This window comes from Vicugna pacos, chromosome 2 (assembly GCF_048564905.1).
Source record: "Vicugna pacos chromosome 2, VicPac4, whole genome shotgun sequence".
Classification (NCBI taxonomy): Eukaryota; Metazoa; Chordata; class Mammalia; order Artiodactyla; family Camelidae; genus Vicugna; species Vicugna pacos.
In genome coordinates, this window is record NC_132988.1 from 45,344,529 (window position 1) to 45,416,617 (window position 72,089).

Sequence of the window (72,089 nt, forward strand, 5' to 3'; positions counted from 1 at the left end):
TGCCATCTGCAGCAATATGGATGGACCTGGAGATTGTCATTCTAAGTGAAGTAAGCCAAAAAGAGAAAGAAAAATACCATATGACATCACTTTTATGTGGAACCTTAAAAAAACGACACAAATTAACTTATTTACAAAACAGAAACAGACTCACAGACACAGAAAACAAACTTAGGTTACCAGGGGCAAAAGTAGGGGGAGGGTAAATTGAGGGTTCTGGGTTTGCAGATACTAACTACTATACATAGAATAGATATACAATAAGGTCCTACTGTAGAGCACAGGGAACTATATTCAATACCTTGTAATAGCCTGTAATGAAAAAGAATATGAAAAGGAATATATATATATATATATATTTGTATCTCTGAATCACTTGCTATACACAAGAAATTAACACAACACTGTAAATCAACTATACTTCAATAGAAAATATACTTACCAAATAAAAAAATTAAAACACCTTTTAGAAAACTTTTTAAAAAACATCTTTATAAAAGTAAATAAAACACAGATAACAGAAAAGCCCCACAAAAGTATGGCACAGTGAATTATTATCAAGTAAACAGCCCGTGACCAACAGTCAGTTCAAAAAAATAGAACTGCCAGCCACTCAACAGCCCCTCCACATACCTCAGCCCATCACAGCACCTTCCCTCCCTACAGAAATAACAACTATCCTGAGATTAAGAGCAAACATTTCCTTATAATTCCTTTTGGTTTTATCACCCAAGTGCCCATCCTGAGACACTGTCATTTAATCTTGCCCATTCTTTAAAATCATATATATATTTTCAGTCTCTTAATCTACCAGTTATCCTCCATACCTTTTTTTCCCCTTATAATTTACCTTTTTGAAAAAAATCTTAGGCTGTTTAATAATAATGTTTCCCACAGGCTGGATTTTTTTAATTGCCTATCGTTTGTACAGTTCCTTACCTTCCTCGGTCCTTGGTATTTCCTGCAAATGGGCAGCTGGATCCAGAGACTGGATCAGATTCAGCTTAGCAAAGCTCAGATGGTGTTGTGTTCTTCCATCAAGAGGCATATAATGTCTGATGTTCACTCATTTTGGATGTAAGCAGCCACTGATGCAATGCCTGGATCTAGTCACTCATTAGGAGTTACAAAATGGTGGCATTCTATCATTTTGTTTTCATTTGTTAGCTCTAATAATTTTATAAGGAGATACCCAGTGGTACGGTTCATAAAGAAGAAGCAGATAAATGCTCAGTTCTTCCCTTTTATCAATCCAGTTTCTAAGGAGATGAATTGGTCCCTGTTATCTTCAGAAGGTGATGAACTACTGCTATACATAAATGTGTGTGAATATATACGTGTATAGCCATATATATAACTATGAACACACAAACTTACATTTGATGGATTTCAAGCCTTTGCAATTCATATCTATTCTGAAGCTCAAATTGGTCAGTGGGAGCCTTGTCTTCAAGTTGGTTTTCAAGTCCATTAGACATGACCCTACTAGTATTTGATAGCTTCTTTGCTATCTAGTATTACAAGGCATTCCATGCTCATCTTGTATGTTTCCTGTCCCAGACTTGGGATCAGCCATTTTCCAATCCTGATTTCTTTTACAGGGAATGATATTTCAAGACCATATCTGGGCCCTAGGTATATTCATTATTTCTGAGTTGGTTATTGTTTCTAGACCTTTTCAGCAAACAGAGCTAGGAAGTACACACGCAAGATATGCATCTTAAGGTTTTTAAAACACAGTATCTCACAAGTTTACACTGTTATTCCCAATACAAAACTACAAAAAGATTTTTACAAGGTTCATAAAATATTATTTCTTGAGTTCTTCTCTGCTGATTACAAGTTTTGATGCCATTTTTATTGAAACTCAGTTTTACTAGATATAAAATCTTGGCACACGTTTTCTTTCCCTGAATGTCTTAAAAATTTTACACCATTTTCTTCTGGCATAAAGCATTGCTGTTGAAAAGTCTGATGATAACTGGATTTTCTTTATATATCATAAGCTTTCTTTGTCTACACATACAAAGGACTAGGATTTTTTTTTCTTCAAAGTTAATTTTACAAGAATTTTTCTTGGTGTTGATCATTCTGGTTCAATATTCTAAGATTCACAATGTGCTTTTAAAATGTAGTTTCACAGACTCACAGTCATAGAAAACGAACTTACATTACTGAAGAGGAAAGAGGTGGGAGGGATAAATTAGGACTTTGGGATTAGCAGATGCAAACTACCATATGTAAAATAGATAAACAACAAGGTCCTACTGTATAGAACAGGGAACTATGTTCAATATCTTGACATAAACTCTACTGGAAAAGAATCTGAAAAAGAATATATATGTATATAGACAAATGTATAACTGAATCACTTTGCTGTACACCAAGAACTAACACAACATTGCAAATCAACTATACTTCAATTAAAAAAATAAAATAAGGAAAAGGTACTTTCATTTTTTTCCTCTATTTCAGAAACATTTTCTGGAATTTTAGTATTTGTTTTATTCCTGTCCATTGGTTTTCTTTTTTAGGGATTCCTGTTATCTGAATGTTTAATTTTCTTTGTTTATCTTCAAATATCTGTCTCATTGTCTTGAGTCTTTTTAAATTTCTTTCCTCATTTTTTTTTGACATTTAAAAATTTTTCTCCTTTTCACCTTCTATTTCCCTTAAGGAATTATTTCTTATATTTATTTACTCTTGCATTTCTTCCAATTTAATCTTCACTTTTTCTTTTATTTTTAATTATTTTTGACACCAATTCTTTGATTTCTGAGTCCTTCAGATTTTGATTTTGTTGTTCCTTCAGGTTTTGAACAATTTTCTTCAAATATTTAGCTTGTTTTGAAATAGTACATTATCATTTTTATCTTTTTTTTTGCTTATGTCTTTCTGGTATGTTTTATTGCCTGTAGAGATATTATTCTGCTCCCCATTCTCTTTTTTGCTTATAGTAACCTTTGTATAGAATTTGACCTCAATGATTTTCTGTAGCCAATTTTTCTGTAAAATTATTTTCCTGAACTTTTAGGAAGAGTTCTTGTTCATATAACTTTTCTAACTTCACAGAGACCACTCCTCTGTTGTTTTTGTAAATTGTTTTAAAATGTATGTATGACAGCTACAGACACCTGGCCAGCACTCCTTGACACTGTCAAGTTCATCAAAAACAAGGAAAGTCTGGGACACTGTTATAACCAAGAAGAGCCTAAGGAGATGAGATAACTAAATGTAAGGTGGCATTCTGGATGGGGTCAGAACAGGAAAAGGATTTTAGGTGGAACCTAAGGAAATCTGAGTAAAGTATAAGTTAGGCAATAATAATATATTAATATCAGTTCATTAATTATAGTAACTCTACCATACTAACATATGGTGTTAAAGATGTTTCTAATAGAGGAAGCTGGCTGGGGAGTATTTGGGAACTTTCTGTACTATCTGCTCTAAATCTAAATCTGTAAATCTAAAACTGTTGCAAAAAATAAAGCCTATTACACACACACACACACACACACACACACACACATACACACACACATACACAGAGCAGCTTGTGTCTAAGATTTCCTAGCATTTTCCCCACCCACCTACTTTTATCTGGACTTCCCCTTCTTTCATCTCCTCAGTGAGGGGCCCTGAGCTGGGAGAGAGCCCTGGTGGGTCAGTGTCAGGGCTCACGGGGGCTGTACTGCTCCAGGCACCTTAAGCCTTAACACGGGACCCTTGTGTCACTAGCAACTGGGGTGGGCAAGCGCCTGACGAGATCAGCTGTTGTTATCAAGCTGGCTAGCTTTAGTTTCCAGTTTCATCTGTTTTGAGGTTCTTCAGTTCTCATACTCATCAAATCCAGCCCCACTGCTTCTCTCAGTTTCCTCCTACACAGATGTCAGAAGGTGCAGGTCTTATGACTCATATTTTAGGATTCACTGGTTTATCTTGTTCCCTGGCTTTTCATACATATTGCTCATGGATTTTATGGGCATTTGGTTTTATGCTCTAGTCTTCATTTTTTCCCCTTACAGTTTAGGATGCTGAGCTTTCATACATATGCATAAACACATACACAAACACACACTTTAACAGCTTTGTTGAGATACAACTCATATAGCATACAATTCACCCTGTGCTCTTTGTGGGGAATTTAGGAAGACCCCCAAATCATGCTGCCACCATTTCCCCAACATTCTAAAACCAAACTTTAAGGCAATCATCACCATCATACTGTTGAGATAACGAGGGTTTTAGTATGGTAGAAGATCCATATGGCTCATTTAACTACAGACAGGCTAGAACGTGTGGTGGGTGGTAGAGATACGGTGCTGTATTTCTCCATGTGTTAACGAGCAGAAACTCAAGGGCTTCCTGTCACACGTGGTATACAACCAGTTCACAATTATTGACAGTGTTACAAAGGCAGCTTTCACAAGGATATTTAAAATCCATCAACTATCCCAATAATCTCATTAATTTTACTTTCTTTACTGCCTAAACTTCTCCTAGCTGATCGGTCTTTGAGGAGTGAAAAGAAAACCCAAACCTTACGCAAGTGTGATGTTGCCATCTTTGCCAGGGTGCGCGTACCTGTGTGGGAGTGTCCTCCTCTGAATCAAGAAGCACAGCTCTGCACTGGAGGAGGGCGGTCTCAATGACGCAAAGCCCAGGTGATGTCGGAACAATCAACCCATTGTGAAACAATTCACCTCATTTCCAGGGGCCCGTTTAAAACAATTCTTAAAAAAAAAAAACAAAAAACCCAAACACTCAAGGTCTCATCTGAGGTTCTTTCTACTTTCCATGATTTGGGGGCACACAGAGACTCTATTTTGGCCCAGGCCCCACCAGCCTGATTCCACCACTAACTCGGATAGACACTTTTTGCAGGGCCCGCTCATACAACAGCCTATAAACTGCTAAGTAAGTAAAATTAAACTTGTTAGAAAGAATCCACTCAGCCTCCAGTGAGTTCTTCCCCAAGGTGTTAGTAAGTCTCAGTACGAATACAAATTTCGTTTCTCTGTCTGCCTTGCCCAATTCTTTAGGCAAAGTGCTAAAAGGCAGCCCAGGAGAGGAAGTACAAGGACCCTCACATCACCCACAGCCCGGATGATCTAGTCCTAAATAAAGGGCAATCGGCTTCCCAATATTTTATTTTAAAGCTGCACCTATACCTCATTAGAATTAGACAGTGGCTCTTTCTCCTCAGAACACTCTAAGGATGAGAGGCCACCCTCAGGATGCCACCCCAACACAAACTGATCCCCATGCACACCACCAGTCATGGTTTGTTTTCTTAAATAGCAAAGTTTATTTTATTTCACTGCTCCATCAAAATTATTTATCTCATTTATCATACAGTTCCTGCCTAGTGTGTTTTGCCAGAACTAACATGCATGAAAATTATGTTAATGGGCCTTAGACTGGTTTTAATGTACTTCATATAATCAAGAAACTAAACAAACAGAAAGGACTCTGAAAGGTGTCCATTCTACTCGGAAGAACTGCTTGCTCTCGTAAGACACGTTTTTGAGGAGAGTAACTGCCAAGGATCAAACCACCAGCAGGGCCCTCAGAAAAGACCTGTTTATCCAAAGAAAAAAAGAGACCGAGGGATTTACCATTGTGCCCCACTCCATCAGGTGCCCTAAGTTTCCATTAACCAGCGGTGGTTTCACGGAGAGAGACTGGGAAGTGATTTGGAAAGGATTCTTAACACGAAAACTAACCCAGAGGAAAATTAAGTTTTGATTTTTGAGAAGGAGCCAGCCTGGTGAAAATCATCTATTTCTTGAGGAAATTAATGTGTGTATGCACAGGGATGTCACTATAATGCTGGCCTGGTGGCCTACTTCCAATACACACTGACATAGTGAAAGGCCATATAATAAAGAGGTCTTTCTGCAACTTCTGAGAAATGAACATCCTAGGACTTAGTACCAGATGGACCCACATTATCATAAACTTTCCTCCATAAATAGGTCTTATAGAAAAACTCCATTAAACTTGCTAAAGAACTGAAATGTTGAGGAGCAGTTTTAAATAGCCTTGTGATTTTGCTTTGAATATTTATATTTACATGTTATTTTAACAAACAACTGCAAAAAATTTCTTAAGAGCCAGGAATTAGGCTAACTCTGGGGGTACAGTTACAGCTACCAAAAAGAAAATACCAAAAACCCTTATTTAGCAATATGAAAAGAATGCTAAAGCCAGATGAAATCTATGTGTCTAAAATGAAAAGGAAGACATTGATCTACTATTTTTAGTCATTTAAATGATGATATCAGATAGACTAATTGACCCATCAAACCTATGGAGTTGGACTTAGTGGTTAAAATGGCCAAAATATGTCATCTCAAAAGCACTGCGATGTCAAATGTGTAACCTTCATTCTTATCTCAGACACCATCCAGGACACTGGCATCACCTCTGTCCCAGTGACAGGATGACCTTTGTGCATTTCACAGGAGAAATGGTGCCAGCTTCCAAGTTTTTGTTTTTGTTTTGTTTTGCTTTGTTTTTGTCTAATCTGTCTTCCGTTGAAAATAAGAAGAATTTTACTTCTTTAAGATTAAGAAGGCAAAACCACAGCTGGAGATCACGAAGCTCAGAAGAGCAGGATGTCCACGTGACGGGGCAGTGGGACAGGTTGGGAGGCAAGGCCCTGAAGATTTCAGGCCAGCAGAGACTCTGTGAGCAAAGTAGGGGCCTGAAACATGACATAATTTCAATAAAGCACCTTCCCAACGGTTCAACCACAGCTAAAACCCTACAACTGCAACTTTTGTTGTTTGACCAAAATTAAACAAGGCTTTGTCTATGGAAAAACATATACACCCGAAGGGAGGTGGCACATTAAACATCACATATTTTGTACTTCAACTCAATATACGAGTCAAATTTTTTCATTACTGTTTGTTATAATAAGCAGCAGCTTGGGTTGGAGGAAGAGCAGGGGCAGAGGCAACAGTGGTGAGGCAGAGAGAGGGGGGGACAGAAGGTGAGTGGGCCCCTGGGGTGGAAAGAGAAAATAAACCCTAGAGGGGTGAAATAACAGAAATAGAAGTATAAATAAAAATAGAAACGGAAACCAAATCTTAACCATACATCTTCCCCTTAGGCATTTCACGCTCAGTCAGTCCTGCAGGTGGAACAAGATAATAATCCCTCTCTACTGCATTCAACCTTGTGATAAATATTGGGTCTATGAGTGAGCCGCATTTTAAAAAAAGACGTTGAGTACCTGTTGTACACCCAGAAGAGTGTTACTAGGAGGACGAAAATCATGCAGGATCTTTGAGGAGGCTAAGAATGCTAAGCTAGAGAAGATTCAGCAGAATCATGGTAATTAACTCAGGGTTTGTAAAGGGCAGGAAGGCCAATAAAGAGGTACACTTACAAGTGTTGCCACTGACAATACACAGAGGACCGATGAAAGGAGATAACTTCAGGATCAATATAGTCTTTTAATATTCAGAATCATCAAAAGGGAAGTGAACTGCTTCACAAAATAGTGAGGACCCTGTCTCTAGATATATTCACAAGTCAGCTGCTGAGTACCCAGAGTTATTATAGAAAGGAACTCTATCAGTGAGAGCTCTCAATTACAAGTGGCAAAGACTGATTAAAATGGCTTAAACAAAAAGGAAATACATTAGCTCAGTGTGATTCTAGATTCAGCACAGAAGATGCTCAAACGGTATCACTAGGAGTCTCTCTATCAGTCAGCTCTGCCTGCCTTTGTGTTGGCATGATACTAAGATGGTGGCAAAGATGGCAACTTCAGCCTCAGTCTCACACTCCACCAACCACACAACAGGAGTGGAGTTTCCTCTGTCTTGATAGCACCAGCAGTTTCTGGAAATCACTATGGCTTGGGTCAAGATCCTCACCCGACCTATTGCTAGGGTCATTGGGAAGCAGCAATCCCATTAGCCAGCACTAGTCACATGCTCACCCCTGCACAAACCTTGCAGCCATGGGCATGTAGCATGCTCTTTGGCCAGGCCTGGTCATGTGCACACCCTTGAGAGCAGAAAGGAGGGTGGGTGTGGAGTCAACAATCCTGCCGTCCTAAACCATGTGGAACTAGAGTTGCCATGGGAACATTGAGATGCTACTAATCAGTAAAAAGAGAGAAGAGTTTCAGGTCAGAAAAAAATAGTGGCAATCTTGTATTGGGGTTATTCATAGGATAGGATACAGGCCTACAAAACGTTTACGTTCTTTTTCAGTTAAAATTTTATTTGTTGCTAAGTCACACTTGCTAAATCAAGAACTAGATACCTACTCTATAATTTAAAGCCAAATTGTTGACTTTTCAGTCCCTTAATCCCTTAGATATTCACCAACAGTGACAGAGAAAGTGAATATTCAAGAAATAGCCTATTATTCACCTCCTTTGGTAAAATGTATGTAGACAGAAACCAGTGGTGTGCTGGTAAAATGGCTCTCTGGAAACCAAAGCCCTGATGTGTGGTATCTGCCAATTTCCACGCTGTGAATACTCCCATGACAGCCAATTTCAAGCTCTCAACATGAGGTCACTTAACAGAGTTGGGAAGAGACGTACATGTTTGTCGTTCCTAAGCTGGGTGCCGTCCAGCTCCAGCACATCACTTCACAAGACTTAATAAACGTTCCAATCCCGTGAAAAACAATCTCAGATGATGAAGCCCAGTTTTGTATTTTTCCTTTCATTTGATGATACAGCAAGAGACTATGGGTTTAAAACACAGCATAAAATGTTTAAGTATATCAATTTCCCTACAGTGGATAATATTCACTCTTCCAGTGTTTTTCAACATGGTGTGGAATTTCCTAGTGAGGTCTTCATAAAATAGTTCTCATGTCTTACAGTTTGATTGGAATGACCTTGAAGGAAACCAGAGGTGTTGCTGGTTGGTGGCTTATTACGATACCTCCAGACTTGTTTGAAAAGCCTAAGACCCCTTTCCCCCTAACAAAAAGTGGAATAATTTTTAACAAAAAGAACCAAATTTAGTGGGAAATAAAACGTATGTCTATAATAGTTTATCAATGACTTGACTTGTTTGTGATAAATACAAAAAATCCCACAAAAACAAATACAACCGGGTATGGATGTCACATGGCACTCGGCAAGAAGGGACGTGACCACGAGGAGCTGGCACAGGAAACCCATGGGAGAGTCGCACCTCAGAGTGTGAGGACACTTCAAAACAGCTCTAGCAGAGTTTCTTACTATGTTTCCTCCCAAAAGGCTTCAGTTCAAACTTCAAGCATCCTACACATCCCAGCTAGACAATGCCATTATTTAAAAGGAATTACCCATAATTCAATCTTTTCAAATATTGTAAAATAGAGTGTAGCTTAATATATATTTCTCAGGGTTTTTTTTAATAGTATCCTGATAGAATTTGAAAAATTGATTTTGTCTTCACCATCAGTAGCCTCAACTATTTAACCATTTTGAACTGTGAAAAGGTATTTCAATGCAACAGTTGGAAAGTGGAAATAGTACAGAACTTTACTTTGTCCCAGACGCTGCTCTGTTGAATACAGGTCCTCTGATACATTCAGTCAACAAACAGTAACATACCAGACTGAGGCCTACGGGCTCAATAAGTGGGTTCCAAGAGACATCCAAACAAGTAAGGTCTGAGTCAGGGCTCAGGAGCTGAAGCCAAAGCCAAGCTGCACAGAAGGAAAGCGCGGGGGAGACGTGAGGCCGCCCGGAGGCCAGGAGAGGACCCACCCCGCGCCCGGGAACTGCGTGGGCTGCTGGTGCCGCTGCGCGCCGCTGAGACAGAACAAATACAGATCATCCTTTGGAAAATTAGAAATCTGAGTTTCAAAATGTGCAGATTAAAAAAAATTCTATGGGGAAGCTATTTTTAAGAAAACCATAAAACCCAGAAACCGTAAGTGAAAAAAAAGATTGACCTATTGAATTTGTCTCAAAATTTTTAAATTCTGCAGGAAAAAAACATTACAAATAAAGTAAAAAGACAAACTTGAGTAAAACTTTTGCAATACATGCTGCTTGGTACAAAAAGATCTCATAAATCAGTAGGAAAAAAAGAAAAGAAAAGAGAAAAGCAAGAAAGATGGAAAGAAAGAGGGAGAGAAGTAGGGAAGGAAGAAGTAAGAAAAGCAAAAAGAAAAATAAGCAAAGGACAAACATGAAAAGCTTCTCATAATTTTATAGACATGACTCTTAATTTAAAAATATAAGCATGACTTATAATTTTTAAAATGCAAATTTACACAACAATGAAATGCCCTTATTTTAACCTGCACATCTAAAGTTAAAGCAAGCATGTCGGCAAGTGTGTAGTGGGAGATAAATTATGCAACTTTGGTCAAGGACAACTTGGCAAAACATCAAAATTTAAAATGCATCTATCCTTTGACTTCACAATTTGAAATCCAGAATTCAGAAAAATTAATGAAATTAGGATTTTGACTAATGAAGAAGCAAGCCACCTGAAAATTAACAGTATTGTTCCTAGGTGATTGATGATGTAATTTATAATATGAGAGAATGTGAGCTTTCTTGGCTGGCCTGATGGATAGCAGGTCAACTTGGAAGAATATTTATGAGCAGAGCTAATAAATTCTCAGCCTACTTTGATCTGTAGCTTGCTTGAATTGGTTTTGCCTTTGCCTTCCCCCAGACTGATCATCCTATACAAACCAAGGCCACTCAACACCCAGCATATCACACAGGTTAGCAAGCTCTGTCCCAGGGGCTAAGGAGGGGAGAATTCAGTGTGAGACAGGGTAACAGAAAAAGCAAACGCTATGAGACTGCATGGGTGGGAATGGCTTCACAGAAAAATATTACCTGAAATGGGCCTTGAACAATGGAGAATCAGGAGAGCTGCAGAGGATTGGAAAGGGCATTCCAAGGACAGGGAAGAGCCAGAACAGGAGCCAGGGGTGGGCAGGAAATTTTGAGGTTTAAAAGACAAATCTAGAACATACCAGAACAAGAGCAATAAGATTCTTGGCACTTATCTACAACCACCAATAGACCAAGGAAAACAAAGCTCCTGGGTCTCAAGATATCCTACGTTGGTGTGTCCTAAACTTTACACATTTATGACACAGCCTTTTACACATTTACACACATATCTCCCTCAAAATTTTTGTTGCATTGGCCAATAGGCATATTTATATTTACTCTAAAATTTTCCCTTTAAGTCTATTCCTTTTCTCTTTAGTTCATCTTAAAGAATAATACCTACAAAATAACAGATTCGGCATGTTAGAAATAGTTCTTCCAATACATGTTAAGTAAATATATAACTAATAAAATGCTTTTAAAAGTTCATTGTATACCACCTCATATCACACTGTGAACCAGCAAAGGGACACGTGTCTCACCTTGAGAAACGCAGGTCTTCAGAGATAGCCCCTTCAAACTGAGCAAGGTGAAAGCTGTCATTTGTTCATGTTTACATCACAAATGACAACCTAGACCAAACATAAACTGTGAAACTGAATATACCCAGATGGCATTTTTAAACCATGCTGCAGCATAACTTAACACATTACAGGCGAATGAGAAACTAGTATGTTGAGGGCAACTATTGTGCATGTGTGTTGGTTATTGAAATATCCTAGGAATGGACATAAAATTTTCACAAAAATCAGGTCCATTTCTCCATCAGTCTGGAAGGACCTTGTTGAGCTGTCAAGGAGAATACGTAGCATGACTTCCAGTTCTTTGACGAAACCTCCCATGCGAGGCCTTTGGCCAAGTGTCCTCAATTTTGTATTATTGGAGCATTCGCTGTATCCCTGCAAGCTGCAGCTCTCTCTAAATTTGCTGTAGCTGAACCAGGAAAGAAAGTATATGCAGATTTCTACAGAAATTATGATTCCATAAAAGGTTCTGAAGAAATGAGGAAGGATGGTATCTTTCAGAGTGATTTTGGAATGTGAGTTCCATGGAAGTTTGTCACTTACCTGCGTTCCTAAACTATGAAACTATGAACTATGAATATCAAGGCAAAGAAATAGTTTCTCTTGATAAATAATTAACAAATACTGTGGACACTAAAGAAAAATCTTTTTTCACAAAATCAAATAATGTAACCAAGCAAGTAACCTCCTAATGCAAAAACCTTCCTATTCCAAAACCCTGACAACCTGATATTAAATATCATTTGAAAGTAGTTTGGGCTCCGTTTTTACTTCCAACCTTTGAGAAAGGTTGTTGGATCCCACTTAAAAGGATGACTATCCTCTAAGGAGAAAGACCACAATACCACAAGAAACAAGAAAAAAAAATATAACCATCAATTATCTTCCAACATTGACTAAAGGAGGAGAGGTTTCAAAGTAGTGTGCCAGCTGGCTGGAGCCATGGTGTGGCTTCTCCTTTATCTCCTTTAAGGTACATGTATTCATGTGTCTTACCAGCACAGTTTTCTGGGAGACCAAGGCAGATTTTTAAGTAGATTATAACTTTATCAGTATAGATCTCTCTTCATGGAAAACTAAATGACTTATCTCCCATTAGTCACAGAAAGCAATCAGAGGCTCATGGTTGCCTTACCCTCCTGGTTAAATGGCTATGGTTTTGGGGATTTGGACTGAGTCTGTTTCTATTGCCCTGTTTATCCTGAAACCATACGAAAACCCTCTTCTCCTTCATGCAGTCGGTGAGGCTGATGTGGGACAGGTCTGTGGGTCCAGATGAAGCATGCTCCGGGGCACTTGGAGGGGACAACCGAGATGACTAAATGTTTAGGAAGCAGTCCTCACAATGAAAGAAGTAAAAGAATTTAGATATATTGTGCCTAAAGAGGAGAAGGCTGAGGGCAGAGATGGGACCCTAGTCCTCAGGGAAAGGGATGATTATTGACAGGCAGATGACAAGGAAGTGTCGACCACATGCATGTGAGCGGAGCCACACTGAACTTGACAGGAGATGCTTCTTACAAGCTGCAATTCCCCGACTGCCTCCTAGAACACCGTGGGAGCATGAGAGGCAGGGCAGGAAAGGGTAGGCACAGACTCTGGAGCCAGACTCCGAGCCTCAGTTTCCTTGCCTGGAAAATAACAACAGTAACAGTGCCAACCTCACTAGATTTTTGTGAGGATTATATTTGTTACTATATGTAAGAGGCTAGAACCCAGCATCTGGCACAGAGTAAGTGCCACATGTTTGCTATTGTTCTTGTTTCATTAGTATTATATTAACCATAAGCACCTGCTCTATTCCCATCCAGATTAAGAAGTTTGGGGATTAAATTAAAGTGCATGAAACTGAGGTGAGATGTTGCATAGAACATAATGTGTTATTAAGCAGGAACGGGAATTTTTGTTGCTGTTTGAGACAGCATTTCTGAGTTGGTGTGAACACAGTCCTTTCCAGAGGGTAAGCTGTACACAGGATGGTCCACTGCGTTCTTCTCATCAGCTGATTTGGCATCAACAATGTGACCACACCAGCCCTGGACAGAGAAATTTTTCCTAAATGGAGCTCAAAAGAAACATCTCCTGTCAAGGTCCGTGTTGTTCTCCTTGCATGCATATGGCCCGCAGACCTCTGCCGTCTGCCAGCCAATAAACATGTGTGATGGCGTCTCTCTCTACTGCAGGAGGGGGTGAAGAAGTGTCTCTGAATCCAAAGTTTACAAAGGATTGTGAGCAGGCTCTGTGTGTCTCTGCTGTCCATGTCAGTCAATAAAATTAGATCCTTATGTCTCCCTTTCCTTGAAGGCATTTAATGAGTTACATATTCATTGCTTTAAGAAACACACTCGAGTCACAATACAGCTTGTGGGCAGAAAAAAGAACTACCTGGGTTGGGATCTGATGCCATAAAAACTTGGTGATAGGAAGTAACCTCAAACACTGATGAAATCTTCTGAACAAAGTGGGGGTCTGCCCGCTGAAAGACTGCAGGATCCTATCCGAGAGGTGGGGCTTAGTGGTGGACAGATGTGGCTCCTTGGGTGTTTAAATCCTGGAGATCCTTGACATCTGCAGATTCAGCTATTCATAGTGGACCACTGGGGAGAAACCTCAGTGGTCTATGCCATGTAATCATTTGTAATTCAGCTGCAAGGCTGGAGCTCCTGAGAGACCGCATAGCTAGTGATGGGACACTGTGGACCACTGCAGGGCAGTCCACCCTATTGTCAAAACTGGGGCAAACGACTCACTGTACATACTGGGACCGCTTTGAGTTTAAAATGGGTGCTCTCAATAACTACAACAGGACAACAGGCATAAACTGAGCTTGTCCTGGGCAAGTAGAAACACATGGTCACCCCACTCAATGTCCAGCTTTAGGATCCCTTATTAGTGTAAGATGCATCACTGATTAAGTACTTTTTAAAAATAAATCCTTATTTAAAATAGCAATAGAATGAGAAATAAATGTTTAATTCAGTTTGGCTTACTTGCATGAAGTTTTGCAGACAAAACAGATAACTATAGGAAAGCAAGGGGCTATAGAAACGCGTCCATTTCAGAGATTCATCATAATCTTGCACTAGAGGAACTCTGTGAGTCTCCCAAGAATTTACTGAATTTTCAAACAGAGCATAAACCTGAAGATTGTATGTCCTAACCTAATTTCTATCAAACTGGTCCAGACATTTAAATAACAAGGTGATCACATGAGCACAATTCCAAACAGCATCACAAGGTTACTCAGATCACTGAAGTAAATGATCAAGCGGGTCACTGGCGATATTAATGTCTTGTAAGGATCGGATCATTTAACTTGGGAATTTTGGAGTCAGAAGCATCATATAAAAACAGCCCTACTGAGGCTTCTGGGTAAGAGGAATCAGGCCAATAATTAACATGTGCTGTACATTCATGGTGCCAAGATGTTTGCCTGACTCTTCATCTACGTGCTCTAATTTAATCTCTCCAACTCTATAAAAGAGATACTATCCTCACTTAGCTGCTTGAGAAATCAGAAAAGTTTGAGTAACTTGCTTAAGGAAAGTCATTTATATTTTCAGTAAACATTTTTACACAATCCTGGTCAGGAGGCATGCTTAAAGTTGGCAGCAGAAAATCAACTTTCATCTTCCTTTCACCTGGGAAGAGGAAAAGAAATTATTTGCTGCCTCTGAGAAGCCACTACTATTCAATCTATCATGCACTGACGAAATTCTAGAGACTAATTAGACTAAGATCAGTGCTTTCCTACAAACTAACCTGTCTCCTTGTTGGCTGTGATGATGTTGCTCCGTGCAATTTTCAAGAGATCTGGAGGAATTCTGGGGCAGCCTAAGTGACATAAACAGGGCAGTGGTTTGCAAATATTTTACTATCAATACTAGGAAAGCCCCGTTTTTAGTAATCTCTTTCCTAGTCTTCAATCCAACATCTGTGCTGAGTCATTAAAATGAAGAGGAAGAAACTGGCATTAAGGGGTGTAATGGGAAGAGACAGTGACTCCAAACTACAGCCAAGAAGTGATTGAAAAGTATTTTGTTACAAATGCAATGATAAAGAAGTGTGGAGAGCACCCATCTGTTTAAAAACTAGGCAACTAGGCAACTAGGCAACTAGGCACCAATCTGCAGTATGTGACTCCCAGATGAACTTGCTTTAGGTTAGAAGGTGAACAGACTGAAGTTTACACTGTAGTAATTACCTATAATTATCATTTTGGAGTTTTACATAAAAGGAAATAGGTTATAGTTATGCTACAGTAATCCACTTATACCCCATTTTCATTAATCTTGTCTATGATAGGAGATGGGAGGGTGTGAAGAATATTCTTCAATCAAAGCTTTGAATGAAAATATGTTTTGTGTCCCCACAAGTCAGATAAATAACAACAATCTGGGATTTTTAATGCATATATGAAACACTGGAAGTCTGGCAGTGGCAGATTTCAAAAGTAAAAAGAGTAGCTTAACAGACTTAGTAAAGATCGGTTGGATCTATGTGTCCAGCTGGGCAGTGTGTTCAAAGATGAAAAAAATGTTTTGGGCTGACTTTCTCCAGGACACACCCTCAGTCTGGAAACTCCTTTGGTAGAAACAACCTTCCCATTCTTCCCATGCCCGCTGACAAACTCCTGCTCATCATTTCAGACGCATCTCAAGTGTCACCTCTGCTGTGAAGCCTTCCCCAGCCCCAAGGCAAAGGTTTGTGATCTCTCGGCGAGCTCCTTTGGTCCCTGGTACGGGCACATACCTTTCCCACGCTCTAGCACACCATGTGAGCATTCGAGAGTAGACTGCCTCCAGCATGTCATCCCACCGACCCCGGGGCTGATTCCAGTGACCTGGAGGATTAGACACGGGATCTGTTCCTCATTCGACATCTAAGAAAATGACACGTACACTTAGTGGAAAGCTTCTGTCCAGTACAAGGCAGAGAAGTAGCTCGCAAATAAGTGTCTGTTCGCGCGCGCGCGTGTGTGTGTGTGTGTGTGTGCGCGTGTGCGCTGTCCACTAGGCTGTGAGTTTTCTGAGCCCAGGTCTTAGGACTTACTTTTTGTAATCTGTGCTTATATAGCACAGATTTCATGTGCCTCATACGTAAATGTATGTTCATACAATAAACTGCAATAACATAGTGTAACCACTCTCCTCTTCTAAAAGTGCCGTTTCCCAAGTTTTTATTTTCTAGACTCCACCGAGATTTTTTAATATTTTTATTTTTACTGTAACTGAGGTAGCTTCATATTTTTAAAGGAATTTGAATTTAATTTCTGGCACACAGAAGTGACTTCCAAGCCAATTCTCCTCTTGCCTACCGTAGGCATCTCAATAGTGTCATGGCCAAAACAGAGCTCTGGCTTCCACCCTCCCCCGACCCCTGAAAGTGAGCCTCCTCACTCTTCCCATCTCAGTGTCTTCACTATGGATCTTGTATCTTCAGTCTCAGATCCGACCACTGCTATCACCCTGGTCCAAGCCGTCGTCATCTCACCAGAACCACTTCCGTCTAGTTGCCCTGTTCCCTTCCTTGTCCCCCTCACTCAGCAACAGCCTTGGTGCTCTTCTTGAAGTAGCCATCACATCACGTTATCCCTCCACTCAGAAGTCGCCAGTGGTTTCTCAAGATACTTAAAACAAAATCTAAACTCCTTCTCAGGGACTCCGATGTTCAACATGATCTGTGCCCTGCCTGCCTCTCTGGTCTCACTTCCTACTTCTGCACCAGATTCACGGAGTCCACACCCATTTCTGTTCTAGGAAACTGCCAGGCTCTTCTCCTCCCAGGACTGTGCATTTCTTCTCTTTGCCCCCAGTGCACTGCCAGGTCTCCTCCTGGCTGGCTCCGAGTGCTCATTCCAGGCTCACTGGCTCCTCAGAGAGGCCATCCCCAACCAGCCCTCTAAGGTGGAGCTCCAAGTGCTCTCTAAAACATTCCCTATTTTGTCTGCTTTGAAAACTATTTTGTTCATTGTCCATCTCCCCTACCAGAGTGCAATCTCCTGTCTCATTCACTGCTGTATCCCCAGCCCCTAGAATGGAACAGGGGCTTACTTGTGGAAAGAAGAGGGAGGAATTCTAGGAAAACAAAACCCCATGATGTCAATGAGAATTTGAATTTTAGTACCGTCATCAGGAAGCGGCTGTTCTGTACACACATGACGCTTTGTCGTCAGCTACGGGAATATGAGAGGACTACACACAAAGAACAATCTAGTGACAAATGTGCAACAGTTTGCTCTGTGATGACGTCCCCAGCATGGAAGTTAGTCAGTGTGCCGGCAGAACAGATGTTATCCAAATTGCCTGAAGGGCCAGCACAGCTGTGCTGGACACGTGGCCTGCTCAAAGGACAGTGGGCAGGACTCACCCCGCGGGAGAGTCTTGCTGACCGACAGCTCTGTAGCAGGCTCAAAACATGCCGTGCCAGAGAAACAGCCCGACCTTTCAGTACGAGGGGAAGAGGCTGAACAACTGATCTGTTTTAGAAATCAGGAATCTTGATTCTACCCTGAGCCAAATCCAGGTCCCTGTGATTAATTAGCGCCCACTTCAGGTACCTCTATTTACCTCTGGTTTCTCTAATTATGACCTCCTGATACACAATCCCAAACCCTTTGTGACATAGCTAAAATGGTGTTCATATGCCAAAAATACTCCAGAGGCCATCCTGCAATGAATTTCATTACTTTTGGCCATTTTATTGTCCAATACAGAATATAATATAATCTGTGATGAACATGTGATAACTGCTCATCGTTGTAGAGTGATCAGAGCCACCAGCATGGTGCTAACCATACAATTAACGTGGCCATAACTCCTTACAGACTGATCCAGCCTCCTCTGTACTCTTAGAAGCACGTGATGCACTCTTAGTCGAGAACCTAGAAGACTCACTACTCTCTCACTCTGTCACCATCCATCTCATCTAGAGATACCTAATTTTTTGCTTTCTCGTCATCTCCAGGGGAATCAGAAGTGCTTCTCCTGTTTCTGGTTAAGTCCTTCATTTTACTTGTTTTCTTGTTGTTTGTTTGTCTTTGTTTTGGGGGAGGAGGCAATGAGGTTTGTTTATTTATTTTTAATTTAACGGAGGTACTGAGGATCGAACCCATGACCTCGTACATGCCAAACATGCACTTTTACTACTAAGCTACGCCCTCCCCCAAGTCCTTCAGTTTAGATGGTGCGGAGGAAGCACCGTGTGACCTGGACAAGTCAGTGTTCTCCTGCCATCCGTGACTTCCTCTGATGTTTGGAGGCCCTTTCATGATCAGCAAGTCACGGTTTGGCCATCACCTACCACAGGCAGGAAGTGCTTCTCTGTGAAGTTTCTCGTGTCACACAGCACACCTGCTAGAGACAGGGGCTGTGGTGGAGGAGAACCACCTCCAAGTTCTGTGATGAGGTTCCTGGAGAAGGGGAGAGGGACTGAGAGGGAAACGAAGGACAACATCCAACAGAGCTAAGTTTTGAGAGAAGAGTGTTAGGAATCCCAGTTCTGGAATAAAAAAGGCCAGATTTTGCCACTTACTGGCTGTGTGATATCAGATGACTAACAACCTCTATACTCTCAGTTTCTGAAAAGAAGGAAAAAATATAGCACCCACCTTGTAGGCTGCTGAAAGGATTAAATCAGGTAATGTATGTGAAGGGTTTAGCATAGCGCCTGGCGTATGGTAAGTGTGTCAATAAATCTTAGCTTTTACTTTAGCAGTCTGGAGAATCCCAATTTCCAGATGCCATTTACTGGTGAATGGTGACTAATTGCATCTTTAGTTATGCTTAGAGTTTGATGACTTTGTTGGAAGGGTTCAGGCAAGAAAGCTCAAGGCTCTTCCTGCCCTGTATTTCCAATATTCCTAGAAGGGTTAGAGGGGAGGGAATGGGCCAACAGAAGCATTATTCCACAAAACCAGTGACCTGGGAGTCTAACGCACAGCTGCCCTGGCATGGGAACTCTATGAAAGCGTAATGACAGAGTTACCCACTGCATAGGATAACTGTGAGAATTAAGTGAGATCAATTCTTTGAAACTACCTAGAGTCTAAGAAATCATTTTCTTTTTTTCCTCTTTCGTTTGCACGGTCTGGAAAATGTTTAATGTCTTTATTTGGTAACTTACAGAGTATTTTTTAACTTAAAATCTAAAGAGATTGTTTCCTTCCATGATGAATTCTTGGACTGCTATGTGTTTTTCAAACATTGTTTTCTAATAATCTCCCCTTCCTTCCTCACCCTTTGATCCTTTCTTTCCCTTCTAGTCTCTCCATTTCTCACATTCCTTTAATTTACATTTTGTCGCAGAATCCTGGTACAAGAGCTTTACTGTGGCACCAATCACAGAATGACTTTTTTAAATGGTCAGTTTCTACAGAAAAGAGTAGAATCCTAGCAAGATGCATCCTGCCACACTCTGATAGATACTTGTTTTTCTGAATTAAAAAAAAAAAGGCTCTTTTGGTATTCTATGCAAATGAACTTGACTCTAAGTTGGAAACACACTTAGCTGCCTCCTCAAGCAAAGACGTCTTTTCAGTGTCAGAATTCTTGAAAGTCCTTGAATAAAAATTCACTTCCCTCTAGAGTTGTATTGATGTATTTTTAATATTACTATTTTTCTTTTATTGCTGCATAAAGATGCATTCTAATTTTGTTTGTAGTTTATAATAAAAAGGAACCAAGGGAAAAACTAGTAAGGGTCTATTGAAAGAGTTAAATCATTTCCCTACAGCTTTCCTAAGCGGAACTGATAGTCTTAGTCTGACTTAGAGAGCTGGGATAGAAAGGCTGCCAACATCTGTTTTGGTCAGAGACAGATAAAAGAGACTAATTCATAGCGGGAATAACCCATGTATGGCAATTCTGTATTCCATTACCCTTTTCACAAAAAAAATACGCATGATATAGATGGACAGATATATTTCTATCTAAACTTTTCCACAGTGAAAATTATTTAGAAAAAAAAAAAGGTGAAAGACTCAAAAGAGTTACTATTGATTTATTACCTAGAATGAAGCCAGGAGGCAGAGCAATCTAACAGTCCTGCCACCATCTCGCAAGGCTGGGTCTCTGACATTTAACAAAGTGATCTTAAAAATCTGAAAGTACAGACGTGAAAATAACTTTTCAAATACCTGTAGAAACATGGGTTAGGGCCGACACAAAATAACTGAAATGCAGGAATAATGCAAAGTCTTCATTTTATTCATTCATTTCAACCTTCTCTCTATTAAAACTAATGCAAGAACTGCTAACGTATAGCCAAGTGAACTAGTTTGACACCTTTTCTCATTATGGACAAAGGTGCTAACAGGTAGGCAAGAGAAGTAGTAAGTTATTCGGATAATTGATGAAATGAGCAAACGACACAGAGACAATCAGGACTTGCCTGTATCAAGAGAGCAACACTAGACGGAAAAAGAAATGTCTTGCATTTGACAGGAATGTAACTGTGGAGGCGGGGAGAGAGATTTGGTTTCTTTGGTTGGTCCGGTAGTTGGCTGCTTGGGAATGATGATTGTCAGTTCCATTTCCTACCTAAGAACCCACAAAAAGCCCCCAATACCCAGGATCATGTACAAAACGTTTTATGCTTCTAAATTCTTTAAACATCTAGAGCCTTAATGAACTCAATGAAATGGAACAAATGCTTAGACATTTTTGGTGATCCCAATTACATGAGAAATATATAAACTTGAAGTGACTCACAGAAACCACAGATATGATTGATAAAAATATCTCCATGTACACTTAAGACAGTACATACTCAGGCCAATCTCTTAAATCTTCTGCAGGCAGAGCATACAATACCGAATGCATTCGTATTCAGAATCTTAATCCTGAAGCAGAACAGAGCTGTGATGATGGAAGAAATACTGCTATGTTCTCTGTTCTTACTAAAGCAAGAAAAACTGCTACTGCCCTTCAGAAAGATTTTCAACAAGAGAGAATATTCTTTTTTCTTTGCATTCCAGATAATTGAATTTCTTTTTTCATCTGCCAAAGAATGTCAGTGCTCTGATCCTTCTAAGAAATCTGGGAGTAGTAGCCTGGAATTATTTATGATTTATGCCTACTGCCATAAAAGATTTGAGGCCTAGAAATCAAAGAATTGATATGACCAATATGCGAGACTCTACCCTTGACTTTTTGACCGAAGATGTGTGCTTCATTTTCTCTAACTGTAGAACTAGAGACAGAGAGTCGTAGGATGACAGAGTTTGAAGGGACCTTTACTACTGGAAACCATGGATCATTTTATAGAAATCTAAGTCCCAGGGAAGCAAAATAACCTGTCTCAGGCCAAAGGGCTCATCAGTAGCAGAACTGGGAGTAGAACAAGGTCCCTGGACTCCAGGTCTTTTCCCAGGGCCTGGACAATCTCGCCTCTGTTCAGGAGTTGTTATCACAGCAAGACCATTTTGAAACATCTGTGAATGCTGGAACATGCCCTGAAAGTATAAAATCTTGTCCATTTTCCCTCTAAACACCAAGGTCCACCCTGATACTTAGACTAACCCAAAGGGCACCTCAAATGGGCCACAAACCAGCATGTCAGCTACCATGTGGCCACCACCATGTTTCTCCTTTCCCTGCCATTGTCCCTGGGGTTACTGTCCCTGGAGAAGCCACTGATAAAATGGGGTCCAAAGAGCCCCTACCTCTGAAATCATCACTACCCACCAGCAGGCTTCGAGATTACCCTCCCTGGGTGGTGGGAGTGGGGAGTGGTGCAGTAGCCCGGTTCACATGAGGTGGGCCAGAGCTGGTGGCATCAGCAGATACCAGACTATTAAGCTGGGGGTGGGATGCACAAAAAAGGAAGGATAAGAGGTCACCGAACTGCAAAGGGTCTGAAGCACATATTGGGAGATGGACTATGGCTCCATGGTTCCGAGTAACAGAGAAAAACAATGCAATAAGAAGACAGTTTTATGTAGTCTTCTGATGAATAAGATCCACACTTAAGGCCTGCAGAGGGATGGCTAGAAAGACTGCCTGTTTTTTCATCTCTTCTGGCAGAGCTGTAGTTCATTTTGTGGGGGTCCCGAGAGCCATCTCAAGCAGGTCAGATACCTTTGTCCCTCACTTGTGCCCTAGCACCTCCTCCAGGATCTAACACAGAAGAAACTTTGGCTCTGGGAAAACAGAGGAAAATTCCAAACAGAAGTAGGAAACAACTTTATTTGTGGGCAGTGGCATGCTAGAAAAAGTTTAACAATCAGCTCTCCAGGGAAAAAAAAGTATGCATAAGTTTAGTATAAATTTTACCAGTATAAAGAATGTGTGGTTACAATTTATAAAAAAGTAAAATATACAAACCTCTATTATAAATTCTATGTAGTCAATTGATTTCTTACAGAATGCTTTCCTTGATTTTTATCTAACTCTCGTGTTCTCAGACAAGTTATGGTTGCAATTACCACACAGGTGTAATTCCCAAAGTAGGCTAATTAATATTTTCATGTGTATTAAGGAGTAATAAATAACAAAGACATATATCAGAATAACACTTGTTCATTGATGATGTAAGCAACTGCTTTGTTGAATTAGATAATAGTGTTTGAATACTGGAAGAATATTTCTTCAATTTGGGGGCTACTCACAATGTAATGGCTACAGGCACGACACATGACTGAATTTAATATGCATTAATCACATCTTCTCCATCACTTTCCTAGGTCTAGATAATCAATAGAATGATAAATTAAACCCTGATTTGTAGTCAGTTTCCATGATGTAAATAATCCCTCCGTGATGTCACTGAAGGTGGGGCTGTAAAGAGAACACGGCAGCACAAGCCTGTATGACGTGTCCACCGTGCCCACCACTACATGCCATGTCCACCATATAGTGTGATAGACGAAAGTGACCTCAAGAGCTGAAGTCATATTGAAAAGTAGTAAAATAATGGGGAAGTGGTAAGTCTGGGGTATTTGCTACCTCTGTTTTTAACATACCTTATATAATTGTTAAGTTTATATAATTTAATTTTTAATAGCATCCGTGTGTAACAACTCGCTCACAAAATTCCTACAAACTTAACAATCAGCTCTCGTCAGCTGGTACTAGCTGGCTCCAGCACTCCGCTGACGGGAAAAGACATTCTTTGGAAAACAAAGTCTCAGGAAAAAGATCAGTCTTTCATAAGATACATGTTCATATTAAGTCATAAAGCTGTTTATTAAGAAACTGAATGTTCAAAACCCTTGTCCAGTCAGTAGATTTGGCATTTGTGCCCAAGCGTGTGTGGGGTTAGATTCCCCCACTTCCCCCACAGCCTCTAACCACCCTCACCGACCATCCCGCAGACACCCACAGCACAGAAGGGATTCATTTAACACACCTCATGAGAGCTTCACCTTGTCCTATCCAAAATAACTCTTTCTGGAGCCAATTTTTTAGTGTAATTTATTCCAAACCTTTGATGGGGAAACTTGTACTTTTGAAGCTGTTCAGATGTGCAGCCAGCGGGGAGCTCCTGGGCCACGTTGGCTGCTACAGCTTCAGATGCTGCGGCTAGCCCCGTCGCCCAGGGACACCGCGTGGATTTATAACATTCCTTGAGGGAGAGCCGATCCATAGCCTACAAATGAATGCATTATGCTTACCCACGTACATGTTTTTCATCTGTGACAGGTATTTTATGGATTGGGGCCTTCATTTAAATGTTACATAATCCTCCCCTAATAAATAATGTGAGTATTTACTATAATTGAAACAAGAAAGACAGCCTTTGTTTGGGCATAACTGGTTCAAAAATTAAAGGACTCGCCACAGAGTAAAGATCGATCATCAAAAAGATCAGTTATGCTAGAAGGTGCGATCGCCTATCATAGCTTAATCATCATAAAAGAAGCATAAATGATATAAAAATTTTTGCCTTTTTATATGGTCATCTTGAACTCCTGAGACATAAGAAGCTTAAGAAATACACCGTTTGGTCAAATTACTAATTTGGCTTAACTAAAAGCAAGGCCAAGATGAATCAATTAAAAATGCTAAGTTAACAAAATACTTTTTACCACATACATTTTTTAAAAATTAAGTTACACTACCCTCCAGTATAAGGCACAACTGAAATTTCTATCCAGTTACCAAGTAAGAGCTCTTACTTACTTCAACAGCTTTAACATGTGGGAGATTGATGCCAACTAGAACCTGTACCTAATCTTAAAGGATCTGTACCTGCAGGATTTAGCACAACGTCTGGCTAAACATTCAAAAGGAGTTTCAAGAATGAATGAGTTAATTAATGTCTTAATGACTAAAGACAATTTATTACCATTATTTTAAAAGCTTGTTCTGTAGGCTAAAAATAAGTTTGTAAATTTACTTATGGTACTGATTTTTTAAATAACATTTTCTCTATTAATACTATTAAAATTTAGGGCTTTGCTAAATTATCATATTTTAGATTATGGGAATGGTAACTAAAAAGTTACTGTACTCTTTTGTTGCTTTTTCCTGTTCAGGATCCATTTCCCTTTTTGCCATTTCCCTGATTTTCTCTTGGGAGACCGCCTCTCCCCTTCTCACAGTCCATCAGGATACACTGAAGTTGACCCCAATCTCAGTCCACAGATGAGCATATGCTCCAAACCTGGCCAGTCAGAGCAGTCCATCCTGCTGTCCACAGTAAATGATTTGGGGGTGGGCACGTGACCCACTCTGGACCAATAAGATACACTCCCAAGACTTTTGCAGGGCCTGTTATGAGAGAGATACTCTCCTTCTGTTAGTGTGCTAATCTGGTAGGGTAAGCCTGGTGTTGACAGTAGTCACATTAATCTCAAGGAGAGAACCAGACCAGGAATGAGGCCGGCGCAGGAAAACACGAAGCTGAGAGATAGGGAAGGACAGACTCTCGATGGATGACACACTATCTGCATGTCTGTGCAGTGACTAAATGCTGCTCTAATCTTGGACGTTCCAACTTCATAAGCCTGTAATGGGGATGGGTTTCTGTCACTAACAACCAGACAAGTCTATTCTACAAGTTTCTTCCATGCTATTTTCACAGCATGTTCTTCTTGTCATATTTTAAAATCCCAGTGAAAAGTACATAGGTTTCTTCAGCTGACAATATGCAAAATTTTAAATGTTGCCAACAGTTCCAAACATTTTAATTAAGGACTTCAGTAATTCAGGCAGCTAAGCGCTGAGCTTTAACAGAATCTATGAAGAAAAGGTTTTTCTGTAAACCCTGATGATCTCAAGAAGTTAAGACAGTAAGTAACTCAAATCTTGGAAGCCTGCGGTTCAAAAAGTCCTTTCTCCACACGGGACTTTGTGTACTGGTTAAACAATACACATCACCACCAAAGACAGGGATCTAGAAATATGGTGTTAGGGTGGCCAAAAGTACACAGATTCACAATATGAAAAACCTAGAAAACTGCCATTCTTCTAGAATTCATGGAATGCCTCTCAAAACTCTCCTCTTCAAAGGAGAATTTTAAGAAAACGATTTCAAAACAATTTATCATCCTAAATACTGTAGTATGGAATCAAAAGGGAACATAAAGGTATGGAAAGAGGAGCCCTACACTGGCTGTGGTTCCCAACTCTGGTACCTGCCATGTGGGTGGCCCAGTGTGTTAGCGCCAGTCTCTCCATCTAGAAAATGAGGGTGCTCTGCCTCATTTCTTCCTCATGAGAGTCAGTGGAGACGGTGGACTTTAAGTGCTCCTCGGCTCTATGAATGAGCTGTCAACTATCATTTTCATCGACATACTAATAATATTGCTATGTTTATTGATAGAATTCGCACACTTAAAAGAAAACCTGGTGCGCTAAGCATCCACAAATTCCCTATCTATGTATCTGAGACAGACTTACACAAGGGTCCAAGCACCTTACGACAAGAGGATAAACAGCAGGGGCGTCCTCTGCTTTGTGACCTGTGCTTCCTACGGGTGGCACAGTGAACTTGCTTTTCTATGCAAGGCAGTATGCTAAGCACTGTCAGAGTTACAAAGGTGTGTGAGACAGTCTCTGCTTTCCAAGAGTACAGAGCCAGCTGTAGAGCCAAACATATCTTCCACCAAGCACAGCGTAAGTGCTAGAACAGGTGAGCGAGCAAATGGTTATCTCAATGGCAAGCAAAAGGTGATTAAATTAACCATCAAAAATAGGCATTTCCACACAATTTCGAAAATGGCTTGGGTTTTAACAGGTGCTATGGAAGAGGCCACACAAGAAAAGGGAAAGATATCGGGAAAGGCACTGAGTAATGAAAATGCATCAGGCATCCATGAAAGGTTGGAGTTGGGGAATAAACTATGAATGAAGGGTTTGTCAGATTGGGGAGGGCTTTAAACACTAGGAAAGCAGTTGGACTTTACTTTGTAGACAATAATGAGTCATTAAAGTTTCTAAATAAATGAGCTACAAAAACCAAGCTAAAAGTTAAAAAGAAAACGCAAGCTTGAGTGCAAAGGATTTCTTGAATAGAAGAAAGTGTGTTGGCAAGCACAAAAAGTAGGGAGTACTGTCCTTTATCCCATAAGGGAATAGTACAATCTGGATTATGCAAGTGCCAGTGGGCATGAGAATGAAGAAAGATATTTTAGAGACCTTTGCATATAAACTAAAAATATTTCTTGATAAAAAACTGGATGTGGGAAATAAAGGGAGGCACCAGTACTTCCCGACAGAATGACTGGGAAGTTGATAATAATACTAGGAAATTCAAGTAGAGGAACACAGTTGGAAATGAACGCACATTTTGTACTTTTGGGGTTTGAAGTGCTGGTGACATAGTGTAAGAGATATTGAAAGGCAATTGAAAATGAAGATGTTTAGTTAAGATGAAGGTTAGAGCTGCAGCTAGAGAGCTAGAAATCATGAGATCTCCCAGGGAAAGACCGCAGAATAGCATAGAGGGTTATGTGGGGAAAGAAGAGTCAGAAGTGATTCAACCTTTCAGAATGATGGGAATTTTCACTTGAGAAGTGAAGAAGTTTTAAGAAGGAAGTGGTCCCTCCATCACAGGCTGCAGAAAGAAAGATGGAAGAGGATTTGCCCATTAAAAGCTCATTTTGACTTAAACTGAAAGTGTGAAATTTTTTTTTAAAAATTCTGATTTCATATTTACAAATATTTTAGAGTTTTTCATCCCCAGGAGCAGGGCCAATTAACACACTAGTTTTAAAGGTGGTTAAAATAAGAGTAATCATCTGCATTTCTTAAATCCAAGCACTATCTCAGGTGTTATTTTCCTATGTTTTCTTCCCCCCAAGTTACTCTTTTTTCCAAAACAAATCCCAGAAATTTACATTAGAGACTCGGGTGATTATATTTCACACTTTCAAGTGTTTTTCTATTTAAAAAAATATTTTAATCAACTTTATTTTCCAAACACTAACCTAGGAATTATAATTCAACAAAGTTTCCATTTGAAAAAATACATAATCACTTAGATAATGATAGATAATTCAAATTTTCTTTGGAAGAGAGACAAAAGAGCCTTAGGTTTCTTGCTGGGAACTCAGCAATGGGAGGAAGTCCATCCCACGGAGAGGAAAATGAGGAGAATCCTCTGTGGAGAGATACTGATTTTGATAGGATGTTGCAGGCCAGAAAAACTGCTTGGTACAAAAGATCCTAATGGTGGTCCTTAACAGTTTTCTGGGAAAGCAACAGGATAAGGTCCTGGTGTCATGCATGTCCCCTTGGATCCATCAGCATCACAGAAACTTACTGGGTTTAGAGGTGGAAGAGCAAAACCTAAGCACCCAGGCTTAGGAGGGAAGGGAAAGTCTTCTCTCTGAGGAGGGCTGACCCTTTGAGGAGGACCATGCTGAACGATTCTCAGCTGAGTGCTCTAATGGGAAAGCCACTGGTAGGTTCACAGACTCAATTTTTGTCCTAGTGACACTACATTTCCAAAAATTTCAGTCTTTGATGTGTCTATATCCAACTGCTTAAATGTCTTTGCTTTGTTCTTCTACTATAAAGTCTATTTCACTCTGAAGTACAAGAATTAGTTAAATGGAATTAACTTTCACCAGTCACCTCTTTTCTAGCTGTTCCTGATCACTTATGATTAAGGCTGACTTCTTCTAAGGATAATTTGAGGTCATTAATGTCCATCTATGTTTAAACATTTCCAAAATTTTACACTCACTTTAGTAAGTTGCATAGCAAAATGTTTCTCTCTATCTCTATGCAGTTAATTTTTAACTGAGTGAAAACTTTTGTTCCAAAAAAAGAGAGTTATCCAAAATTCAAGGGCGGCTGCCCATTTCATTTTTCCCAAAGAAATCTGCAGTAATGACAGCTGGATTCAGGTTTTGGGAGGCCAGTCTTACAGAGCTTCTCTAGAAGAAGCCCAAGGCACAAATCCAAGACAGTCACAGCCTCTTCATGGCTGATGGCCAACTCAGAGCCGTTGCTAGTTGCCAATGTCCCAAGAACCACAACAAACCAAGCAGAACACTTCACAGAATTCAATCTGGATCCAAACCTACCCTGGTAAATGGGAAAGCCCATCAGTTGAGCAGGTCAGTGGCAAAATTTGCCCGTTTGTTTGCAGGCACATCAAAGATGGAGCAAGCTTGGACATATGTATATACCCACAAAACCTTCACTACAATCAAGGAACAGACATCTCCTTGTGGCCCTTTGTCATCCATCCCTCCCTGCATCCCCACCCCCAGACAACCACCGATCTGTCTTCTGTCACTGCAGATTTGTTTGTACTTTCTGGAATTTTATCTAGAAAGGAATCAGGCAATGCGTATTCCTTTCTGTCTAGCTTAAAGCGTACTGGTTTTAAGATCATTCATGGCGTTCTGTATGTCAGTACTCTGTTCTTTTGTAGCAGTATTCTATTATCTGGATACACCATTATTTTAACTGTTTACCTATTGATGAGTCCATGGGTTATTTCCGGTGTTATAAGTAAAGCTGCTATGAACATTTGTGTACAAGTATTCGTGCAGAAATATGCTTTTCTCTTCTTTTGGTTAAATACCTAGAAGTAAAATGACCAGGGCGTATGGCAGGTATATGTTTAACTTTTTAAGAAGTTGCCAAATTGTCTGTGTACATTTGGTATTATTTTTTCCTTAAATGTTTGGTAGAATTCACAAAGCTGCCTGGGCCTGGGGTTTTCTTTGTGGGAAGATTTTTAACTACTCATTCAATATCTTTAATAGGTATAGATTAACTTAATTTTGTCCCAAGGCTCACTGATGCTCTGCTTTGATATTTTTTACCTCTTTCTTCTTCTTCTTCTTCTTTTTTTTTTTTGTAATCTTTTTTCTTTCTGTGTTTCATTTTGGATAGTTTATATTGCTGTGCCTTCAAATTCACTAATCTTTTCTTCTGTAGCATTTAACATATTAATCCCATCTGGTGTATTTTTTATCTGAAGCATTGGTTTTTCATCTCTAGAAGTTTGATTTGGGCCCCTTTTATCTCTTCCACATCTCTCTTTGTCATGCTCACTCTCCCCTCTATCTTCTTGAACACATGGAGCATATCTCTAATAACTTTTTTAACGTCCTTATCTATTAATCTTATGATCCATGCCATTTCTGGGTCTGTGTCTACTGATTGACTCTTCTCATTATTTTATATATTTTGCCCATTTGTTTGCATGCCCACTCATTTTTTATTAGATGCCAGACATTGTGAATTTTGATTGTGGAGTGATGGATCTTTGTTTTTGTATTCTTTTAAATATCCTTGAACATTGTTCTGGGGAAGTTAAACTACTTAGAAATGGGTTGATCCTTTCAAGGCTTGCTTTTAATGTTTGTTAGGCAGGTCTACAATAACATTTAGTTTACAGCTTGACCCCACAACTGAGGAAATATCTTTCTGAGTACTCTACTGAATATCTTACGTGTTAAGAGGTCTTTCTACTTTGAATGATGGGAAGATGAACTATTCATTGCTCTGTGTGAGCTCCGGGGATTGTTCTACCTACTTCTCCTCACTGATTCTTTCTCTCGCCTCAGAATCTTCCTCACATACATGAACTGATTAGTGCTCAACTAAAGATTTGAGGGTACCCTCTGCATTTCTCCAGAGCATATTCTTTCTCTCTCTCTCTCTCATTCTCTGTCTAGCTCTCTACTCACTGGTACTCTGCCCTGCAAATTCTAGTGACCTTGGCTTCCTCAAGCTACAAAGTGTTTCTTCTCAACTCAGAAGGATTGCACTACAGGCTGGAAACATCCACCAGGCAGTGCTCCGGGCCATTGACAGGGTTCACTTCATTTGTTTCCCTTCTCTCAGAGATCATTGTCCTGTACCATTTACTTTAAAATAACTAAACACAATTGCTTCACTTATTTCTGCCCTCCCCCCTTTTTTCGAGTTGTTTAAGGCAGAAAAGTAAACCCAATCCACCACAGCACAATGCGAAGGTCAGATTCAGGGGATTTAATATCAGGTTCAGAGATTTGAACTATAAATTCCAAGGGTTAATGTCAAACACTTCCTACAAATTTCTCAGTCTGACCCAGAGCCACAACACACATGTGAACCAAGTGGATTAAGTGTTCCTGATAGGAAACCTATTTTTATTTCCATAAGTTAAGATTCAAAGTGTTTCTGTGTATTGCTCCACATTTTCATATTGTAACTCAAAGATCTGGAGGTATTTTCCCTCTAGCTCTGTGCATGTGTGCAGGGGGTGGGGGTGGGAGGGTGTTTCTGTAAAAACACATGCATATATATTTTGCACCCAGCTGTGTAACTGGATTTAGGCTTAAAATAAAATTTATGAGTAAAAACTTTGTTTAATGCACACAAACAGGAAATAGCTACTTGTGAATTCATTAATTAAAATTCTGTTTATAGAAGTATTGTGAAGGATAATCCTTTGTTCACATGAATGAGATCCGGCTGTCAGTATGAAAAATGTAGAGTCAGGTCCCGCTAGGGAACCACCTTGGAAATCCACTGTACAGTCAAAAAGTTTCACTCAAGAGCCCTCTGCATTTCCCATAGCTTAAGATTGGATCTTACTCTAAAAGGAGTAAGCTTTTGACTGGGCTAAAGCCTTGTATGAGAATTAATCACCAATTCACCTGCCTCCCCACCATCCTCTCCTCCAACTCTGTTCCTAGAGCCGCCCTGGCTGCCTGCCCAGGCCCTTGACTTGTCAAATTCGGGCCCACCTTGTTTCTCACGCCTAGCTGAACCAAAGGCCATCCACCTTTCCTTGACCTTTGGGATAAACTTTCTAGGCTCCTGTCTGCCTGTCCACCTGGCCATTGCTTGGCCGGATGCCCAGTATATGTTAAAAGCAAAAGACAGGATATAGGAATCTACTTGTTTCCTCTGAGCTATGGAAAGGCAGCCAGCGGTCAAGAGAGATGGATGTGGTACATATTTATAGAGTTAAATGAACCAGGGATGCAGCTACTAATTAATGCAATTCAGCAAAACACTTCTTAATCCAGGCACTGTGCAATGGTCTGGAATACAAGCTGAGTAAGATGTTGGGGGCTCACCTTCCAGTCTGGGAGACAGGCAAGAAAAGTTGTGATACTGTATGTGAGCTTCTCTGGGCCTGTCTAGTTTTGAACTCTCTACTTTTATTTACATATATTTTCAAACAACAGACTATACCTATTACTGCTAGATGACACTGACACCATGTCCAGACTGATTTCCACAAACAGTTTATATGTCTGTCTCTCAGACTAAATTATCAATTCCTTAAGGACAGGGGCCATGTCTTTATTTGTCTCTTGTCACTCCTAGTAACCAACATAAATTTTCCTTAAGTTAAACTATATGCAGCTCAGATATATAATGGTCTACCATAAAGTAATAATTATGCAAGCAACATGTAATAAACTAAAGCACACCTCTTGATACTGATCATTCTAATTATTAAAGAAAATACAGACAGTTACTTCACAATGTTAATAGGTTAATTAACTAAATGGTTAAAAGGTTAATAAAGAAGGTTTTCACTGTCCACCTTACCCACACTTTATCTTTGATATGTGTGTGTAGTAAGGCTATATCTACATATAAGCAACTGTGGCACTGCTGGCCCCAAGCATTTGGGTGACTGCCAAGATGGCAGTAGGAATTCATGTTTTCAAACGAGAAAAGCTCTAGATCCTGACACTGTTGCCATTTTTTTAGTCATTTGGCCTCTAATTTCATCTCCCACACCTATATTCTGTATAAAGTTGTCTGAAAGAAAGAAGATAACCACAGATAGTTTTGTGCCTAAGAGGAGGTAGTAAGGGTTTAGCTAGTAGCCAAGGAGGGGCACAAGGTGGAAGGGGCAGTCCAGCTGATTCTATTGGTTAGGTCCTCTAAAGTGACAAAAAGTCAGACTCAGACTGCTACAACAATAAATAAATAATAAAGGATAAGTGTTCATGCTTCAGGTACAGCTAGATCAAGCAATGTCATCAGAACCCCATCTGTCTACCTTGTGGTCCTGCTGTCTCCATGTTGGCTTCATTCTCAGCATTCATTCAGCTCATTTGAGAACAATTCTACCTCTGGTAGAAGCTCACTGTAGTGACATATTTTCTAGAAACTTAATGTTGTATTTATAGTAAATAAAGGATGAATTAAGTTGTTTAGCTCCTTTCTGCTTTGGTATGCTGTAATGTCAAGCTCACTGACAAAAGTATTAAATATGATCTAACCAAGAGTAGGGTAGCATCCTCTCTTTTGGCAGTTCCTAAATTTAATGGTATCTTCAAGTCTCATAAATACACTCTATGTTATACAAAAGGAAAGACACAGTTCTGTAGGTCTGTTGATGGATCTGAACCTTAATAAGTAGTACTTATTCAGCTTATCTTTCAAAGACCATGACGGGATTTATAATCCAGTTTTTAATTACATTTTATGTCCTCAGTTGCCCATTTGTCATGGTAAAATAATAGCATTTTATTCTGGCCTTTGTCTCTACATTGGTCTGGCATAGCACATATAATTTTGCAAGGTTGTATTGCGTTTTATTCAAGCACAGTGCTTGATCCAAAGTAGGTAAGTAGTAAGTATATTTTAAGTGAATGGCCTCCATCTTCAACAGTCTGACTGTCAGTCTAGTGTTTTGCTGACTCTACCAGTCCCTGCATGCCTGCTTGGATCTCATCCACATAGTGTGGTGCCTATATCTCACAAAGATTCTGGATCATATGCACTGTGTGTGTGTGTGTGTGTGTGTGTGTGTGTGTGTGTGTTTTAACTAAGGTATAACTTGCATATAATAAAGTGCACCAATCTCAAGTGCTCAAGTATACAATTTGATGAATTGTGTGACCATCAACCAGCTCAATAAATAAAATATTTCCAGAAGTCCTCCTTATATCCCCTTCCAGGCAGTCCTCACCAAAGATAACTGCTACTTTGACCTCTATCACCATACACTAGCCTGTTTTTGAACTTCATATAAATAAAATCATATACTGTATTGGTTATCTTTATTGTATACAAAACCACCCCCAAACTTAGTTGTTTAAAACAACCACCACTTTATTTGCTCACAATTCTTTGTGTCAGCATTTTGGCTCTGGCTCAGCTGGGCAGGTCTTCCGTTTGTTCCACCTTGGGTCACGCAGGTGGCTGTATTTACAATTTAAGCACGTATGGTCTGTGCTTCCTACAGTTGTGCAGCCATAGGGAAACATTCAGAGCTGCCTTGTGTGCTATCAGGACAATGTGCCTCCACACACAACTGTTAATTCTCCCATCCTTCAGCACGCATGCATGTACACACACCCCACACGACAATCTCTTCATGGAAGTTAATCAATGCCTTTGTCTTTTTCAGTCTCTTATTAAACAAGGCATTCTTTTCTTCTGTCAGAGTTAAATATTTTCCATAATTACCTAGGCTTTTCTTAAGAAAGAAAAAAAAAAACCCAAATCAGTAATCTACACACTCTGCAACTGTCTCCAGCTTTGCAGTCTGTTAAAGGCCGTGGAGCTTTGAAGATCACCCACCCCGGGCCAAACAAAAATGGATGCCTTCTCCTGAGGACTACCCTAAACGAACACAGGGCCTGACATCTCCTGGGTTCTTAGAACTTTCACCCCTGGGTGGCATGTGGGAAGTGTCTGTGAAAAAGCAACACTACTTGTTGGAACTTGGGGGTTTATTTAGGAGGCTGGATCTGGAACGAGTAGAGAACAGGCTCTGGAGGTGTGACTCCTAGGCCTGCTCCCAGCCAGCAGGGCGACCTTGAGGAGGTGACCTCGCTTTCTGGAAAACAGAAATGGTATCTTTATCTCACATTGCTTAATAAGTTAATTCATGGAACTGTGACACATTACCGTAGCAGAGTAACTAGCCCATCATAAGGCCTCAGGAAGTATTAGCTATTATTATTTCAGCAAGCTCTGTCAGTATCACCATTGCATATTCAGCCTGCCTCCCAATCTCCTTTCTCCTTCCTATTACTGGAATATTGCCCTAAATGGAAATTATTGCCCTCTGTCCTCACTTAGCCCATCCTCATTCCAATTTGGCTCAGTCCCCACATCATGAATCCCTGCACCCCAACTAGGCTCTTCCACTGTGTCCTGTGGAACCTCTGTCTTAATATAAACACACACCCTTTTTGTCCTTTCTCTTCAATATTGGCTTGTCCCTGAAGATCTCATTTCCCTTACAAGCCTTTCTAATAGTGACCACTCATTCTACAAGCCATCAACTTTGAGATGAGCAGACTCTAACCACAAACCTAGTTCTTCAGTCATCTCCCAACCTCGGCTTACCTCTGAAATCAAAGCCATCATGTATATCACCTTTTACCTTTTTGATGCACCTATACCTCCTAGTTTTTTCATAAATTATACCTGGTTCAAATTTTGTTCTTACTCCTGTACTTAACAATTATGCTCCATTAACTGGTGTATGAAACCCTGCATCAGGTACTAGGAATATAAAGGTAAATAAGACCTTATTCAGGCTGTATGGATTAGCAGTCTAATATGGAGTCAGACATGTAATAAGGAGAGAACAGTGCCATCACAGAGATCAGTACTGGTGCAGTGAAAGCCCAAACTCTGTAGGCAACTCAATGTCGATGGTGTCAACCCTTCCAAGCCCTGTATCTTACATGTCCTCAATCACCTCCAGTCTCCTACTTGCCCTGCCCAGAGACAGACCCTCACTTTAGATCTGGTTATTCATAATTTAAATTGCTCACCTGCAAGATCTTAAACTCTTAAATTCCCTTCTTTGATGATCACTTCCAATCTCTGCTAAACCTGCTCTCTGCTCTCATTTTCCTTCAATTCCTAAGACATTACCTGTTCTCACAACTCACTGGTCCTTTTTAGACCTTTCTACAACCTCTATCCATACCATGAATTCTATCAGCCCATGTTCTCAAGTCTTACTTACTTTAAGAATCCCTAACCTATGGGAAAACTAGACAGCCAAATGTAAATCAATGAACTTAGAGCACTCCCTCACCATACACAAAAATAAACTCAAAATGGCTTAAAGACTTAAACATAAGACAAGACACTATAAACCTCCTAGAAGAAAACATAGGCAAAATATTATCTGACATAAATCTTAGTAATGTTCTCCTAGGGCAGCCTACCCAGGCAATAGAAATAAAAGCAAAAATAAACAAGTGGGACCTAATTAAACTTATAAGTTTTTGCACAGCAAAGGAAACCATAAACAAAACAAGGAGACAACCTATGGAATGGGAGAAAATATTTACAAATGATGCAATTGACAAGGGCTTAATTTCCAGAATAAACAGCTCATACAACAAAAAAACAAACAACCCAATCCCAAAATGGACAGAAGACCTAAACATGTAATTCTCCAATGAAGACATACAAACAGCCAATAGGTACATGAAAAAATGTTCAATATCACTAATTATCAGAGAAATGCAAATAAAAAAAGAAAAACTACAATGCAGTATCACCTCACACTAATCAAAATGGCCATCACTAAAAAGTTCATAAATGATAAATGTTGTAGAGAGTTTGGAGAAAATGGAACCCTCTTGCACTGTTGGTGGGAATGTAGTTTGGTGTAGCCATGGTGGAAAACAGTATGGAGATTTCTCCAGAAACTAAAAATAGACTTACCATCTGATCCAGCAATCCCACTCTCAGGCATATATCCAGAGGGAACTCATTCAGAAAAATACATGCACCTCAATGTTCATAGCAGCACTATTTACAATAGCCAAGACATGGAAACAACCTAAATGTCCATTGACAGGTGACTGGATAAAGAAATATTTATACAATGGAATACTACCCAGTCATAAAAAAGAATAAAATGCTACTTGCAGCAACATGGATGGATCCAGAGATCATCATTCTAAGGGAAATAAGCCAGAAAAAGAAAGAAAAATACCATATGATATCACTTATATGTGGAATCTAAAAAAAAAAGACACGAATTTATTTACAAGACAGAAACAGACTCACAGACATAGAAAACAAATTTATGGTTACCGAGGGGAAAGGGGGTGGGAAGAGATAAACTGGGAGTTTGAGATTTGCAGATGCTAACATATATAAGACAGCTGAACAATAAAGTTTATACTGTACAGCAAAGGGAACCATATTCAATACCTTGTAGTAACCTATAATGAAAAAGAATATGAAAAGGAATAAATGTATGTATATGTATGACTAAAGCATTGTGCTGTACACCAGAAATTGACACAACATTGTAAACTGACTATACTTCAACAACAACAAAAAAAAAAGACAAAAAAAAAAAAAGAATCCCTAACCTAAGTCTTCAAACTCCCTATTTACATTTTCTCCTCCCAAGGTACCAACTGGAGACATTAAAAATAATATTTAAATGGAATGGTATCACTGTAATTTATATACACAATCTCACCTGGCCCCTTTTCTTACTCTACAGTACTTTTATTCTTTGAAACCCAATCACATTCTCTACAAAACCCATCTCACATCATTTCCTTTCTTCAAATTCTCCTACCACTTTGCTGCAGCTGAGGCCATGGGCTAGCTCTTTCAATTTCCCCCATTCTTCCTCAAAACATCTTGAAATGCCCGTGCATTTTCTCCTCCTCCTTTCCCAGCACAGAGAAGGGTTTCCTGCTCTCCAGAGCTAACTGCTATACTTGTGACCTTGATCTTACCCACTTCATCCTCCTCGAGTACCCACGTCAATTGTCAGCTCACTTGATTCTTCCCTTTCCTCCTCTCCACTGGTCTTTCCCCCTCAGCCTATACCTACAAGAAGCTAAAATCTCTCTTCCTGACCCCAAAGAGCATCCCCTTGTTGTACTACACCTTCAGCTCCCATTCATTCTCTTTCCTTCTCTTCACTGCCAACTTCTTAAAAGAAACACGCTCACTGATTCCCACTTCCTGACCACCCACTCATATCCTATGTCTATGCAATCTGGCTTCCAGCCATGTGGCTCTAATAACAGTGCTTTAACACAGATCACCAAGGAAAATACAGGATCCTAGAGGAATCACTTGAAACCAAGGTTAAAATAGAATAGACTTAGGCCTTCTCAGTGAAATTCTCACAAGAATTAAACACCACCCATTTCTCACGGTTGTGTATTGTTGATTTAAAAGGAAAAAAATGTTCTTAATTGTTTTCTGAAAGAGGAAGAAACTTCAGGATGTAAATTACAAATCATGTGGGCTTTTTTCCTCTTCCCTAAAATACTCTAATTTTTACAGCATGATGACAATGTATGGTGCTTCATAGAACCATCTTGATTTATAATAAATAACTTTTCCATTTTGATGAAATGAATCATACTGGGTCGTATGGTTGAAACAGTGATCTTTATTTGTAAAAGTAGTTCCTAGGAATAGCAGTGAATCAATTTAACTGGTTCTTCCATTATCTGAAAACAGGAATAAAAATTTGGGGAAAGCATCTAGAATGAAGATATGTCTATAATCTCTAGTCCTTGCAATCAAGCACCGTGATACACACCCTTCTAACTATGGAGGAATAAAATTCAATATTAACAGTATGTTTTTGTCAGTCTTAGAAGATTTTTTCATGTTACTGGTTCTATCCACGCCCTTACTGTGATTCCCTTTCACTGGTATTCTATTGACAATCTAATGCATTCTTGCCTTGTAAAGAATTGGATTACTTCTGTTTTGACATATCTGTATTAGTTTCATCAGTTAACTCCATACTTGCCAATTTCACAATATAAATGCCTTATAATTAGTATATTGACATTCAATCATAGTATAAGAATCAACTGAGCCTTCAGAAAACTGAGGGTGTGGACTCTGTCTGATCTCCCCAGGTTTAGACAATTAAGGTTATTTCTATTTCTGCCTTTTGTTTTACACTTCATGCTATGCAGGGTAATATCTGAGAGTATCTAGTGTTTCTGTCATTTGAAGCAAAAAAGTGTTAATTTAAGGTCTAATTATTTTAGAAGAAAAATGGGAGGAAAGTACGGTTTGGAGAGTGATAAAAATCCTTGACTCCTAGATTTTATTTCTTAAGAATGTTCCTTTTATGGGTGTACTCTTAAGTAGAAGGACTTAAGACTACATTAAAAAGAATATTCACCATCACACAGTTAAGCAGGAAAGAACTGAATGCTGTTTGCAAGTACGTAGAAAATGCCAGAGCCAAACAGCCAAGATGCAGGGAAGTTACCCTCTCTACTGCAAAAATCACAAAGTAGCAAAATACAAACAGCCAGGGTTGTCTTTCAGTTTTAATGATCTAAGAATTCAGGGTTGAGACATTGCTTTTCTCTTATATTTCACCAAGAGTATATTCAACTAAGAACCTTAAATCTGTTAACTGTGGGATAGTAACACACCTTTCCACAGCCATTTCCTGACAAGAGAAGTGAGAAACCTAGGGTAAAACTCCACACCACAATTAAGACTGGAATACATCTTGTCCTTTGTCCAACGCTGCTTACTTATACAATGTTATTCACACACCAAAGGGAATTCTGGTTACCATGAAAAACAAGCCACAGGGACACTATAGAAATTTCCCACAATTATCTGTTCCAAAGTAAATACATTTCCTTTGATTTTGACAAAACTATAAAACACAGAAGTGTATTGTGAGGCTCTGTTTAGCGGTGTGTTTACTAATACCCTGGAGGCTTCGCTCTTGGAAACACAACAAGATTACATCATGCTGTTTCATCTCTCATCACTTGGCATGCATATATATTATACCTAACAATCAGACACCGGCAGAAGAAAACAATAAACTAATGCATGAATCAGGATTCTGTTTCATACTCCGTTTGTGAAGGATAATCATGACCTAGCTTAAACAAGACTCCATGCTTTGATTACATGTTCCAAAGCATTAAAGTGTTGACCAAGCCTGGATCCCTGATATAACACACAAAACACAGAACGTTCACAGTATCTTTTTTTTTTAACCAAAACCTGATGATTTTATTTAAGCTTCTTAAATATAAGTCTTGCTTAAAATAACTAGGGGAAATTGTCAGTTGCTTCATAAGTGATAAGTAAGTAGGAAAATACAAGATTTTTTTTTAAAGCTGCTTAATTCAAGATTGTAAACTATGTCTAAATGTTCCCTTCGAAAATGAAATTCTTTTTTTTTCTCACTATCTTTTCTGAAGGGCCTCATGTACAACATAGGAACAAAGCACAGAGTAATAGAAGATCCTCACTTCATAATTGCATCACCATATTCCCACCCATAATAACAATAACTTTGCTTTCACTGAACTTTCTTTTCTCTCCCCATCAAAAAGGCCAGTCTTCCAAATATTTAAGCCTCTATAACTCTACTTTCCAAAACCAGACAGTTGCTTCAAGGGAGCACTTTGTTTTCATTTTAGATGGCAAACTTCCCTTTCCTCTCTTCATCTATTTCATTAGATAATGGGTATACCGGGATTACAGAAGAGTGATACTTGCTCGCAAACCACACAAGCAAAGAAGCCCCACTACTTCATAGTTTCTCTTGGTGTTTATCCTTTTATTTATTCATACATTCTGTAAATAGTGAAAATCTAAATTGTGCCAGGCATTAACCTTCCAAGAAACAATACAGAAGTGTCTTTACTTCTACCATCTCCTTCATTCTGGTTCCCTCATGTCCATTCCCATGGCCACACCTTAGCTTTATCACCACCTGGACTTGGGTCATTTTGAACTCATAAGCACAAAGCACATCCTGCTACCTATCCCCTCCTGCTGTTCCTTTACCATTTTAAAATCTATTCTTTGATAACATTGATGCCTTTAGTTTCCCACCACTTAGAGATCTTCAGACATGCCTGGATTCAGATACCAGCTCACCTAGAGCCACAGTTAGTCATTCCAACAGCACGCTAGCCAGCACCCTTCCTTCTAGTCTCCTTGTCCTTTCACTGCCTTCACCGTGACCAACCCTAGCTCAGCTCAACCTAACTGGACCCACAGAAAAATCAGTGGAATGACACAGCCCAGACATGGTCCTCGCCTTTGGAACCAGTCTGTGGTTTGTATCCGCTTCTGCCAAATGCCAGCTGTGTGGCTTTATTAAGTTATTAACCCCCATAAGCCTCAGTTTTTCCATCCATATGATGGAAATAATGATATCTACATTACAGGCTTTGTCACAAGGAATAGAGAAGGGCATCTTAACCATATAGCATAGGTCCAGGCACATAGAAGGCATGAATAAATAGAAGCTAGCATTATTTTGTCTATTTCTAGTTCAGGTCTGCTAAGCCTTTCTGGAGAAAATTGCATATTCATGTTGCTGGTCTCCATTATAAATTTATGAGCTCCATCCTCAGTTGGGCCCTCAAGGGTTTCTCATCTACTCCATTTCCGTTCTCTAAAACAGCTGGTCCAAACCTTTCCTATTTTCCTCAAGGGTCCTACCAGCTTCCTGCCTTCCCTTCTCTCGGCAGGGGGCCTAAGCTCCTCCTTCACTGAGAAAGCAGGTGCCTGTGAGCAAGTACAACTGCCGTGTCTGCCCCAACCTCCCCAATCAGCTCTACTGTCACACTGCCTCTCTCACTTCAGTCCTGTCTCAGGAAAAGAGGTATCCCTGCTCACTTGATCATTTACGGAGCGACCCAGGAAGTATTTATTGAATGCTGATTGACCGACCACATGTCAGACCCTGGGCTGGGTGCCAACCTGTCCTCAAACAGCTCTAGCCTCATGGAGGAGTCAGACCAGTAAACCAACAACAGGATTCTTGCTATAATAAATGCAAAGACAGATACTAGCCAAGGCTGACAAGGTGAGCTAGGATAGCTTCCCGTAGTGGCTGGTATCTGAGCTAAAAACTGAAAAGAGAAATAGTAGTAGCCAGGTCGGGGCGAAGGGGAGGGGATTTTCAGGCAAGGAAAGCAGGATGTGCAAATCATGGAAACATGGGCCCAGATTTCATCACAGATGTAAGGAACCTGGAGTAGCATAGCTGTTGGATGGAGCAGCTGGGCTAGAAACTCCATTTGTGGCACCAAGTGGATAGGAATGGAGAAGCCAGACAGACCCTCCTGTCTTGTTCCAAATCTAAGTATCTACTATTATAGAAGATGATCAGGAAAACCTCCAATTTGGGCAAGACATTTGAGCTGGAAATGGAATGGCTTTCCCTATATATGACTCAAATGAAACAAATAGATTGTGACCACAGTACTTAAGAAAGGTGGCCAAAGTCCCTGCACATTTTCTGTCTGCGTTGAAGAAAACTGCAGTTAGAACCATTTTGGTTTTAAAATCTCACTTGCTTCCTTTTTTGTTATGTGTCCCTCCATAAACAGATTAGAGACAAATCTGTCTTTTTGTATCCCAAGTAAAGCAAAGGGAAGTTAATTATAAGTAGCTTTCAAAATGTGGGCCCACAGCTATTTCTTTGAAAAGCACTTTAAAAGATTGGAAACTTCTAGAAGAAAACAGGTGATAAGTTCCTTGACACTGGTCTTGGTGATGATTTTTTTTTTTTTTTTTGGATTTGACACCAAAAGCAAAGGCAACAAAAGAAAAAAAATTTAAAAAGTGAGACTACATCAAGCTAAAAAGCTTTTGCACAGCAAATCAGGTATCTGATAAGGGGTAAAATCCAAAATATATAAAGAACTCATATAACTCAACAGCAAGGAAAAAAATTCCAAACAGAACAGATTGGTGGTTGCAAGAGGAGGAGGTGGGTGGACAGGGTGTTTATGGGTAAAAGGGGTTAAAAAGTACAAATGTCCAGCTATAAAATAAATAACTGATGGGGATGTAATGCACAGCACTGTGACTATAGTTAATAATACTATACTGTATATTTGAAAGTTGCTTTGAGAGTAGATCTTAAAAGTTTTCATCACAAGAAAAAATTTCTTGTAACAGTGGATGATGATGGATATTAACTAGACTCATTGTGGTAATTATTTCACAATATACACAAACATGAGGCAAAAATAGAGACCTTTTACTATTTATAAGAAAGACATTCTGGACAAGCTTCAGTGACCCTGCTATGGGCCATGTCAACCCTCGGCCATCCATCCACAATGCTGAGAGACCAGTGCCCACTCTGAGATCTGGGATTTTCCCCAGATAGCTGCAGATTCTTATCTTCAGGCACAGGGGTCCATATAGCATGGGTTGTGTCTGAATGTTGTTTGGATATTACTTTTGAAAAGAACGGAGGATATAAAATCATTGGGCTGGTTTCTTCCCTTAATGCATGGAATTCTGTTTCATTGCACTTAAAAGAACCGAGGTCATTCATTTATGGCTTTAATAGAATCTATATTCCAATATAGACACTATTTTTTTGAGATGAAAACAAGTTTATTTTAAGCAGAATACCACATGTCATAGATCAGGCTAATGATGAATTTAGCATCAATAGTGATACTGTGATATATAATAAGAAATATATATAAGGGCTTCATCTCCATTTCTGGCACAGAGCTCCTAAAACCTTGGAATTTCCTAAGTGACAGGGCAAGAAAAGTGTCTTTGGCTATGTTAATGAGGTGACTTTTGGACTGCACCTAAGGATGGGTGCTGATTGCCAAGAGAACCAACCAAGTAATCAGAAGGTTGGAACTTTCAGTCCTACCTACCGACCTCTGGGGAGGTGAAAGGGGCTAGAGGTTGGATCAGTCACCCAAGGCCATTGATTTACTCAATCATGACTATGTAATGAAGCCTCCATAAAAACCCAAAGGACAAGAGCTTTTGAGTTGTTGAACAGGTGGAGATTCAGGACGAGTGACATGCTCAGAGAGAGTGCCAAGCTCCACACCCCTTCCCCATAACATGCCGTTTGTCTCTTCTGTCTGACTGTTCCTGAGTTACATATATCCTGTTTAATAAACCAGTAATCTAGTAAGTAAAATGTTTATCTGAGTTCTGTGAGCCACTCTAGCAAATTAATCAAACCCAAGGAGGGGATGGTGGGAACCTCTGACTTGTAGCCAGTCGGTCAGAAGCATAGGTAGCAGCCTGGACTTGTCACTGGCACCTGAAGTTCAGGGCAGTCTTTTGGAACTGAGCCCTTAACCTGTGGAATCGGATGCTATCTCCAGGCAGATAGTGTCAGAATGGAGCCGAACTGTAGGACACTCCGTCAGTATCTAAGAATTGCTTGGATGTGTATTCTTCAGTCTTCAAGCACTTGGATTTGTGCACTTTGTGCTGTTGACAACCTCCTTTGTTTAACTTCCATACTTCTTCAGGGTTTAGCATTATTGTTACTTTGAATTACCTAAAGGGGGTATACTGATCTTTTCTGTGCTGAGGGCCTCTCAAGAAAGAAATTGTACCTGATATTTATCTTAATGTCCCTAGCACTAAGTGCATAGTAGGCCCCTAGTGATGGTTTATGGGTGGATGGATAGAGAAATGGTTGCAATGTAGGTTTGGGTCTGGCTTCCTACCCTTAAATGTTCATGACTCACATTTTCCATTCTTGAATTTTTCTCTCTTTATTCTAGCTTGCCTTGAGTAATCTCATTCAATTCCATGGTTTGAATCCAACTTCAGAGATAAGTATTGTTACCAGTTTCTGGGGATTTTCTATACTTTTCACAATGTACAAATAAAAAATGTTCATACTATATATACTGGTATAAAATTTGTTTTTTTTTTCCATTAATATGTCATGGAAATTATTCCATATCAATGCATGCTTCTTAACAGCTGCATAATACTCCATTGTATGGAAGTGCTAAAATTTAATTTCTGCTGATGAACATACAGGTTATTTCTAATTTTTCTTTACTACAAATAATGCCACACTGAATATCTTTATAAATATATCTTTGTGCATGTATGTGAATATTTCTGTAAGATAAATTCTTACAAATTACCCCATTTAAAATTTTTCATAAATACTGACAAATTGTTCTCCAAAAATAAATATTTTATCAATCCACATTTCCTCCAAGAGTTGCTTAAGAGGACTGATTTCCTCCTACCCTTATAAACACTAAATATTGTAACTTTAAAATCTTTGCCAACTGGATTTGTGAACAATGTCACTATGGCTTTAATCTGCATTTCACTGAATATAAAGAGGTCAAGGACCTTTCAATATGTTTAATGGACATCTGTATGTATTCTTTTAGGAACTACTTATTAGTAAACTTGGCTTGTTCTTTTTTTGGAGTGTTGATATTTTTCTAATTAACTTGTAAGAACTTTTGTAAAATTTGTTTTGCCATATTAGTTGCAAATAGTTTTTAATTCAATGAAGCATTTTTCAATGCAAAAGGTTATATGTTCTTGGTGAATTTTATCTTTTATTAATATTATAACAATCGCCTCTATACACAGTGTATTTTGTCTTAAATTCTTCTTTTCTCTTATAAATATCTCTATTCCTAATTTTCCTTTGCATGCATTTATTTGATATATCTTTTCACATCTCTTTTTAAAAGTAATTCTTTGTCATTTACTTTTAAGTATGTCTCTTATAAATAGGAAATAATGGTCTTGGCTTTTTACTCAATTGGAAAGACTTTGCTTGTTAGTGTGTGTGTTCTTGAGTGATATGAGGAACAAGAATTAACTCATTTACATTTGTTCTAACCTCTGATATATACTAATGACTGATTTAGTCTTAGTCCTGCCATCTTAATCTGTACTTCAGCTTATTATACTTGTCTTTTGCTTCATTTCTTCTTTATTAGCTTTTGCCTATTTCACACTAACAAATGTAAGTGAACTTATATTTCCCTATCAAAGTTAAGAAATATTCAGAATCTTTAACCTATCTCTTCTCAAGCATCACAATCAGATCTTCTGCGAAATTTTAATTCCTCTCCTCACATTTAGGCTTCATTGAAGTAAACTGAAATTTTAGTTACAGAATGATGTTTTTGTTATCATTTTTCTCTTCTGGAATAAAAGTCTTCAAAATATGTATTAAAATTTACAACTACATTATTGGTTAGTTGTTACAAATTTTATACTTACTCTATCTTGTATACCTTGGCATCCTTTATTGATCTCTTTATTCTGATTTATTATTCATTTGGCTGGAGTATTTACCTCAATAACTTTTTAATGAAAGATATGTAGGCAGCACGTTTTTTCTGTCTTTTCACATCTTCACAATTGAACGATATCTTGGCTGTGTGGGGAATTCTGGGGCCATGGTCCTTTTTCCTTTAGAACCCATCATTTCTTAGCACATAGTATTTGCTTATGAAAATCAGATTCCAATCTGATTATCTTTCTTGGTAAGTAATTTGTTTTTTCTGCCTAGAAGTTTGGATTGAAAATTTTCAAAGGACATGAAGTAAAAAGTTACTCAAAAAGAAAACATTAATGTCTGTTCCAATGATTTAATGACGTCATAAAAGTGATTGAAGAATAATTTATATTCTACTAGAAAAATGTTTAATTTTTACCAAAATCATAATAATTAGTTTTTTTAACTTAGTAGGAAAAGAGTAAATGTGATTAATCTCTATAATTAAAAAAATTAGGCTATGCAGAATGAGTTATTTTCTAACGGCAATGGTTGGGGGGAAAGTTTATAAAATTAAGTACAGTAAAGTAAGTTCTCAAGAGTCCAGGAGGGTCCCTGGAATTGGGAGGGAGTTCCAAGTTCAATCACATAACATACAGCAACGGAAGAATGTGTTTCAGGCACTTTACCTACACTATTTGCTTCCGGACTGGTTCTCAGACCCCAACACTGTAAATAAGTGGTAGAACTAGAATTTGAACCCGACTCTATGCCTCCGGCACACATCCCCTTTGTAGGACACCGTGTTATCAGGAGTGTCTATGTGTTCAAGACACTAGGCCAGGAGCTGTGAGGAGGCAAAGGTGAACGCCCTTAACTTCAGGTTGTTGGCGAGGGAGACCCTTTTTAATGTGCTTAGCTTGAAAAAAAGAAAAGAAAACTAGCTTTTCTCTTCTTGTGGGTAAAAAGTAGACCATGAACCTGTGATTCAGAAGAAAAATGTCCTTATCCAGGTGCAGTTTTATACATTAGCATTTAGGGCAAATTGCCCAGAAATGCAATACTAATTTACCCTTAGGATCGCAGCCCATAGTTACTGTTGGAATTTTTGGCAAGTAGATTTCCCTGAGGGGAATAGTCAAATTAAGAAGTCTTCTTAAGGAAAAGGTGTGAGAGTCTTAGGCAACAGTTCAAAGCTTGGTGTTCAAAGGTGGGGAGGGGTACCCAGCCCAGCAGTGCTCCAGTGGGGAAATGAGGTGAGAGATTGGCTGCTTCACCACCCCTAAGCCCCAGCTTAATGGATCAGGGGTAGATCTGATGTGCAGTAGTGACAATCTTTACTTTGCACTCAAAATAAGAGTAGACCATATTTTAACTTCTGACTCCAAAGTTATTACAGCAGATTTGGGAGGTGAACATTCCCAGGGTCAAATTTGAACTCTTTGCAAGTATGAAATACCAGTGTAGGTTTAGCAGTCTGGATAAGGACTTCCCACAGCCCTACCACTCTCTCAGAGCAGAACCCAAATTGATGAGTTGTTCCTATTCAACTGAGAGTCCCCTTAGACTGACCAGAAAAAAAAAGTAACAGCAATAGCTACCTTAATTGATCATTTACTATGGAAATTGACTCTTCTAAGGGTTTTGTCATTCATTTAATCATCACAACAATTCTTTGAGCTTGTATACCTATTGTATAGATGAGAAAACTAAGGTCCAGTGAGATTAAGTGATTTGCCAAAGATTATATAGGTAGTAAGTGGAGATCCAAGATCTGAAGCCACACAGACTGCCCCCTGAGTATGCATTATTGACCACTGCCATTGACAAGGTTCCACGTGGTCACATGTGACTTTTAACAAAAATTTTCTTTTTCACTTGGATTAATCTTGCTTGAGCTTAGTGTGAGTTTGGTTGAGGAAACTGACTTGCTTTAGGACTAACTCCTACAAAGTTTAGTAGTATCTTTTGCAGACTCCAAAGGGATCTAGAAGAAATCAAGGAAATTTAAGCATCAAGATGGGATGAAGTGGAAATCAGTGGGAGGACAATATTAGGGGGAAGCTACAACTGAATGGGCAGCTAAGCACTCACTCCAAAAAGGGTCTGTAGCAACAAGATTAAGCCATGCCCCACTACCTCGTAAGCCAAAGGTATGAAATCTGCTCACTGTTCTGATCAGAACTGATTTAAGAGTTTGGTAAGGCTGCAAATGGAAGGCATTATGGGCAAGGGGCTGAGAAGGCTGAGACTGGAAACTAGAATAAACATAAAAGGAACAAATTTCAGGTCCATGCTCAAATGCAACCTGGGAAAACATCTACCTATCATTTAACAATTTGAATTAAATTTCTACTGTCAAGATACCTGACCTACCTTAGTGTCCCCTTCTTTTACACACTGCATTAAAAAAAAATGTTCAATTCAAGTTTGTTGATTGACAACAAGTGTAAGACAGAAGGATTGTCCTTCATGTTCTTCCTGTCTCCCAGTGATCCTTTCAGAGAATCGCTTCCTCCATTTTGCCCGTAAGCACCTCCCCGGCATAGGAGGGAAGCCTGCAGCTGTACCACAACTAGGAGCTGCCTAAATATGCTCCAGCTGGCCAGATGAGCTTGACCCTGAGATACAGGGTGTGGCAAACCAAGGAATCAGCGGTCCTGCATGAGACAGCCAATCTGGCTTTTTTTAGACCCACAAAAGACTAAAATTCCTCTTTAGCAAAGTGGAATTGACCAGGAACCTAGAGGTAAGAACCTCAGGATGGACTTTCCCAGATGGCTTTTTAACTTTATATGGCAGCAAGAGACCTGATTTTTTTTTAGCTATTTGCATCTTCCCACATCCAAGTTTTTCCATCAAGGATGTCTCTGGCTGTCGGGGAAAATACTGGCAGCAGGAAGGGGATAATGGCCACGTTTTATTTCCATCAACTTCAGAGGCATTGCCTTTTGCCAAACTGCCTGCCCCACATGAAAGGATTCTCTTTCTTCTTGTTTTGATCCAGTTATCTGGCAAGATGGGTGTAATTTTTCTTAGCACTTCCCTTCCTCCAGCCAAGGCACAAACTGTTTGGACGCATGGTCTCATTTCCGTCCTCCTTTAACCTCAAGGAGACTTGTGTATTAGGGTTGATGGCAGGTCTGTTGGGGTTCCACCTGGAATAGTTAAGGAATCAGGGGGTCACTTCCTCACGGGACATGTCTAGAAAAAGACATAAGCCCCATGAGATGAGGGTCTGTGTGGGTCTTACACAGCCCTGTATCCCTCACACTGATCACAATGCCTAGTATATAATGGGTACTCTGAGGGGTAACACTATAGATTATAACATCTTTTCCCAAAGTTTTTCATGGGACACCAGACTCAAAAGGTGCTCAGCAAAAAAACTGATTTTGTGATCAGGTTAGCTTGATTAAATACTGCACAGTAGGGCCCCTTTCAAGAGTTGCCATTCAAATTAATCTACTAAAGAGGCTTTTCAGTTTTCCTATAAAGAAATACATTTAACTTTAAACCAGAATTTCTTAAACTTTTTTCTGACTACGGAATCTTCATCTTGTACCTATTACTTACTACCCCATAGAACTAGTACTCCTCTGCACTCATCCTGGAATCACATTTGGAAACACTGAGTTTTATCATGATTCACCCTCTACTGCTTCCAATAGTCCTGTGAGTGGGTACTGTACTTTCCTCTGAAATCATTAACTACATGAGCTTGGTGAACTGAAAGTTCCAAATCATCCTGCATGAAAATAGGGATAGCAAGGTCCCTTCTGGCTTCCACGAGGAGAGGTCAGCCCTCTCCCCTCTCAGAAGGACAGGAGTTGGCCCAGCCCTACATCAGCTCAGCCACCTTGCGCACTGCCTGGTGTGGAGCTCAGAGACGGCTACCCGGTGGGACACGAGTCGGACTGCATCCATGGACGCTGGCTTCCTGTGACTGCCTGGGATGTGTCAACTAGGCTAATATTCCCATTTACTAAACACTAGTCTGGGTGTTGCTGGGAGGTATTTTGTTTGTGTGGTTAACATCTACAATCAGTTGACTTTAAGTAAAGGAGGTGATCCTCAATTATCTGGGTGGGCCTCTTCCAATAAACTGAAAAACAATAAAAGCAATATTGAAGTTTTTCCTGAGGAAGAAGAAATCCCATCTGTGGCCAGCAGCCTGGGCTCCTGCCTGAGAGTCTCCAGTGTCCTGCTGGTTCTGGTTCTCTGACTGAAGGCTGACTGATACACTGTCCATCGCAGCTTGATGAACATCCCCCATCAGTGTCCCTGTCAGGCTGGGCATGATTTTGCTGAAGCACTTTTCAAGCAGAGGTAGGGAACCAGCAGAGATGGACATTGCATCCTCCCCTCAGGCTGTATAAAGGGTCTGCCTCAAAGCTGTGGGGAAGTGTCAGAATCGGCACAGACAAGAAGGCTGGAAGGAGAGACAGGAGGCCCTTGTCCCTCCGCCCTGGGGAGCACATACTCCCTAAGGCAGTTTGTGTCTCTCCCAGGGCTGCTGCCCAGCAATCGGGCCGCAGGTGAATTGTTCAACACTGATACATTTCCATGCCTAGGCACAACCAGGTGAATTAATTTCTGGAAAAGAATGATTGCCTTCAATTTAATTAAATTTTCACAGTTTAATAGTATCTCAGGGCATCTACTTTGCATTTAAGATGAAGATCACAGATATGTATATATTATGGAAATAGACTGCAGTTCTCATTCTAATAGGGAATGTGAAAGCCCAGCCGTCACCAGCACTGGCGTTTGAGGGGGATGGAACACGTCCGTGCACTCATGTCGATGTTCTTTGGCTGAGTGTAAGGACGATTTTAATTTTCATAACACACATTCAAAACCTGAAAATGTGAATACTCAGTGAGTCCAGGACCAAGAATTTATCCTGAGAATACGTGTGAAGTTATGAGATTTCATCTCAATTGTGAAAAATTAGAAGCCATTTAAATGTCCAACAGTATGAGGTTAGTAAGCTATGGTACACTGATATACAACAGAATAAGATGAAAATAGTTACCAATCATTGAATGGTCTGCCAAGCACTGTTCTATAAGAGGTTCCTATGTATTAACTTACTCCTCACAACAAACCTACAAGGCAGGTTCTATATGCCTCTTTTCACAGATGAGCAAACTAAGGCACAGAGTGGAAGAGCAAACCACATGAGGTCACACAGCTAGTGGGTGGAGCTAGGATTCCAGCCTGGGCAGCCTGGCTTCTGGGCCCACACTCTGCATCTATGCTGGGCCTCATTTTCAAGACGGATGATGTTATTTCAAACGTCCATAATTTCATAGACATATAAATAAAATGCAATAACAAAAATGGAAAGCTCTATAGTTCAAAATCAGTGATCCTTCTTTTTTCTTTATTGCTCATCTGTATTTACTAAATTTTCTACAATAAGTATCCGATTTGTATAGTTTAAAAGTAAAAACAATAAAACTTGATGTTGTTATTTTGATTGGGAACCGAATTCCTAATATTCTGAGTCAGAGACTAGAGCCAGCTCAATGTAACATGAGGTTCAGGGCAGCTACTCAAGCCAATTCAGTCCAGAAGAACATGAACCAGGCCGCAAGGGGAGGGCTCCTCCAGGGCACAGGGCCCAGGCCTCTGGTGGCGCACACCATCCACGATCCAGTCAACCAACAAGCTCTCTGCTAGGCAGAGTGCTACCCAGATACTATCTCCTGGACCTTTCTTCAGCTACTTACAAACCTCAGTTTTCTCAACCCAGCCAAGGTTTGCAATCACCAACAGTGACAGTGAGTTTCAAATCCATAATTTTTTGAAAAACCAGGAAATAAAATAAGTAATAAATATGATGAGTTGGGATTTCACAGAACTCTCTGTGGGTGTGCTCTGGATCCCCTGCAAAGAATGGACATATTGAATGATATGAGAAATAATCAGAAATGTAAAAGTTAGAACTGTATAGATTCAGTGATAAAATCCAAATATCTTCATTTGACAAAGATCCCAAGGTTCAGAGAGGTTAACTCATTTGTACTTAGTTACCTAGACTGCCAGAGGCTAAACCAGAATTAAAAGCCAAGTTTTTAGTGCCTAGTCCAATACGCTCTCCACTCAGCCATGCTACCCCAGGGATCTGGGCTCAGCCAAAAGTAGGGAAAAGGTACTGGTACAAAACCAATAGATTTATTTTATAAAAACTGTTTTGCATTTACTCCTATTACACTAGCAGCATGTACCAAAGAGAAATACACAGAGTAAAACGTGACAGTGCCTCTCCACACACCACAACTTACTCCTGCCAAGGGGTGATCACCACAGTCAATAATCTGGGGTGCGACTCAACGCTTCACCGTTCCAAACCCCTTTCCACAAATGTCATACTCGTATTTAGCAGTGGTGTGCTGGAACTAGCTTGTACCAGTTCTTCTTGGGAGCCAACTTAAATTCTTAGGAAAGTGGTCAGCTGGATATTAAACATAGTCGTTATTAAAAAATTAATGTATATAAACTTTCAATTAAATTATATTTTTAAAGAGATAAGAAGTACTCAAAGCACAAAAGAAAAATCCTCATCATCCCCCCCTTTCTTTTTTTACTGCATTTTACTATCACCTACATTTTCAGGGTCGTTAACGTTCATTGCATCTGTATGGTGGAAAAATTAATGGTGTGTTACTGCACATCTCTTTCGAGTTTCACATTCAGTGACATCATTTTGCAGAATCCACCACAGTGGGAGTATTTACACCAAGGAAACTGGCAAATACTACAAATCAGAGCCTGCCCCCTACCCCCGCAAACAGCCAGTTTTTAAGTATTTACTAGCATATCATGATAGACACATTTTTTTCCAAGAATTTTTCTTTTTATGTGAATAGACTATTGGAAAATTTTAGAAGTCTGTTAAACGTATTTCTTTGGTGGAAACAGAGCAGAAGCACTCACCGAAACATGTAAAATACCTTTGCCATCAACCTGTTTTTTAAGCTATCATTCACCTTCTCTGCCTCGGTAACCTCCTCCCTTGGTGCTCTAGCCTATCTGAACTAAATCCCAGTTCCTTTTAACTTCCCTCTGCAAGTATAATTCTGCCTCCCCTCCTCTATTCATTCCCACACCTCTCAAGCTTTAAAGAGAGAAAAAGCATTTTTAATGGTAAAAGTGACGTTTTCCTAAGGTAATTACTTAAGAGGCAACAAAACAAGAATGGCTGGACTTGCTTTGCCATGGTCAGCATTAGATCCTGCTAGCTGCTACTTTGACACTCCTGGGCTCCCGAGTGTCAGGGGCAAAGCAATATTCTTAGTCCTTTTGTTTATACACCGAAAGATTAGGTTTCCTTAAATTCCTAAGGAATTTCAGAAGATTAACCTTTAGATGGGTAACTTCATAGGCTGAGCAGGCTGAGAAAAGAAAAAAGAAAAAAAAAATCATGTCACCCTCAAGCAGTTCCATCAAGGGATGAAATTTTAAATCACATCATGTCTCACACCCATTTCTTAGTGCAAAATAAATCACTTGAACAGAGTGCAAGCCAATTTTTACTTTAAAAATGTTGTGTCCTAAGGCTGTCTTCTTGAACTTCAAAAGCACACTTTGTAATTACTCTACCTATCAAAGGAAACTCAACACTTCACCTCCAATCTTCTTCAGCTTGTGTTATCACTTTTAATTGTTAATAAACCACATTCATTTTAAACAGATTATTCTGTTCGGGAATTCAATGTTTTCAAACAGAATACTCTGAATTATAAATAAATGAACTTATTTACGTACAAGCTAAAGTTAAGTGGGACTTCTTCTCCCTACCTGTTCTTGGTTTTATTTTTAGTAATTTCTGTCATTTTGGAGACTCACAGCAATTCTTGTCTCTCATTTTTGAAAAGAATAGTTTTCTGGGAAGGAGAAGGATTGAAAAATGCCAGGGATTTTATCACAGTTTGTGCCCAGACTGATATCACTTGATTGTGACTTGTGAGCCAGCTTGCAATTTGTTTTTTAAAGGAAAGTGAAGGGCTAAAAAATAATTTGCCAAATTTAGACCACACTATCAAATTGCGTAATTCATTCAGATTTATTTACACCCTTCATTTTCTTACCAACTTGTTGCCCACCTGGAATCAACAAGGTAAGCACTTCTGGTAATCAATCTCCCCGCCACGGTAGGCACTGGTCATGTCTATTTGACAGAAGCATTTGTTCACAAATCATATTTTTCCAGCCTGGTCAATTTTCTCTCATGGTTACTAACAAAATGTTCTTGAGATGGAAACATGCCATGTTTGTTTCCACTTTGGCACTAAGCTCAACATTCAGGAGTTGAGGGCAGTTCCTGTCTGACGAGGAAGTTCCCCGAACATCCTTCTCTCCACCCTAACTGTGCCCACAGTGCTGAGCCCTCCCGCTGAAGGATGCTCCCTCTCCTCTGCTAACAAAGACCAGTTCTCAGGGCCCCTCCCAGTCTCCCGGACAAAACTGACATCTTTCCTCTGGTTCCATACTGGAGCACTGGCACCCCCAACCCCACCAGCACCACCACCGTCATCTCTGTCGAGAGCTTTCCACGGTGCCAGGCACTACTCCACGTGTTTCACATGTGTTAAGTAATCCTCACCACAACCCTCATCTATCAGGAAGTGCCATTATTATTCCTGCTTTACAGATAACAGTACTGAGGTTGAGAGGTTGGTGCCCGAGGTCACTAGGCTGGTAGATGACGGCCAGGCCAGCTCCAGGAACTGCACGCTCAAGCACCTACCACACCTCCCGATTCCATCGAGCAACTGAGTTACCTGTGTAGTTGTTTCTCCGCTGACCCATGCGCCCTCATGGGGCAGGGACCGTCTCTTGACCATTCCTACATCGCCCAGAGTGCCTCCCATGGTGCCTGGTGAGTGGGAGGGGCTCATTAACTATTTATGAAATGAATGAATGGATTTTTCCTACCATTTCCAGGCATACGAATTGGGAGATGCCTGTGGTGGCATCAGGAAAAGAGCTCACCAAACCAGCGGCCCTGGACTGCACATGGCCTGAGGCCCAGATCTGCCCGTTCCTGGGCTGTGTAAGGGGAATAACATAACTGACTCAGTCAATCAGGTAAACACTGACCAAGTATCACCTCCCCCTAGAAAGTCACAGCAAGTAAGGGGCCACAGATGGTATGTGACATACTGTAAGTCAGTGACTGACGCTGGTATAAACTAGCAGGGTTGATTCTGGAAGGCTGGCATTAGTGTATCTTTCTGATTCTTTTATCACTCCACTAGTAAAACTGTAACTTAAATGTATTCACTTATTTATACACACCCTATCTTGTCCCCAGAATAGTTTATATATTCAGCAAATTTATAAACTGGAAATGAAAAGAAGAAAACAAAACAAGGACAATAAATAGAACTTTAAGGGTAATACCAAAAATGTGTATAATAAGAATTGTTGCATATTTGCTATGGCTGGGGAAAAAAATGTATGTAGGACTTTATAAGGTACATTCACAAAGATTCTCATATTGGCTCTTCAGAGCGGATATTCCCTATAGCTAATGTTATTATGTGCAGGTTCCAGGGGAGGAACTTGAGGCTCAGAGAGACCAAGGAACTTGACTAAGTTCGTACAGATAGTAAGTGTGAGTAGGACCAAGGCTGAAATGAACCCTTTGAGGTAAGGAACTGATTCCGAAGCCTATTACCTGAGGCGCCTCTCAAATCAGCCACACCTGAGCCATCTTTTCCAAATGAGGGAAAATAATCAAGCACAACTCAGGTGAAATACTTATTTGTCCCTTTAACCTAAATTATTACAACATCATAATAATAACTGCAGCGGTGTGAAATCTGAGTTTGATTCTAGAACTAGTGTTTTGTGGGTCTGATGGTGCATCTTCACACACTCCTGCTGATGTAAGTCACACGCTCTCCCTCCTCACAGCTGGGGTCTAGGCACTATTTTCCTCAACCAGCCTTCTGGGTTAAGATCCGAAACTTCACCTTCACCCCTTTACTCTAAGTTCCTTGCTTTAGTGAAATCTCTTGGGGAGGACCGCTAGGGGAGGGAGGTGTCCCCTGGTGGAGTGGGTCTTCTCTCTGCACGGCGCATGAGAAAACATGGACCAGCGACCCGGCGCCTCGGCAAAACGTTGATGTTCATCCCTTCTCTAGTTATGTGGAAATCAAAATGTGAATCAGAGGGTCTCTGATTTAGGTGCCTGAAAAAGATGCAAAAAGCCAGCAAAAGAGGTTTCTGATACTAACCTCAGTGGACTCCCCTCCCTCTCTGCCCCTCCAACCTCGACACTCCTTCCATCCCTCCTACTGCACCCTCCACCTACCCCAGGACAGATCCCCACCTGAGCAACCCTAAGGAAGGTGCTTCAGACACTGCCTTTCCAAAAGTGTGTTTCTGAGTGTTGGCCACTGTCATTTCACTGCGGGGTACACCAGTCAACAGAGTGAAGAAACATAATACTACCCACTTAGACGTGGGATTAGTGGCGGCCAGACACACTGAGGAACAAAAATTCCTTGGCCTCCTGCTGACTTGCTGTGTGCAGAAGAGGTCCAGCTGATGTGCTAGCAATCTTCCCCGAACAAGAAAACAATCGAATGCTTTCTATTCAGGGACAGAATCAGCACTAATGGGATCTGGCCAAAAACACAAACACTCTTGCTGCCCCCACCTTTCCTGACTTCCCTTACGTGGCCCTTTTCTGGCTGTGATAATGTACCAGCATGTACAAATGTAGATACTCCTCTTCAGAAAATGAATCACAATTCTGGGAGGTGGGGGGGAACCCCAACATCATCTTGGGACTATTTGGAATTCAGCTACTTTATCTATTTACAAAACCATCTATAACCAATAGGCTGTGGATTTTTAAAAGAATACTTGTGGGGGTACATGAAATAAAATCCAAAGATATCTCAAAAAAAGAAAAGAGATTTTAGGAAATAGCTTAATCATCTTCTTAGCCAAATGCCTTGACAAGACGACCACAAAATAGCAGGTAACTCATTTACTGGAACACACTTTGGAAGATCATGTAGTACACCTTCATTTTACACATGAGGAAACTGAGGCCCAAAGAAGTTAAATGTCTCAAGGCTGTAGTACAAGTTAGTGTTAGGACAAGAAAATAAATGAGCAGGACAGGCAGCAGGAGAAGGAAAGCAGTGAAAGAGAGCAGCGCTGAGGGTCTAAGACTGAAGGATCTTATTCTCAGCGCTTCTGCATAAACTAGAGGCATATACACCCTGTTGTCCCCCACTGATCCCATACGATTCCCTCCATCTCACTGCCTTTCCCACTGCTTCCACCCCACCTTCCACCCTACCCGTCCTGGATTGGGTGCCACTTCACATTTACATCTGGGGATGTTGTCACAGAGGAGAAGACTCAGAGTGGATGACAGAAGGCACTTGAGCCTCTTCCTGCACTCAGTGGGTCCACTTTCCATCCCCGGTATGGGCACAGGGAAGGGTACAGCAAAGGAAGTAGTAGCTGCTTTATGTTCCCCTCCCCACAAAACCAAAATAGAAACAAAAATAAAAACAAACAAAAAACCTTGCTGCGAAAAGATATTATTTTGTAAGGCTTAAACAACAGAAGTATACAAACTTCAATGTTTAAAAAAAAGGGCCACAATGAAAAATGAGTTCAGAATGTTGTCATCCTTCTGCAAATGGATAGCTACAGGACCCTCTTCAATTTGCTTACAAACACACATTAAAGAGGAATTCGCAAGACTACAACAAATGTTATTGTGTTTAAGTGTTTTTTAAAAAATCAATGTTATCACTTAAGAACTAGCTTCCTTTTCCCCATAGTCTGGCACTCGTGGTTTGAAGTAACAGTTGGCCCTTGGTGACAGTACTCTAAGGAAGCCACATCTGCCTCTAACGATCTTCTTAGAGGCCTTAAGGGATTCTTGAAGCTGGATTCTAATTTATTCACTATTGATTTATTTACAGACTTTTTTCCCTTAAACTCCTTTGTGATGTTCAATAATATGTAGTTAAGTTTTATCATAGAAATAAAACTGAGCACCACTGCCAGATGCATCAAAAGTAACTGTTAAACTGTGAATCTTTGCAAAGGGATGGAGAGTTCAGAGCCTGGATACGCAAACCAGTATCTAATATTGTATGTTGAGTAACTGAACACATCTGGGAAAAGAAACTCACTGCTGCTTAAAATATCTACTCTATTCTCCAGCACATCTGTGGTGCAATTAATGAGCCTAGTGCACAGTTAAACTTCAGGTCAGCACACAGCAACAATGGGGCTCTTTGATGTAAGGTCAGCTTTGGTCATTCTCATATACTCATTAAACAGGTTAATCAACTTAGTGCAGGATATAGGACAGGAGTAACCGAAAGTCTACTTAATGACCATTACCCTGAAAGCATCAACAGATAGATGTGTTTTATTTGTCTGACGTAGTGACTGCTACTTCACTGTCAGTGCATGCTGGAGCTAAAGGTGCCATTTCTGGAATTGTGTGCTTTTTCTCAGCTAATGAAATGTAGATATGACACTAATATTTATTTGTAGTTACTATTAGTTAATACATTGCGAAAATAGATGGTCTGGTGTGAGCCTTCCTTTCTTACTTTCTTCTTGTACATTTCTCTTTCTTGGTTGAAGTAACAAAGCATGGGATGGATTTGTGGAATACGTGTCACGCTCTTTACATTTGTCTTCCTTGAGTTAAGAAGTGTTAATGTGATACACTCAGTTGAGTAAACTTCATTCATATTCTCCTAATACGTTTCATGAATTACCCACAAAAAAGGACAGTTACTACGAATGACTAGTGCCTATTGTGAATGCTTTAGTAGAAAGACCTGCAAAGACCTGGACTTTAGGTCAAATGGACTTGGATTTGAGTGCAGCTCCCTGATCTGCAGATGTTCTTTTGTGAAATGAAGATAATGAGACCTACTTCGTAAGGTTGTTGTGAAGGTACAATAAAAGAATGCATATAAGGTGCTTAGTGCAGTGCTTGGAACATAGTACAACTTAATGGCAACCCTTTTTATCGTTAAGAAAAAGCTCTCCTAAGTCACTGAGGAATGTAACAACATTAATCAGTGTACAATTTTCTTTTCCCTGCTAAAGTCTATTTTCAGTGCTTCTCAAAATGAAACCGAACATACACTATATGATATTAAAATAAATGATGAAAATCCTTCACTGGACTTTTAAATAATGGGGTCTACATAACCTTAAGAGGAAGGCATCATGAGTGGGCATGGCGGGCATCCAAGTATTTCCTGTGCCCAAGTAAGATACAGGGTCTCGTCTTTCAGGAGCAAGAGGTGGTGTGGGTATACTCAAGGTTAAAAATCCCAGACAGCCCAAACACTCCTCAGACATTCCTTAGGAAGGTACACTTGATTCTTGTTGTTTGCAGTAGTTAACGTTCTATAAAGTCACTGCCAACGTTCAGTTAACGAATACTGAACCATTGCTCCTAGGGGAAATACAGGGTTATGTTCCTGTGAGCCTCTGGTCATGTTATTATCAACTGATCAACACTTAACCTTGTTTTCTGTGTGTTTCTTGTTTAATATATATTGTTGATTCATAAACATTGAACTCACAGCCAATAGGACTTCAACTCATGCCGGAACAAAGCTATCTAATGCCCAATTTTCTTAAGGCAATTATAACCTTCTTGCACATAATGATATCAGCCAGCACTTAAGAACTGTACTTGGGAGCCATTTTAAACATCAAAATTACCAACATAAAGCACAAAAACACAGAAGAACATGACACTAAATTGAGCACAAAGGGACCCTTATCTCCAGTATGAGAGCAGAAATAAGAATGCAGAATGTCCTGTGCAGCTCAGAGTTTCCCCACTCTGTGCATATCTGTACAAGAGCATGGAAGCACCACAAACATTGATTTTATGGGTACAAGTAAATTTTAACAAGTAGGTGAATTCACAAATATAGAATCCATGAATAATGAGGATCAACCATATCACCTTGAAAACTGACAAACGCCTCCCACTTAATAAGCCTGACACAGCAAGTCTTTTCTTCAGAATTAGAAAGAAAGTTATTTCTTTGGGCGACCACCTGATGAAGCCATTGACTTGCATTTAGGGATGACATTGCATGAAAAGCACTAGGACAATATTTTAAAGACTAGAACAAAAATTCTGGAAAGTCTCAGAGTGAGGAGATTCTAACTCTGTAAGAAGCAAGAGTGCACTAAGACCAGCTAAAGGAGTGGATTCAGGTCTTCCATTGCCCATTTGTCATGGAACTGCAAATAAAGAACAACAAAAAGTGATAGCTAGTAGTTATGTAGTGTTTATTACATACAGACACGGGTCTAAGTTTAATTTATTAATTAAGTATATATTAACACGGTAATTAATTCTTTTACTATTATTATTGAACAGTTCAAGTTGTTGTTTTCTTTTATTTTTTATTTAGAAAAGTTGGTTTGGGTGTCCCAGGAAGGAAGCTCTCCCAGGTGGTAGGAAGCAGCAAGGCACACTGTTAGAAAGACCAGAAGCCATGGATTTCCAGGAGTGTTTTCTCACTCTTTACATGAGAGCATTTATTGATCCAAGCAGAAAGCAGCCACTACTAGGTTCAACAGGATCAGCCCAGTGGAATCTTCAGAGAGCTAGATAATTCTTAGGATGATAAAATGCTAGATCTGAGTGGAAGCCTAATAGTCATATAATTGAACACCTTTTTCCGAGGAGAGAAATGAAGCACACAGATGTTAAGTGACAGAGCTAATTAATAATATACACACGAATTGATCAGTTAGAAGAATTATATGATCATAACAATAGATGTTGAAAGTAATACAATGAAACCCACTACTAATTTAAAAGAAGAGAAATAAGGATGGTTGCTTACTTGCCTATTACAATTAAAATATGTTATAAAAGCACATCATTTTTTTAAAATGTGACACTAAAGAAGGAATAAACAGACCAGTGGAGTAGAATACACAGCCCACAAGAAAACATTGTGTGTTTGTACGGATAATCATCTGTACCATCATTTGAAATTGTTCTTCAAAATAAGATACAGATAGATTAAAGGGTTGAAGAGCTAAACATTTTTATAAACTAGAAAATACAGATAAAATATAAGCTGATGTTTATCAGATGTCTGTTTAAGAAGGGCATTTTAATTTTGCAATAGTGATGTAAATTGCAAAAGAAAACATCTACAATGGAAAACTTTTAATCTTCTGTTTAAGAAAAATGACTAAAATTTAAAGTAAACAAAATGAGAAATACATTTTCGCAGTCTCTGATGCGTTCTCTCCTTTTTACTTACTAACTGAACTACAATTTTGTTAAAGTAGCTATGTATCCAACTAAAAATCCTGCTTTAGATACCTTTGCAGTGACGATGTGGTAAGTTTGGACAGAAGGAATGTATTGGAGATTGCCAACCCGGGCATCCAGAGGCTTCACAGCAGAGACAGATGCAGCTAGCACTTGGTGCTCTGCCCAGAACCCTCAGAAACCCTTTATCTGCTAGCTGTTTCCTGCCACCGTTTCTGTGTGTTCTGATCCTAACAGCTGGTCCCTGTTACCTTCTTCAGACAATGACCTTTGGATGCTAAAGCCTCTCTGCCCAGATGTCAGAAGGCCCAGGTGTTCACATCCCCATCCCTCTTGCATTGACTGGGGAGGGGTCTGCTACTTTCTTGGAGATGGAGACACAAACTTGTATAATTCATGCTGAGTTCCCCCTGAGTTTTGGCTAAAGCACTCTTGACTTTATAGTCTTCTCTATGCTGCTTCTCTTACTCCATCCATTTACTGATTTCTCCTAGACCTACTTCCTTAATAAACCATGAACATATGAATAGGCTGGGGTCTGCTTCTAGGGAATGTGACCTAAGACATATTCCCTTCTATCTTTTGCTCCTTTGCCCTTCACATTGCCACCTCTTTCCTTCCTGGAGCATGGAAGAAATGCCTGGAGGCTCAGCAGCCATCTGGCAGCCAAGAGGCAATAAGCACACTATCAAAGGTCCATACAGTAAGGATGATACAACAGAAAGATGGAAAGAGCCTGACTACCTTATGGTATAATCAAGTTGTCGTATTAGTTCTGGACTGACACCCTTAGACTTCTTTTTGTGTAAAACAAGCAAGCACCTTATTTGTTTATATGCCCAGTATGGCATGTAATAATGGCTCCCCAAAGATGTCCACATCTTAATCCTCTGAACCTGTAGTATGTTGTTACATGGCAAAGAGGAATTAAGGGTACAAATGGAATTAAGGTTGCTATTCTGCTAATAGCTGTTTCTTCAAACAAGAAGAGTAATCTGGATTATCCAGGTGGATCCAATATAATCATAAGTCTTTAAAAGTGGAGGAGGGAAGCAGAAGAGAGCTCAGAGCCCAAGAAGGAGATATGATGATGGAAGCAAAGATGGGAGTTAGAGTATGTGAGAATGATTCAGCCTGCCATCGCCGGCTTTGAAGACGAAGGAAGGGGTCATCAGCCAAGGAAAGTGGGCAGACTCTAGAAGCTGGACAAGGCAAGCAAACAAATCCTCTTGCCTAGAGGCTCTTGCCAACACCTTGATTTTAGCCCAGTGAGATTCACTTTAGACCTCTGACATCCAGAACTAAAAAGAATATACTTGTGCTGTTCAAGCCACTAAGTCTGTGGTGATTATTATAGCAAGAATGGAAAACCAACCCCCCTATGTCTACTTGAAATTTGCTAAGAGAGTAGATCTTAAGCATTCTCACCAAAAAGAAGGTAACAATGTAAGATGATGGATGCATTAATTAACCTGATTAATATGGTAATGACTTCACAATACATCATGTATCAAATCATCATGTTGTACACTTTAAATATACACAATTCTATTCGTCAGTTATATCAATAAAGTTGGGAGGCAGAAAACAAATTACCTGCTTTTCTGTTACTTGCAGCCTAATTCAGTCCTAAATGGTATTTTTAAACTGAAAATGTTTTATATTTTTGATGTAGAGAAATCTTAAATAAATCAATAAAAACACTAAATCTAATAAATTTATAGGTAAGTAACACATGTAAGATAAGGAACTAGAGGTGCTAAGAAATAACATGGAAATAGGTTTTCCATAAAAACATGAAATATTTTTAAATATCAAGAGAAAGTCATTGTTAAAATATTACATGAAGAAGCAAGATACAGAATTTATATTGTGTGTTTCCAATTACATTTTTAAAATAAGCCTTGAAAGAAAGATTGAAAGAAAAGAATAAAAGGGAAGATTTTTTAATGATGAGATTTGGGGTTTTTTCCTTCTTTCTATTACTTTTTTGTATAGGTCATATTCAAGCAGCTAGTTCTCTCACTTTATTCAGGTCTCTTTAGTAGGAAAAAGAAAATAAACTTTGCTTTAAAAATAATTACAATACAGTATGCTATTTGTAATAATACATGGAAGGAAGTGTAAAGTCAAGTGCTGGCACAAAGGAGGTGGTGAGGCTTCGCCTGGAACACTGGGAAAGCATCACAGAGGGGTGGGTAATTGAGTGGGGTCTTACCCAGGTAGAGGAATGGCTGTGCACAAGCCCAGGGTGTTAAGTAGACTGCAAACAGCTGTGATGGCTGTAATGCTGAGTGGGAAGGAGAAAGCAGTGCAAGATTAGGTAAGGCAAGAAAAAGCCACACCTGAGAGGGGTTCGCATCATAAACAGCAGAGTTTGACCTTTATTCTACAGAGGAGTATTTTTGGCAGGAAAGAGCCATGATCATATTAGTAGTTCATAAAAATTTTTCTCCCACAGTGGGACCAGAGGCAGTGGGATAAGTTAGTGCTATTGCAATTGTCTGGGCAAGAAGTCTGAACTAAAGCACAAACAAGGGAGATGGAGAGAAAGAATAAATGCAACAGATCCTTGAAGAGTCACAGAGGAATGAGTCAGAGGAAACAGTGAGGTTGAATTCCAGTGTTTACCGGGGACCTTTCTACCAATTATTTTCCTAGTCTTTAAAATGGGAGCCAACATGCATACAGAAAAGCACACAAATAAATGCAGGTGGCGTACAGCTCCATGACTGACCACAAAGAGAACCCATGTAATCATGTGATCACCATGCCACCAATCACTTCTTGGACTATTGGAACCCCAAAGAAAGTGGCATCCACTTGCTCAGGCCAAAAGCCTAGAAGTCATCTGTGATTCCTTTCTATCCCTCATATCATACAGCTAAGCCATCAGCAAGTCTGCTCTACCTTCAAGACATATCCAGAACTCAACTGTTCTCACCATCTCCACTGCTGCTACCCTACTCCAAGCCACTGTCATTTCCAGTCTTGCCATAGACTCCTGCCTGTTCTCTCTCATTGCACCCTTGCTCCCAAAGTCTACTCTCCACACAGCTACTGGCATAGTCCTTTTAACATAGGGATTGTATCATGTTACTCCCTATAGAGGATTATCTTAATGACGCTAGTTCTTTAACCCTCCCTTTGTTGGTGGCCTTCGCCATGTAACTTTAAAATGACCTGCCCCACCTTTTTGATTCTGGGGCTCAGCTGTGTGTTTTGCATAGTAGATGCCATCCAAGCAGAGACTGGAATTGGCTTTCAGCATTTAGGAATTTTTCTTTTCTGCAAAACTGTCCATGAATGGAGAATGATACAATTCATGTTATCACCACATCCTCCTGCTCTGATTTGCCTTTCTGACTGCCTTGCACAGTCTTGCCCTATACCTGCCCTTACCCAACTCTACCCTCTGACTCTCAGGGTCCTGGCCTGATCCCACTTTTCCCTTGGGCCCTTCCCTGCCCACATTGGCCCATGCTGGTCTCCCTCACCCTACACAGTGCTTTTGAGCAATCTCCTCCCAAACTCCACATCTGGCATCAGATAAAAGGGAATCTCCAGTCTCTCTCACCATGCACCTGTCTCCCCTCCTTCCCACCGCACTCTGGACTTTACTCAGTGCCCATTCCATCTTTGCTCATCCAAGAAACTGACTACTTAGCATCTTCTTTTTGGCTAACTTTGAATCCCTCAGAGCCATAGTTCAGATCAAAACAATCTCTTCCTCTTCTGACTTTTTTCTTACTGTCACTTATTTGGAAACAGGACCAACTTACACATAAGGCACAACAGCATAGTACCTAGAGGCCCACAAACATGTTTTAATGTTAATTTCTTTTAAAATAAGAAAAAATTAAATAATAATAAACCCAGCCTGGATTATATACATCTTTGTACCCCTATATTTGTAGAATATCATTTTAAATATTTTTAATGGAGCAAAGAGTTCACAAAGGGAAAAAATCCTAAGACAAACAAGTCATAATATGACCCTAGCTGGTTTTGAGCATATTGTTATCCTTTGTGGGTGAATGTGTGTTTCAACTTAACCACAAATTCCTTAAAAATGAGTATGGCCTTTTTTACATATTCATTTTCCCTACAGAAACTGTCTTCTTATCAGAAACCTGTTTAAATTGGCTAATCATGTGCAATGTGCTGTCCCCAATATAGAAAGGTCAATGGCTGCACTTTCTCCATTCTAGGGTCAATGCCATGGATGGCAGAATGAGTGCGCCCCACCAGCTGCTTAATTAACACAAAGACAGTGGAGATTGTTCACAATCAGGTAGCATCCTCACACGTTATTAGAGGCAAACAGGAGAAGTGGTGGGTTTGTGCATTCATTCATTCATTCATACAGTGGAAACCTGGCTCCTCTCCTCTTACTAGTTACATGGCCTGGGCAAGTAATTTAAGCTCCTTGCCTATCTTCCTGAACTAGAAATAGGGGAATAAATAAGGCACTCGCTTCAGAGGGCCGTGATGAAGAATAAATGAGATAATCCACATCAAGGCATAGAATGGTGCCTGGTGAACACACTTGAAATGGTAACTGTCAATTAGTTAGACAGAAAATTGAACGCCGACATGCTTATTGACTGAATGAATGAACAGTGCTCAAACAACCAAAGGCCTTGTCTCTGGGCTCTCTTTCTCCACAGCTGTCCCCAGTTGAGCACAAGGAACCATACGTCTGTCTGACCCAGCTATGTAAACCAAGAATGTTCATATTCACTGGCCTTTGGTGGATTAGGCACTATGGCCTTAGGCATTTGGAAGGTTTCTTACCACACCGCGTATCTGCAGATTGAGGAGAGGACTTGGCAGCTTCCCCAAGGGGTTCAAAAGAAGTATCGCCAAAGGTTGGGGGTACTCAACAGCCATCTAACTGGTCTTCCCTGTCCCAGTTATGCCCCCCACTTCAGGACATTCTCCACAAAGCAGTAGACAGATCTTTATGAAGGTGAGCATTCGGTCGCATCACTTCCCTGATTATACCTTTGAAGGCTTCTCTTTGAGTTGAAATTACAAGCCCTCAATGGCTTACCAGGCCCTCCATCTTCTGCCCCAGCCTGCCTCTCCAGTGGCTCCCTGTCCCCCTCTCCCTCCAATCCACACTCCAGACTTGACCTTAGTTTTTCAGTTCCTCAAACAGTACTTTATCTCACAGAACTCCTACTTGCTCTCCCTTGGAGTTCCCTCTGCCTAGAGCAATTTTCTCCTTTCTCTTCACTTGGCTAATTCTCACTCTACCTGGGAAGTAATTCTGACCCCTTAGACAGGATTAGATCCCCTGCTTTGCTCTCCCACAGCACCTAGTTTTCCCCCGACCATCACTGTAATCTGTTGTAATTATCTGTTTGATGTCTGTTATTCTCAACAGGTTGGTAGCTTTGTGGGGCCACCATTATGCCTGACTTGGTCTTGGCTGTATCCTCAAGCCCTAACACAGTGCCTCGCTCATAGTATCTCTCAACACATTGACAGAAAGAATGGATTAATAAAAAGAAAAAAGTCCCAAGGGGGGAAACCAACAATGAACCTCTATGCTAAGAATAAGTCTGCATCCACCTAAACAACACAGGATTGGGGCCAGAGAATGAGAGGTACACAGCTAACTCCTCTGTGCCTCAGTTTCCTCATCTGTAACCAAGGATACTAAAAAGCCTATCTTACAGGGTTGTTGTAAGGATTAAGTGAGTTAACAGAAATAAAGCATTTAGAACAGGATGTGACGTACGCTGGCACTGTACATGATTATTATTTTTATTATTCACATGGGGCATTTTTCCTGGGTAGTGCACCTCATTCCACACAGCCAATGCGGGGGCAGCTTACTGAAGCAAGCACGTGCAGGAGGCGATGTCTGTGGACAGGCGATGCCCAGTGCCCCGTCCTAGACAGGCACAGAGCAGGAATGGCTGAGCGGCTACTCCCTGAAGTATCCCGTTGTCTACAGCACAGTACAGATGAGAGAGCTACCATCCCGCTCCGTGGAAACGTACATAACTCACTGCTGCATTTTCAGCCCATCTGGAGAGCCGGGCCCAATGAGTATTCCATCTTTATCCCTCCCAGTCCCCAAGAATAACACATCAAAGAGCATGTCTGCATCCCTACAACAGATAACAGCACTGCCATAAGCTTCAGGGTCCACACATGCTACAGATAGAATGAATTAATAATTTCACATATTTATAAAATATAAATTAACCCAATAAATATATAACTCCAAGTGAAATCTCTGCTTTTTAAAACTGAGCAGAGAAAGACACTTTGATAAATAAAAGGGTTAGTAAATTTTCATTATGTGGCATCACCAAATTGGCATTTCTCGCATGGAACAAATCACTCCTCTCTGATACATAGATGTGGACACACAGAAGCATCAGGCTATGAGGGAGGAGGGTGTGGAATCCAGACAACTCATTTTTTTAATGACATTTGGTTATTCGGTGCTTTTGTTTAACAAGAGAAAAGCAAGTAACATGATCAGTAAGAATTCTAGAAGCTCTGGTGCATTTATATAAGCACCGTAAATTACTTGTGAAAACCACGGGGCACTTACCTTCGTCTTTGTGTGTAATACACCGTGTCTGTGTGGGACCCAGCTTGCTTTGATGGTAAACAGCTATTCTCTCTGAAACCTTGCCTTCTCTGGCTCTGCTCTGTACGGAGAGTTTCCTTTAATAGCCAAACTGGTTCTCCTGGAAAAAAGAAAAAGAAAGCAGTGCAAAAAATGTACGTATTAGACTTCTTTCTTTTCCATAATAGGGTAATGATAATTTACATTCATATTCAAAGATATAAAGATCCATACACCAGCTTTGTAGAGAAGCAGTCAAAATGTAAAGCAGTATCCGCCACTAAATGTGCCACAGCAAAGAAAAAATTTATCAGTCTGTTCCTCAAAGACACAATACACCAAAAATCAACCTTCTCTCTTCTTGGGCCCCTGACCCCGAAACAGAACAGTATGTATGAGGGCAAGAATGCTGCAGATATTTATTTATGTGGATTATTTATTATACTGGGGTTGGGGATTATCTTGTTGCTAAATAGGCTTGAGGGAGGCTATGTTTATCTATGAGATATTTCAAAACATTATTAAGGACACATCATTAGAAAAGGGAGCAACTTCATAACTTAAGGTTCTATTTTCCTCATAAAGAATTTTCCATTGAAAACCTGAAATCATATTAACAATAACAATTTATATATACACATATATATAACAGGATTTTATAACTACAATAGAAAAATAAGATTAAAAAAGAAGAAGAAATCATTAGCATCACCTCCAGGTAAAGAAATATGTGAGCTGAGATGGAAGGCCTTTATATTGTAAAGCCAAGAATACTTATTTCCATATTGCAAAATGTGTCAAGTTTCGCAGTGATAATAGCATTGACTGAAAAATGTTAATTACAGTGAATCTCCCAGAAACACCCCAAGCTAGAATCTCTCCTTCTGGCTCAGGATGGTCTCTTGGGCTGAGGAAGGAGCTAGCCCCCGCCCTCTGGCCCTTTCTGAATGTTCCCAGGTAAACCAGAAAATTTCCCTTTGGCCGCACAGCCAGGACGTGGCATCCAGAAGTACCCAAAGTTACCCTTCGCGGAGGCTCTCTAAGGGCCCCCACAGCCACAGAACCGTGAGCCAGAGATGCACCCAAAATCGGCTACGAGCTCTGCCTCAGCCGGGGCCACCTGGCCTCGTGGCCATGCCCACCTGTGCGGACACTCACACGCGGAGGTACCTGAGAGAAGGGAAGAGATCCTCCCTGCTCCACACTCCTCCACCCTCCAGGCCTATCCGAGCCAGTTCCGTCCTTCCCACTAGCACAGCCAGGAACCCCGCGCTGAGTACAGAATAAAACAGAATGCACGGAAAGAGAGGCTAGAATAGTGTGTGGTATTACGGAAACTTCTTCTCAGACCTCTTCCTTCACAGCATAAAAATTATGCTGCTAACACCAAGCTGTGGTCTTGAGGGATGTGCTGGATATGAAGCTTATTTGAGAACAGGGAGAATGGGAGACGGTCAGCGTGCACAAACTACGTTCTGTTAGAAATGTCTGTTGTAATAAGGGCTCTGCTCTGGAAGTTTCCATGATCATTCCATCCATAGATGACAAAACCGAAGCTTGGAGACATTAAGTAACTTGCCCAAGATTTACATAGCTGGTAAGTATCCCAGTTAGGTCTGAACCCAGATTTGTAAGACTCCATGCTTTTAACCACTGAAAAAAACCCATACTGCTTATCTTTGTAGATTAGGCAAATGTGGACAGTATGAAAAAGAACCCATTTATTGATTTAACAAGCAATGGTTTCATTGAAATCTGTATGACAACCTTATCAATAGCATTTGAAAGGGAGACATTATACAGACACAAAGAAATTTTGGTCTGTCTTTATATTATTCCCCACCCCTAACACACACACACACACACAGACATTTAGGTTAAATTAATGAAACAGTGCAAATACAGGAAGGCACATGTAGGGCAGAAAGGCTGCATCATGAGATCACATGATCTGATTCTGTGGTCATCAGGGTTTTCCTCCAGCCATACAAGAGCCTACATGGTTAACCCCAGAGACTGCAATGAGCAAGGCTGCTGCCTCCCTCTGTGGGTTAATCAAAGAGCAGTACTACTAAGTGCAATGTGGCTTCCTGATTGGATCCTGGAACAGAAAAATGACGAATGGAAAAACTAGTGAGACCTGAATAAATTCTACAGAGTTTAGTTAAAAGCAACGTACAAATGTTAGTTTCTGTTTTGACAAATGCTCCAGAGTTATTTAAAATATTAACAGTAAGACAAAGTGGGTAAAGGGAACACAGGAAACTGCACTAACTTTGAAACTTTTCTGTAAATATAAAATTATTCCAAAATAAAAGATATGGTTTAAAAAGTTAAGTAAAATTTAAATATAAGAATAAGAGAGAGAGAGCATGCAGTGCTAGAGACCAGAAAATCATCCTTCTGGCTTCTCATCATATTCAAAGGGGAAAACCATGAAGGCTAATTTTGCAAAATTTTTTATGTTATTAATCTGGTCATACAGATGCAAAATTATTGATTGTGTATATTTAAATAAACAGAAAGATGATTCTCAAAGATTAGAAATATACATCAGTTTAGTCAAAATCTTGCCTTGTCTGAATAACTCTGGGAAGCTTATCCTCGTGCCAGCATTTCATTAGGAGAGATTCTCTTCACTGGAGTATTAAAAGAATCTGCTATCAGACACAAAAGAAGACTTGGAAAAAACAGCAAAAAGTATCATGTTCTTAGATAAAGACTTAATATCCTAAAACTCAATTCTCCCCATTATCAATCTTAAACTTAAGATTTTGTTTCTAACAAAAAGGCTAACTGTTTTTGTGGGGGAACTAGACAAAGCTAATTTCAACATCCATAAGCAAACAATAATAGCCATGAACATTTGGGGGGAAAAGAGTAATAGGAGGGAACAAAGAATACCAGATTTTAAAGTACATAATGAAACTACAGTTTTAAAAACAAAGTGGTACTGACTTTGATTGGACTAACTGATCAATGACATAAAACAGAATGTCCAGAAATAGACCTAAATCCCTGAAGTAATTTAATATATATAAGAATTTTTCAAAACATTAGTGAAAAGATACATTATTTAATAAACAGTATTGAGGCAAGCAGGCGGCAATATGGAAAAATAACCGTAAGGCTGGTTTTTTACTTTACATCTTCCACCAAAATAAATCCCAGATATATCAAATACAAATTCATAAACAAATAGATAAAAACATGGAAGGATTTTTTAAAATAACCTATTTTGAGAAAAGTCTCTTTAAGTCATAAAAGATAAAGATCTGGATATGTGGCTACATAAAAATAAAGATTTTTTGCATAGTGCAGTGGGGGATAAACAAAATAAAATACAAACAGCAAAATGGTAAATATGTTTGTGATTCATATCCCAGAAAAGAAAACTACCATTATTAATATATAAAGAACTATAACAAATCAATAAGAAAAAGAATAACCAACAGAAAAATGGGCAATAGGATGTGAACATATACAGTTTACAGAATAGGAAGTATAAAAGCTCTTTAAACTTAGGCAAAGATGCTCATCCTTACTTATAAGAGGACACATTAAACTGCATTTAGGCACTATTTTCTCCTTCTAGATTGGCAAAGATCCAGAAGTTTGATATCACAACGTGTTACAAAGGATGTGAGAAAACAGGCACTCTCATAAATGACTAGTGGGAGTATAAATCGATATGATCTTTATGTAAAGCAAGGCAATACAATTCCAAACAAAACCACCAATGCTCACACCTTCTGACTTAGCAATTCCAAGTCTAGTTATTTACCTTCCAGGCACACTCTCAGGATTGCAAAATCCCACAACTACAAGAATAAAAATTACCACATTGTTGGTGATAGCAAAAGATTAGAAACTATCTAAGTATCTATCAATGGAGGACATGTTAAATAAACTAGGGAACACCCACAAAGGAATACTATGCTGCAAATGAAAAGAACGAAGCAATCTTATAGGGGCTGAGAGTAAAAGGCCCCAGAATAAAAAGGAAATAAAGCAAATGAAGAAACAATGAACAACACGCTGCTGTTGGCGGTGGGGAGTTGTACTTATACATGGATATTAAATCTATGTAGGGGAATAGCTGGCTAGGGAGACAATACGTGAAAAAGATTTTGGTGACAGAACTTTGTAAAGTTTCTCTTTTGGCTTCTCAAATTATTTAATGATGAACATTAACTCCATTTTAAATAAGGAAAATAAACAAGTTAATTTTATAAGAAAACTCCATCAAATGTCCTGTAACTACTCAAAGGCATTTCTGAGAAGACAGTGCAAACAAAAACTAAACTACCGGGCTCTTCAGGCCTCTCTCCCTGCTCCTCAGCGGTCCCCACCCTCTCCCTAGGAAAACAATGCAGTGTT

The 72,089-nt window shown here is 39.8% G+C and overlaps 1 long non-coding RNA gene and 1 pseudogene across 1 annotated transcript; both read left to right on the plus strand.

Annotated features, from left to right (window-relative positions):
* Positions 1-11,698: 11,698 nt before the first annotated feature.
* LOC140688537 (cytochrome c oxidase subunit 6C-like) lies at positions 11,699-11,931 on the plus strand (annotated as a pseudogene).
* An 11,283-nt stretch (positions 11,932-23,214) lies between these two features.
* Positions 23,215-54,908, plus strand: LOC140686150 (uncharacterized). The gene is made up of 2 exons (XR_012059712.1): positions 23,215-23,335; positions 54,739-54,908. It is a non-coding gene; the product is annotated as an uncharacterized lncRNA (long non-coding RNA).
* Positions 54,909-72,089: the final 17,181 nt, after the last annotated feature.